Below are 72089 nucleotides of genomic sequence, written 5' to 3'. Positions count from 1 at the left end.
TATATATGTATACTACACCTTAAAAGTAGATGTGCCTCACCTAGTGTGGACAAGGTGTGTAGTACGTGTGTCACTATGTAAGTAAATACAATAGCGAAGCATCTAGTGCAAATAAATCAATAAAAACAACCACTTCAGTAGCGCACCACCACCAAAAAATGGGGAACTCCCCCACAGGGATTCCCAACTATCAATAAAGTGACATCCAGGAAAAAATATGTGACACAAATAATAAATGTCCAAATCAGAATAAGGAATTCCTCAATTATGAAGGTGAAGCTCTAAAATAGCAAAGTGTGCAAAACAGTAAATATGGTAAAGCAAAAAATGGTACAGAAGGTGATCAAAAAAAAAAAATATATATATATATATATATATATATATATATATATATATATATATATATAAATACAGCTCCAAAAATGGCATAATGTTCATAGCAGAAAAATATTCCTACAAAAATTGCACCCCAAAAAAATATCCAAAAGTATATATAAGTGTTCATAAACATCTAGGTGACTCTTGTGTTCCAAACAGCATCCAGTGACTTCTGTGATCCCCCTTAAGGGTCCCCACTCACCAGCTCTTGGTGCCCCTACAGGGGTAGAAAGCATGTAGCATAAAAGGTGGATGAGCTCCTATCCCAGATGGGACGTTCCCACCGATCCTGTATTCAGCACGACCGTGTCCAGGAGATGATTCACCGGATTTCTGTAGTCACATCCTCTTAAGAAAAAGAACGGAGCTCCCATAGTGCAGCAGATTAAAACTTTTATTTGCAATAATGATAAAAGCAATAATCTCCCACCAGGGGAGAGAAATGCTACAACTGTGGTCAAAATTAGCAACTAGCGTCCTGCCTATGATAACGTCGATGACAAAACGCGTAAGGCGGAGCTACACACTTACGTCACACCCAGCACACTGACAGGGAGCTTGGAGCACAGCTGAGGCGCATGCTGTGAGCCGTTCATTCCCTGGACATTGCTAATTGTGACCACAGTTGTAGCGTTTCTCTCCCCTGGTGGGAGATTATTGCTTTTATCATTTTTACAAATAAAAGTTTTAAACTGCTGCACTATGGGAGCCCCGTTCTTTTTCTTAAGAGGATGTGACTACTGAAAGCTGGTGAATCATCTCCTGGACACGATCGTGCTGAATACAGGATCGGTGGGAACGTCCCATCTGGGATAGGAGCTCATCCACCTTTTATGCTACACGCTTTCTACCCCTGTAGGGGCACCAGGAGCTATATATATATATATATATATATATATATATATATATTTTTTTTTTTTTTTTTTTTGATCACCTTCTGTACCATTTTTTGCTTTACCATATTTACTGTTTTGCACACTTTGCTATTTTAGAGCTTCACCTTCATAATTGAGGAATTCCTTATTCTGATTTGGACATTTATTATTTGTGTCACATATTTTTTCCTGGATGTCACTTTATTGATAGTTGGGAATCCCTGTGGGGGAGTTTCCCATTTTTTGGTGGTGGTGCACCACTGAAGTGTTTGTTTTGATTGATTTATTTGCACTAGATGCTTCGCTATTGTATTTACTTACATAGTGACACACGTACTACACACCTTGTCTACACTAGGTGAGGCACATCTACTTTTAAGGTGTAGTATACATATATATATGTCACTCTTTGCTGTGCTATTGTATATACACACTTATGCCCCGTACCCACGGTCGGACTTTGTTCGGACATTCCGACAACAAAATCCTAGGATTTTTTCCGACGGATGTTGGCTCAAGCTTGTCTTGCATACACACGGTCACACAAAGTTTTCGGAAAATCCGATCATTCTAAACGCGGTGAGGTAAAACACGTACAACGGGACTATAAACGGGGCAGTAGCCAATAGCTTTCATCTCTTTATTTATTCTGAGCATGCGTGGCACTTTGTCCGTCGGATTTGTGTACACACGATCGGAATTTCCGACAATGGATTTTGTTGTCGGAAAATTTTATATCCTGCTCTCAAACTTTGTGTGTCGGAAAATCCGATGGAAAATGTCCGATGGAGCCCACACATGGTCGGAATTTCCGACAACACGCTCCGATCGGACATTTTCCACCGGAAAATCCGACCGTGTGTACGCGGCATTAGTGACACAAGGCACAACACACATTTTATTTATTTTTATTTAAGTGGTTGGAGCACATCTACACCTGGGTGTAGCATACACATTCTTGTAGAGACTCTGTTTCCATCATTATAGGGAGCGCCACTCTCCCCTTACCTTTTAGTTTATTTGATCGCCTTGTAGCCATCGTCCAATATCTTGGTAAGCAGTGCTTGAGTTTCAGAGGAAGCAATGACACACTTTACAGTGCAAACAATGGTAATTATTTGCAACTTGTGGAAATGCTGGCCACATTTGATACAGTTATGCAGAACCACCTTCAAAAAATAACAAATTCGGAAATTCATTGTCTCTATCTGGGAAAGGCTATACACAGGGGCGGACTGACCATTCGGGCACTCGGACACTGCCCCAGGGCCCCATGCCACTAAGGGGCCCCATCAGGATTGCCAGCCTCAATAAAACCAGGGACTGTATGTAAAAATCTGTTTTTTTTTTAAATCCCAGGATTATAGCTGCCCTGCCTCTCCAGTACTTTTTTTAGTGTGTGTTTGTGTATTCTGTGTGTGTATACTGTGTGTGTATATTGTGTGTCTGTGTGTCTATACTGTATGTGTGTGTGTGTGTATACTGTGTGGCCCCATAATCTATTGCCTGGGGGCCCCATAATCTCCTATTACCTGGGGCCCCATAATCTCCTATTGCCCGGGGGCCCCATAATCTTCTCCTATTGTCCGGGGGCCCCATGAGTTGTCAGTCCGCCTCTGGCTATACAAAATGAATTAATTGGCCTTATTGCTAAAGAAATAAACAGACGGATTCTTCTACTATTAAAAAATGGCAAGTACTATTCCATCATTCTTGACTGCAACCCCGATGTTGCTCTTGTGGAACAGATGACCATCATTGTTAGGTTTGTGTCAATCATACAAGGGGACTCAATAACAGCAAGCCCTGAAGTGAAAATTGAAGAACGGTTTCTTGGATTCATCCCAGTTCATAGTTCAACTGGAGAACAGTTGACTGAATCAATTCTGGCAGAGCTTGAGAAACTGAACATACCATTAAGTGATATGAGAGGCCAAGCATATGACAATGGGCCCAACATGAAAGGGAAGCACTCTGGTGTTCAGATGAGAGACAAGGATTTGAATTCACGGGCATTCTATATTCCTTGCAGTGCTCATTCTTTAAACCTTGTTGTAAATGATGCTGCTATGTGTTGTAGGGAAGCCAGTTCATTTTTTGGTACTTTGCAGAAAATATATGTTTTTTTATCTGGCTCAACAAATCGGTGGGACATCTTAAAGAAGCACATCAGTAGGCTGACGGTGAAGCCACTATCAACTACAACATGGTCAAGCAGAATTGATGCCATTCGTCCTTTCAGATTTCAAATAGCTGAAATATATGACACACTGATGACAATTGAAGAAAATCCAGCATTTGCTATTCTTGCAAGAAGCGAGGCTGCTTCATTAGCAAAAGAGCTGAACAGCTTTACATTTTTGTGTTTGACAGTAATGTGGTTTAACATATTAAGTAGCATTAATAAAGTAACCAAACTTCTTCAAAGTCAAACAATTTACTTGCCATATGTTGTGGAGCTTTGGAATCCAGCAAAACCTATCTAACTTATCGGTCTGATAATGGATTTGAGGAGTTACTCACAGAAGCACAAACAATGGCACTGGAAATGGAAATTGAACCTGTGTTCCCTTCTACAGTGCAGAGAAAAAAGAAGAGACTTTTTTCCTACGAGGGACAAGATGATCCCATCCAAGATCCCCAAAAACAGTTTAAAGTTGAGTGTTTCTACACTATCTTGGATGTCATAATACAATCTTTTGAGGAGAAATTTGAACAGCTTAAAGGTCATAGCAACTATTTTCAGTTTTTGTATGACATCAGGAAACTTAAAGACATGAATAGGGAGCAACTCTTGAAGAACTGTATGAGTTACAAGAGGTGTTAACTGATGTAAAGACCAAGGATGAAGATATTGATGGAATGCAGCTGTGTGAAGAGCTAATTGTCTTGGCTCCTGTTGTATTAGCAAGCATGAAACCAATTGACATTCTGGGCTAAGCAGTCAAGAATGGTTTTGCTCCAAATGTAGCTATAGCACTTCGCATACTGTTGACACTCCCCATCACAGTGGCTTCAGGTGAAAGAAGCTTCTCAAAATTAAAAATCATTAAAAATTACCTGCGTTCTTCAATGTCACAAGAAAGGCTGTTGGGTCTTGCCACTCTGTCTGTTGAGAATGCCATTGCTCAAGAGATTGACTTTGAAATATTGTTGAAGGAGTTTGCTAATGCTAAAGCAAGAAAGGTCCATTTTTTGTAGACCCAATAGCCTTAGTTAAAAGATGCTTGAACAGCACAGAGTTCAAAGATTGGCACTTTCATTATTGATTGTTTTTAGATTTGCAATATTATACGTTCTTTTGCACTATAAATTAATTTATAATTTGCTCTTTTGTACTTTAGTTTATTTTTTTATTGTACCAAATTTATTGAGAGATGTTAGAGATATTATAATGTTATAATATCTCTTCTGTCTCAGGGACATTGTCATGTTATTTATCTATCTTATTTTTGTGAGTCTTGTTGCCAGTTGATACATGTGCAATGCTGTTATGTTATGTTTTGCAAATGAGAAAATGTTTACAAATAAAATCTACTATTTTATGGTTTATCGTTTCAAATTATTTGATCCAAAAGCTGGTTTGGGGACTAAACTGTAAAATTTCCACAATTAGCTGGTCTAGCAAAATAGTAGTGGTCATTAAAAAGGTGGGGTGTACATGGGCAGGGCAAAGGGGGTGGGGTCAGGGGTGGAGCCAAGGGGGGCGGCATAATGAGGTATTACCTAGGGTGTCAAAAATCCTTGCACCAGCCCTGGTCTCCACCTCCCTCTCCTACCACTATTAGTAAAAATTAAAAGGCTACAAATTGTCACTGGCAGCCCCTCTATTATATCTAGGCATAACAGACACGATAAGTGTTTTATTAACCACTTTCCGACCGCTGCACAACGATATACGTCAGCAGAATGGCACGACTGGGCATATGGACGTAGTGGTACGTTCCCTTTAAGATGCGGCATTGTGGGCACGCGCCGCAAGCTCCGTGAGTGTGACAGTGGGTCCCGCGGACTCGATGTCTGCCGAGAGTCCCGTGATCGTCTGATGTAAACAAGAATTTCCCCATTCTGCCTAGTGACAGGGCACTGATCACTGCTCCCTGTGATCGGGAGCAGTGATCAGTGTTGTGTCACAGGTAGCCCAGCCCCCACACAGTTAGAACACATCCCTAGGACACACTTAACCCCTTCAGAGCCCCCTACTGGTTAACCCCTTCACTGCCAGTGTCATTTACACAGTAATTAGTGCATTTTTATAGCACTGATCGCTGTATAAAAGAAAATGGTCCCAAAATGGCGTCAAAAGTGTCCGATCTGTCCGCCATAATGTCGCAGTCACGATAAAAATCGCTGATCGCCACCATTACTAGTAAAATAAAATTATTAATCAAAATGCCATAAAACTATCCCCTATTTTGTAGATGCTATAACTTTTGTGCAAACCAATGAATAAATGCTTATTGTATTTTTTTTACCAAAAATATGTAGAAGAATACGTATCGGCCTAAACTGAGGAAAACATTTTTTTTTTATATATTTTTTGGGGATAATTATTATAGCAAAAAAAAAAAACACCAAAAAAAAGCTCTATTTGTGGGGAAAAAAGGACGTCAATTTTGTTTGGGAGCCACGTTGCACAACCGCGCAATTGTCAGTTAAAGCGACGCAGTGCCGAATCTCAAAAAGTGCTGTGGTCTTTGGGCAGCCAAATGGTCCGGGGCTGAAGTGGTTAAAACAGAGCTTTATTTATAAGTGTTTTAATAAAACAAATACCTTTTTACAGCTATAATCAGGCCGGTCACGTGACTCCCAGCCAGGCCCTTCTCCGATCCAGGGCTACAGCGGAAGGGGCTGAGTGGCCACGTGACCTCCCCAGCTGACGTCAGAGGGAGATCTCGGCCCCTCCCTCTGTAGCCCTGGACCGGAGTAGGAGACCGGCTGGGAGTCACGTGTCCGGCCTGAATATAGCTGTAAAAAGGTATTTAGAAAGCATTGTTTTAAAAAAACACTTACCTTGTCTGTTATGCCTAGATATAATAGAGGGGCTAAAAGTAACAGAAAACTTGCTGCGCTAAGAAATATGCCTTTGTGTTTTTTACACATATATACACACGCTAGACAATGTCTGTGGAAAACCACATAAGAAATAATATAATTACACCACTAACTCAAATTAGTGTAACTCTGTGCTCAATTATAGTGCAGCATGTGAACTATTAATTAATTACAGTGCCTTGCAAAAGTATTCACCCCCCTTGGCATTTTTCGTGTTTTGTTGCCTCACAACCTGGAATTAAAATGGATTGTTTGAGGATTTGCATCATTTAATTTACAGAACATGCCCACAACTTTGAAGATGTTTTTTTGTTGTTGTTGTGAAGCAACCAACAAATAGGACAAAATAACAGAAAAAGTCAATGTGCATTACTAGTCACCCCCCTAAAGTCAATACTTTGTAGAGCCACTTTTTGCGGGTATCACAGCTCCAAGTCACTTTGGATAAGTCTCTATGAGCTTGCCACATCTTACCACTGGGATATTTGCCCATTCCTCCTTGCGAAACTGCTCCAGCTCCTTCAAGTTGGATGGTTTGCGCTTGTGAACAGCAATCTTTAAGTCTGACCACAGATTTTCTATTGGATTGAGGTCTGGGCTTTGACTAGGCCATTCCAACACATTTACATGTTTCCCCTTAAACCACTCATGTGTTGCTTTAGCAGTGTTGGGGGTCATTGTCCTGCTGGAAGGTAAACCTCCGTCCTAGCCCCAAATCACACACAGAGTGGTACAGGTTTTGCTCAAGAATATCCCTGTATTTAGCACCATCCATCATTCCCTCAACTCTGGCCAGTTTCCCAGTCCCGACTGCTGAAAAACCTCCCACAGCATCATGCTGACACCACCATGTTTCACTGTGGGGATGGTGTTACATAGTTACATAGTAGGTGAGGTTGAAAAAAGACACAAGTCCATCAAGTCCAACCTATGTGTGTGATTGTATGTCAGTATTACATTGTATATCCCTGTATGTTGCGGTCATTCAGGTGCTTATCTAATAGTTTCTTGAAGCTATCAATGCTCCCCGCTGAGACCACCGCCTGTGGAAGGGAATTCCACATCCTTGCCGCTCTTACAGTAAAGAACCCTCTATGTAGTTTAAGGTTAAACCTGTTTTCTTCTAATTTTAATGAGTGGTCGTGAGTCTTGTTAAACTCTCTTCTGCGAAAAAGTTTTATTTCTTTTGTAGGGTCACCAGTATGGTATTTGTATATTGAAATCATATCCCCTCTCAAGCGTCTCTTCTCCAGAGAGAATAAGTTCAGTGCTCGCAACCTTTCCTCATAACTAAGATCCTCTAGACCCTTTATTAGCTATGTTGCCCTTCTTTGTACTCGCTCCATTTCCAGTACATCCCTCCTGAGGACTGGTGCCCAGAACTGGACAGCATGCTCCAGGTGCGGCCGGACCAGAGTCTTGTAGAGTGGGAGAATTATCGTTTTATCTCTGGAGTTGATCCCCTTTTTAATGCATGCCAATATTCTGTTTGTTTTGTTAGGAGCAGCTTGGCCTATCATCTACTAGGACCCCCAGGTCCTTTTCATCCTAGATTCTCCCAGAGGTTCTTCCCCCAGTGTATAGATTGCATTCATATTTTTGCCACCCAAATGCATTATTTTACATTTTTCTACATTGAACCTCATTTGCCATGTAGTTGCCCACCCCATTAATTTGTTCAGATCTTTTTGCAAGGTTTCCACGTCCTGCGGAGAAGTTATTGCCCTGCTTAGCTTAGTTTTGTCTGCAAATACAGAGATTGAACTGTTTATCCCATCCTCCAGGTCGTTTATGAACAAATTAAATAGGATTGGTCAAAGCACAGAACCCTGGGGAACCGCACTACCCACCCCTGACCATTCTAAGTACTCCCCATTTATCACCACCCTCTGAACTCGCCCTTGTAGCCAGTTTTCAATCCATGTACTCACCCTATGGTCCACGCCAACGGACCTTATTTTGTACAGGAAACGTTTATGGGGAACTGTGTCAAATGGTTTTGCAAAATCCAGATACACCACGTCTACGGGCCTTTCTTTATCTAGATGGCAACTCACCTCCTCATAGAAGGTTAATAGATTGGTTTGGCAAGAACGATTCTTCATGAATCCATGCTGATTACAACTAATGATACCGTTCCTATTACTAAAATCTTGTATGTAGTCCCTTATCATCCCCTCCAAGAGTTTACATACTCTGCCCACTAGATGGTGTGATGGGATGGTCCTGCGCCTTTGCACTGCTGTTTCTGCGCCGTCACCCGGTGGATGGGCTCCTCCTGTGTAGCTTGGGTCGGCAGCGGTCTTTTCTGTCCCTGCCCTGGGCTCGCTGCGCGAGGGGGAGCGTATTCACGCTCTCACCGTCATCTCCTTTACGACGGGTTGATGCTCATCCGCCGGTGGCGCGTTGACGCATGACGCCATCACGCCACATGTGGGCGTGGCTGCGCCGCGCGTCCCTGCGCCTGAGGTACGCCTCCTGAGATACACGTCAGTGGGCCGTACGCGGTCTCTTGATCTGCACTCTATTGGCTAATGCTGGTGGACGTGGACTCCACCTCTCCTTTCTTTTACACACCTTCTTACTAGTCCTGTCTCAGCTGTGTTTACACACAGCTGTACTAATTAATTGATCCCCTCAGATTGGCCTACTTTCCTTATAAACAGGTGACATCCAGATGGTTCATGGTAATTCACTGACCATTTCCTGGTTGTCAGCATCAGATGTCTATCTTTCCACCCTAGGTAAGAACTATGCTCCCCATGGATCTTATATCTTTATGGCTATTTACCACACATGTTGTTCATGTGTTCCCTACTTGTTCTTCATTTTCTATTATACTATGCAAGGGAAGTTCTACACTTACTTAGTTCTAATACACTCCTTTGCCTTTTCCTTGTGCAATTTCTTCCCACAGTGGCGACATTGTTTGCTATAGGGAAGATTTGGCGTTCCTTGTGAAAGTGCTCTCTCAGCCTTGCATATTGACGCATGGACCCCTCCCGCCAGGTGTGGACCCTTGCAGCCAACATGTGATTTTCCTATCTAAAATAGGAAACTGTATTTTTATTTGTGACATGAGCTTGATTATGTAAGTATTATGTAAGTATTATAACAACGGCAATAAATAGACCACTCTCTGAGCTCTTTTGCCATGACATCGTTATTTACTTATTTATATATTTATGTTCTAGAGACAAGAAATATTTTCACCCATCTGTGTTAAAAAAATTCCCCTGAAGAAGGAATATACAAGTTTTGACTACGGTCTTCTCCGAAACATGTCGGGATATACACATTAGCCACCTACCCACCTGCCCATGTCTGGGCTAGTTCTTTGGGCTTGGATGGCACTGGGTGATATTATCCATATATGCTCTGTATGTCTTTAAGATATTGACCCTATTTTTTGTATATGCTGTCTTTGTTTTTGTCTTTTAGAATACTCTTCTCTATTTTTTTGTACACCAATAAAGCTGGCATATGTTTGCCTTTTACTCCTACTTACTGCTCTTACTTTGTTATTGCCTTTAAAATCCAAAGGGGCGTCCCCTATATGCACTTTGTTGCATATATAAAAAATAATTTTTCAAGTTGATACAAAAGGGTTTAAATGGCTATTAAAGGTAACCATCCTCACCTGTGATCTGTTTGCATGTAATTAGTGTGTGTGAATAAAAGGTCAATGAGTTTTTGGACTCCTGACAGAGTCTTGCATCTCTCATCCAGTGCTACACTGATGTTTCCTGTCGCATCATGGCAGCATACACTTTGGTTGTGACTCCGCCCCCACAACCTGATAGGACCACATAGCTATGAATTGAAGGCACCCGCCCCAGTATTCTCTTATTTTTCCTCACCTGTCAGGACTGCACGGATCTGCACCCCCTTACCGCTTCGCCCCAGCCAGGTTCTAGCCTCTCCTGGGTGGAAGTCCTTCCTATACAGCCTCTAAACGAGCTAAATGGAAGGAGCCCCACTCTGGTGATCTCAGGGGCATTTTCTTCTTCCTTACTGGCCATAATATAAGCCTTAAACAGGCTTAACTTTTGTCAGCAGCCCTAAATATAAGTCTTAAACAGGCTTAGCAGTGGAAAGGCCTTAAGAAATACCTTAAAAATATAAGTCTTAAACAGGCTTAGTTGTGTGCAGCGGTCTCCCCCCCCCTTTTTTCCTTCACCTTTCTCCGGTGGTTCTGGGCCCTGTTGTCCCTCTGCTAGCTTCCCTATGCATGCCAAGCGTCCTCGGCGCTTCCGCGCATGCGCAGTGCGCAGTGGCAGGGCATTCTATGCCTGTGCAAGTCTCCAAGATGGCGCCGAGTCTCGCGCGATGCTACTGCGCATGCGCGAGAGCTCGGTGGTCATGGCGGCAACTTAAAAAGCCCCAGTTTTCACTGCCTCTGCTGTATTTCTGCTAGAAATTGATTTTTGCTATTCAAAATCTTCCTACAGAGGTAAGTGGCTATCCTCTGTCTTACTCCTCTTCTACCCTGCTATTTCCTGCATGTCTCAATATTTATGTATCTACAGGCTTCACCACTCCTTCTCTATGTAGACCGCTGTCCCAGCAGATCACCGCCAGCCTAATAGGTAAGGGGGGGGGAGACATGGTAAGTAGTGAAGACTGAAAAAGAGAGCAGGATACTACTAACGCTGCCTATATTGGTCAGCCCTATCAGGTCCTCAAGAACATCTGGTTCAAGACACAGAGAGACCTCACACAGAAGAAGCCGCTCCGGACACAGACAGAGCCACTCAAACCGCAGGAGAAGTTGCTCGGGCCACAGGGGGAGTTGCAGAAGGAGCCAGTCCAGATCTTATTCAAGACACAGCCGCTCCCACCATAGAAGACCCCCTTCGTGCAGACCCCGGTCTCCAGCGCGCCACTCCCGTCCCTCCGGGAACGCCTTCCGTATATGCGGTGCGGTTGCCCTCCCAGATAAACTGGCCTGTCACAGGTGCCTCGAGGAGGCCACCAAAGAAAAGGTTCCGGATACCAGAGAATCCGCTGGAGTTTCAGCTACACAGGCCTTGACAGAGTTTTCAACCCACAGTGCCTCTTCTGCTCCTGCCAGTACATCAAGAGAGCAGGACTCCCCGTCTGATAACAAGGGATTGGAAGCATCGGCTGGCTTCGACTTCTCTCTAATAGAACCCTTTGTCAAGTCAGTCAAGGAGGCAATAAACTGGGAGGAACCCCAGGAGGTCCAACAGAAACAAAGGAAATATTTCCTGAATCTTAAGAAAGACCCAGAAACTTTCCCATTCATTGAAGAGCTGGACAAGCTAATCAAGGAAGAATGGCAAAGACCCGAGAAAAAATCCAGTCTAAATAATAGACATGCCAAGCTGTACCCGCTCAAGGAGCCTAAAGTAAGCCCCCTGGTTTCCCCTTCTGTGGTGGACGCATCCTTGATGCGCCTAGCCAGGCATGTTACGCTCCCTATAGAGGACGCGGTAACATTCAGGGACGTGCTCGATAGAAAGATCGACACAGACTTAAAAGGGCCTGCCTATCGGCAGGAGGCGCTTGCAGGCCTGCGGTAACGCTTGCAGCTGTGGGTAGAGCCAATTCCAGCTGGTCCGCAAACACCGAAAAACTTGTATCGGAGGGCGCAGACCAGGAGAAGATAATAAAAGCTCTGAAAGAACTAAGCCTTGCGGGGGACTTTGTGGCAGAAGCCTCTGTTGATACAATCAGGTCTGCGTCCAAGGCTCTGCTGGTCTCTGTAATGGCCAGAAGGGCACTATAGCTAAAGCCCTGGACGGCGGACCCCGCCTCCAAATCCAACTGGTGCCGCATTCCGTTTGATGGGGAGAACCTCTTCGGGGCGAAGTTGAACTCAGCCATCTCAAAGGTGACTGGCGGTAAGTCTGGACTTATTCCTTCGGATAGAAGCAACGGAGACCTCCTCCCTTTAAACGGAATCTTCCGGAGAGGTATAGAGACGCAAAAGCTTACAGGCCTAAGATGGAATACAGAAGGAGCTGGAATAATCCTCAGACGTCCTTCATGAAATTTCAAAAGACTCCCGCTTACAGTGACTAAAAATCCGTTTGAAGGTGCGTCCGTCCAGCCAGCAGTGATCCCCCAGATGAAGGCACGTATACCCTGTGCCGAAGATGCGTAGGGGAGGGGCAGGACGGAGCTTTCTACACACAGACAGGCAGAGGATTGTACACCGCACCGCACACCACAGGATTCATCTGTATTGCATACTTTGGATAGGATGGTGCACTGACGCACCCAAGCATTGTGAGTACCCTCCTGGAGGGATTGTTTTTATGGCTTTTCAAATAAATTCCTGGCGGTATTATGCTATGAGTCTCCTTTCTTTCATATAAGTCACCATTTGAGCATGGTACAGATCATCACCAGCAGACCCTGTATGAGCCCTGGAGTGGCTCTAATGCGTGTTTTGACACTGTTTAGCCACTGTGTCACACGCTCTAAGGTGAGCGCATTATCCATTGGGGGTCACTGGAGAGCACTGCAGCATGCCATAACGTGCACATCTCTTAAGAAGAGCATGAGGAATATTTAGCACTTTTTCATAAATACAAGCATGAGGAATGCCTGCTATTTGATTGGACACTATTGTGCACTTTGATTTATATACTCTTGTGAATGGTTTGGACTGAGATATATTCATTTGTATGAATTGGTTTCGGACACTTTATTTATCAAGTAGCACTTATATATTTTTGTTAATTATTTAAAGGATTTTTTTCTTTTCTCTCTTACATTTTTTTTTTTTTTTTGCATGTTGCAGGTTACCATTTATTCATATATTCAATTGTGGATTTTAGTCACTTTCTTCACAGGCGTTTGACACTGTTTGTAATTTTCAATATTGTATAGATTTATTATATTCTTTGTTCACGTATTTATAGCCTTTAGCGCATGCACATATATTTATTTTATTTTGGCATATACACGATATGGAACGTGGTTAGTGTGTGCAGCTGAATTAGGTTAATTGATTCACATTGGAGGCATTAACCCATTTGTGGCTCACAAGATTTTAGCACTATTTTTTCAGCAGTGGTGGGAGCCAGACTCTCAAGATTCAAGCTGATCCTTGGATCCTTGGACAGTGGCCAACGTCCGATTCGGACACAGATGGTCGTTCAAAAGTTGACTCCCAAGGGATCAGTTTTGCCTAACCCATCTTCCTTCATCTCAGGAAAAAAAGATGTCGCTAATCAATTATGTTCAGGACCTTCTCCGAAAGTGGGCCATAGTGGAAGTTCCGCCAGCACAGAGGGGCAAGGGGTTTTATTCCCCGCTATTCCTGGTCAAGAAAAAATCATGGGATCTGCGCCCGGTTCTAGATCTAAAGAATCTCAACTGATCCATCCATGGAGTTATTCAAAATGGAAAGCCTGCAGTCAATCCTCCAGGCCATAAATCTGGGAGACTGGATGCTTTCCATAGACCTCTAGGACGCCTACCTGCATATCCCGATTCATACTGCTTTCCAAAGATTCCTGCGATTCTCAGTAAATCACGGCCACTTCCAATTTCAGAGTCTCCCGTTCAGGATCTCGACTGCCCCCAGAATGTTTACGAAGGTCTTATTGCCAGTGATAGCCTCCTTGAGAGAAAGAGGTCTAAGGGTCCACCACTACCTGGACGACATCTTCCTTCTCTCAAACAGCCAGGAGTCCCTCGTACAACACCGGGAAATCCTAGTTTCCACGCTAAAGAGCTTGGGATGGCTGATAAATTGGAGAAGAGCAACATCCAGCCCACCCAAAGGATGGTCTTTCTAGGGGCCAAACTGGATACCCGAGCAAATAGAGTAGAACTGCCACTAGAGAAGACATCTCTATTGATCCAGAGAGTGAAAAAGTCAATCTCGGCATAATCCTTACCAGCCAGAGCATGCCTCAGTCTTCTAGGCTCTCTGTCAGTGACCATCCCAATGGTCCAGTGGGCGCAATGAAATTCGAGACCCATTCAATCCTCCTTCCTGCGCCAGTGGGACGGTTTGTCCATGTCCCAACCGATTTATATCTCGGAGGAGGCCAGACTATCACTACAGTGGTGGACACGGCCTTGCAACCTCAGGATATGCAAACAAATAGTCACCCCCCCATCAGGAAGTAGTGACTTCAGATGCCAGCCTGGAAGGTTGGAGGGTGCATTATAAACATTAAGCGGCTCAAGGCTGCTGGCCTTTCAGGACCCAGGACTCTGTCTCAAACGTGCTGGAAATGAAGGCAGCCTTTCAGGCCCTCTTGGCCTTCAGCCCTCATTTGAGGGGGAAACAAGTTCTCCTAAAAATGGACAAGAGTAGCAGTAGCCTACATCAACAGGCAGGGGGGCACCAGGAGCATCTCTATGATGCAGGAGGTCCGCCCGGAGATGCAACCTCCTGGATCTTAGGAGGGTGGCTTACATTCCAGGAGTTCAGAATCTCCTAGCCGATTCACTCAGCAGAACCATTATTTCCAACAACGAGTGGTCTCTGCGTCCCCAAGCGTTCACCCTCCTATCTCAGACCTGGGGTCCTCCAGACATAGACCTTGCAGCGACACCAGCAAACACAAAGTGCCGGAGATTTTTGTCCAGGATTCCCTTTCCTTCAGCGGAGGGGACGGATTGTCTCCAACACCCCTGGAATTTTCGCCTCGGCTACATCTTTCCACCGACTCCCCTCATAGCGATGTTGAGGCTCAAACATTCTGCAGCACTGGTGGTGGCTGTGATTCCCTTTTGGCCGAGGAGGCCTTGGTTCACTACCCTCCTACAGTTGAACACGACAGACCCTCTCCCGGTATCGGCAGACTTACTGTCTCAGGACTAGCTGCTTCACCTGAACCATCTAACGGCCTGGAGGCTGAGAGGACCTAGACCAAGGCTGCTCTCAGAAAGTAGTGGATACTTTACTCCAGGCTAGAAAGTCTACCACTAACAACACCTACAGGAGGATCTGCGAAAAGTTTGTTGCCTTCACACATGAGCAAGTTTGGGACTCTTTTTCTCCATCAGTGTCACAAGTTCTGGAGTTCCTCCAATCAGGCCTAGAGAAAGGTCTTGGATCCAGCACCCTAAAGGTGCAAGTATCAGCCATTTCCACCTTGACAGGAGTCAAGTGGGCTCACAATCCCCTTGTTATACAATTTCAAAAGGCCTGCCTAAAACTAAGGCCCCCCAGGAAGCCTTCATTCCCGTCTGGGACCTCTCAATTGTCTTGGAAGCCTTATCCAAAGAACCTTTCTTCCCACTCGAAAGCACCTCCCTCTGGGACCTGACGCTAAAATTCTCCTTCTTAATTGCTATAAAATCAGCAAAGAGAGTCTCAGAGATGCAAACCCTGCTAGCCAAAGAGCCATATCTGATCATCTACCTGGACAGGCTAGTCTTGAAACCTTCGGATTGTTTTATCCCGAAAGTTTCCACTTCCTTCCACTTTAATCAGGAGATCGATCTTCCGGCCCTTGTCACGGATCTGTGCTAGTTGCAGAAGACCCCCTGCCAGCATCCTATCCAGCCCAGTGGGCCTTGGAGGGGCGAGCAGGTGCAGCAAACCTGAGTAGAAATGCTCTGCCTGAGATTTCACCCCTGCAGAGGGGTCTGCAATCATCCTTCCAAGCTGCAATGGTGCACTGTCATTTCCCCCATGCCGCTGATCAAGGGACTTGCTGCAGTTTATCAAGGGGTACAGAGGTATGGGTGCATCGGTGGCTTACCCCCTGACTGCTGGACAGGTAGGTATCCCTCTGCTGTAATTTTTGTCCACGCCTACTACCTGCCCGATTGCCGTTATTTTCGCTACGATCGGCGTGCTCCACACACCGCAGAACAGGCCTCCCCTCGTGGAGGCTCTGCAGGGTGTACCAAGATGGCGCCGGCGCTATTTCCGGTTCTGGGGCAGCGGCCATTTTCTCGGAGCCCGCTGGGGACAAAGTCCCGAAACTTGATGAAGCTAACGGAGGCAATCCTGTTATGGGCAGAATCAAACATAAAGTCAATATTGGTTTTTCATCTGAAAGGAACAGACAATAAGCTGGCAGACTTCCTGAGCCGGAAAACCATAAAGCAAACAGAGTGGTCACTGAACCAAATAATCTTTGCACAAATCACTCAAAAGTGGGGGGTACCCGAGATAGATCTTTTCGCCTCCAAAGCGAATACAAAATCACCAACATTCTTCTCTCTGGACCCCACAGATGGCAACAGCGGAGTAGATGCCTTCAACCAAAGGTGGGGATGGCAACTGTGTTATGCATTCTCTCCAACTGCCATAATACCAAGGGTAATTCAAAAAATAAAAGCAGAGAAAGCAACGGTGATACTAATAACACCGCACTGGCCCCAAAGGGCATGGTTCAGCCACTTGAAAAACCTCAGCATCCAACCTCAGCTGACACTGACGGACCGGACAGATCTCCTATCACAGGGCCCAGTCAACCACCCGAACCACAGAATCCTGAAGCTTTCGGCTTGGTTTCTGAAAGGGTAAGACTTCAGAACAAAGGACTGTCAAACAAGGTGATCAATACCATCCTAAACAGCAGGAACCCTGTGACTAAGGCAATCTATGAGAAAGTGAGGAAAAAGTTTGTCTCTTGGAACAGAAACAAACCGATTTCCAACAGAGGAATAATCCCAACAATCCTGGATTTCCTACAAGATGGAGCAGACAAAAATATCTCCCTAGGCGTGCTAAAGGTACAAGTTGCAGCACTCTTCTCGTTCATGGACAACAGACTAGCAGAGGACCCGCTAATAAAGCGATTCCTAATGTCGCTTAAAAAGAGCTAGATCAGTCAAAATAAATAGAACTCCAACTTGGGACATGGCCACAGTGCTTAGAGGATTTCTTTCCCCTCCATTTGAACCAATGGAAGATAGCTCAGACAAAAACCTCACTCTAAAGACTGCACTTCTTGTGGCCCTAGTATCAGCCAGAAGAGTGAGTGAAATCCAAGCTCTGTCTATAATGGAACCATACTGCCTAATACATTTAGACAAAATAATTCTCTCTCCAGACCCGGCCTTTCTACCCAAGGTCTCCTCAACGTTCTATAGAACCCAAAATATCATCATACCTTCGCTTCCAAAATTTATGGCTAACAAAAAAAGAGACACTTACAACAAACTCGATGTAAGAAACACACTCATAACATACTTCGAAAGAACGAAGGATTGGCGAAGAACAACCTCACTTTTTGTCCTTTATGCAAGAGTCAACAAAGGGAAACAGGCTTTCAATAATACCAACAGCAGATGGATAAGAATGGCCATACAGATGACATATGGGGCACAAAACCTCGCTCCGCCAAGCGGCATCAGAGCACACACAACCAGAGCCTGGGCGACCTCGTCGCAGAGAAAGCTGGGGCTACTCCGGAGCAGATCTGCAGGGCAGCAACATGGTCGAGCTTCAGTACCTTCGCAAAGCACTACCGTATAGACCAGCTGTCTGACCAAAACCAGGCATTTGGTCGCAAGGTGCTCCAGTCTCTATTCCCACCCTAGTAAGTATTGCTTGATACATCCTCTCGGATGCTGCCCTGGAAGATGATTCGAGAAAATAGAGTTAGGTACCTGGTAACTCTTTTTCTAAGAAGTCTTCCAGGGCAGCACTAGTTCCCACCCTTGAAACGACAAATACCAGGTACAACGGGGGAGCTTTTAAACTAACTGAGATTTCCTTCGGCGCTTTAATACAACAGAGGCACGCAAGTAAGACTGTGAAATTTATAATGGTGGATTAATGTGTTTCCTGTTTCAGGGAGGAGGAGCCTATCTCTCGGATGCTGCCCTGGAAGACATCTTAGAAAAAGAGTTACCAGGTACCTAACTCTATTTTCTCCCACTGACACCAATGATAGGGCACTTTTCCTCCTACTAAAAATAATGATGGGGTACCATTACCCCCACTGACACCAATGATATGGACTATTCCTCCCACTAACACCAATAATTAGACATTTTTCCTCACACATGGGGACTATTCCTTTCAGTAACATCAACAAGGAGGCAATATTTTTATCTCCCTTCAACTTCCAGGGCATTTATTTTACTCTTAGTGACCACTGATTTTGAGACTTTTTAACTTCAATTGACCACCAGCACTGGGGAATATATATATATATATATATATATATATATATATATATATATATATATATTTTTTTTTTTTACTTCTGCTGATGAATTCTTCCAGCCACTGACCCATAAGATTGAAGAATACAGAACATAGAAGGGTTATAGAGGAAAACGAAAATGCTGTTTTTATTTGTGTAGATTATGTGATATTAGTAAAAAGCAAAGCAACTTCCATGATAAATCCCCCACCCCCCCACCCGGCCTTATTGTCCCAGAGACTGTCAGACCATATGAAATATGGGAAAACTTAGACCACATACAGTACAAGCTTATTGTGGCATATAGGCAATTTATAACCAAGTAGTAAAGCAAGGAGCTACTTCGGGAAATTAATCTTCTAGCATCTTCCTACTTTCTCAAAATGAATGGGCTTATAGCTCTTGCAGGTTAAACATATGGAACTGTTCTTTTCCAGTTGAGCATAATGACAATGTTTATCTCTTTTTGTGCATGTGATGAGGCTGAATGGACCGGTACCAGTGACATTCATCGTAGCTTTGATACTGCTGCAGATCTCCTTGATTTTTTCGGTCTTTGAAAAGATGAAGGTATTACGTTGCTTGCAGGCTCCATTTTTAATATATATTGGATTAGACATGGCCCTATTGCAGCTGAAGCCAGTGCGATTACCAATATGCTTCTCCTTAAACTGCTGCCAGGTCTGACCTCTGTCTGAATGGGGGAGGCTGAGAAAAATTACACATACCAGCAGAAATGTTGTTGCTGAAGACATCTTGTCAAAGGTAGGCTGCAAAAACATATGTAAAATAAATTGACATCTAATTATGGAAAACATTGTTTCCCCTTTTAATATGGTGCTGTCATTATAACACAGCTCTTTAAGGGTGCAGTAACATAAATCTTTATTATGTCACATGTTAATGTGCATTTCAATAAGTCAGCCCATTAGGCTGGGTTCACACTGCAGCACACTCCTTCTCACAGCAGGAGTTTGGTGCGTCCCCATTCACTGTTTCAGGTCCAATTACAGCCCGAGTTTTTGGCTGAATTCTGAGCTGAAACGGACCAAAAGACGCACAAGACTCCTGTGCAATTCGCACCAGAGCCACAGCGGAGATGTGTGAATCGGCTCCATAGAAAGCCAGTCACAATCTCCTGTTATGTGAATTGGATGCGGAGAAAGCCACATCCAATTCGCAACAGTGTGAACCCAGCCTTACTTTCAGTGGCTAACCATCCACAACATGAACATCAGACATGAATAATTATCTGTACTGCAGTTTGCCACAACACATTGCGGAGCATTATTGTGTGCTACAGTGTGCTATAGCACACAGCATTAAGTGACATTGAAAATGAATGGCACTGCAACACACTAATGCATGTATAGTGCATTGTGGTAAAGTGTGCATTACCACAGTACATAGTTGTTAATGGGTCCTAAAGCAAACTGCATTGCCCATTTAGGGCAGAAATAAGCCTCATACACACCAACTTTATGGCCATAATTGTCTGATGGACGTGTTGTGTCGGATAATCCAACTGTGTATATGCTCCATCAGACAATTGTTGGCTGAATTAACGACAACAAAAGTTGGCTGTTCATGTTCACCAATTGTTGGGCAATAAATCTGTTACATCGGTTTATCCGATCGTGTGTACACAATTACGTCCAACTAAAGTCCGAAGTACAAGCACGCATGCTCCAAACCAATGCTAAACATCAGACAACAATAGTAGAAGTTGCCCAAAGGGTGGCGGTAAAGAGCTAAAAAACCACGTGGTTTGGGGAATGTTGGCTGTAACGGAAAACGGACAAAAATCCACTGAAAAGTTGGATGGAAGTCCAATCGTGTGTATGAGGCTTTACAGGTTTGCTTTAAACCCCCATCCTCAGCTGCATATACGTACCTCTTCCTGCTGGGAGTTGAAAGAAATACTTGATACATCCTGGTATGGAAGATCATGTGACTTACTGGTAGGCCATGCATTTTGCTAAGCCTTCATTTTCATAGTCTTAAAGTGGTTGTAAACCCTTACAATCCACTTGTTACTACAGGTAAGCCTATAATATTTATTTTATTTATTTCAGGCACTTGTATAGCACCATCAATTTACGCAACATTTTACATATACATTGTACATTCACATCAGTCCCTGCCCTCAAGGAGCTTACAACCTAAAGTCCCTAACTCACATTCATACATATACTAGGGCCAATTTAGACAGGATCCGGTTAACCTACCAGCATGTCTTTAGAGTGTGGGAGGAAACCGGAGTACCCGGAGGAAACCCACGCAGGCACAGAGAGAACATGCAAACTCCAGTCAGATGATGTCTTGGTTGGGATTTGAACCAGCAACCCTTGTTGCTGCTAGGAGAAAGTGCTAACACCACTGTGCTGCCAATAATAAGGCTTACCTGTAGCTACCGTGGATATCTCCTAAACTTACACAGTTTAGGAGATATCCCCTGCATCAGCATCTGCCGACGTCATTGGCACACGCGCACTGAAGCAACAACTTGTTCATGTCATTACCGGCAGCTTCTGAACGCATGCACGTCATCGTGGCTCCGGCAAATCACAGCCCCGGAAATAACTCTGGGAACGATGTCGCCGGTCAGAGCAGCGTATGGGAACCTCTGCAGGGGCTTTGATCTAAGGTGAGTATTTCATAATGAGCCAGTATGCTATGCATACTAGCACATTATGCCTTTGTCTTGAAGGGTTTTTTTTTTTTTGTGTGCGTTTACAACCACTTTAAGACTGGTACACATGGACCAAATATCGGACGGTAGTGGCCGGTTTAATAGAAACCGTCTGACATTCGGCCCAAATATATATCAGCCTGTCTGACAGAAGCTGACTGAAGGGCCAGTTTCTGTCGAATAGGCATGCTGGAAAACCAGCATCCGATCAGCGCTGGCAACCAATGGCTGCCAGGGCTGACCGTTCTGTTCTGGAAGGGGCAGTCCCTCTGTCAGAACGCAATAGCTCAGTGGGGAGATCGCTGTACTAACATTGTATAGTTAGTACAGTGAGCTCCTCCCAAGCTCCACTGTTTTTTTCATTCAGGCCACTGGGTTGAACGAAAAAATAAATAAATGATAGTATAAGAAAATAAATACTTCAGTACTACTAAAGTGATTAAAAGTGAAATATATATAGTTTTTTTAGGGTAAGTGGGAAGGGGTTGCTGCTCAACACCAACTGATTACTATAGGAATAAACAAAATTACAATACAAAGGGAAGCACTACCTCATCAAACAATAACCAACATACAAAGTGACTAAATAATTAACAGTGATAACACTGACCCCTAGTGGAGTCTGCAATAAGTGCTAAAGCAGTCCAATATTAATAAAAAATGTCCATGGAGCTAGGTGTTGCAAAAAATCATAACATTCAGTCCATAAATAATGTGCATATTCTGTACAGTCGTGCAACCCTTATGCCTCGTATACACGATCAGATAATCGTACAACTTATCGTTTGCATTTTGTTACATAATACTAATATCGAATACAACAGTGCAGAATGTGCTCTACGAAATGTACGATTTTTGTCGTACGATACTGGAAAACCTTCCTGTTTGCATAGCTACATATCGGAAATGATGTCAAATACGTGTGGCCGCTGTGTCTTCCACGCCTTTTGGCTATTTCCGTTCGTATTGTTCTCCCATCTCCTTCCGAGCAAAGTTTTCGTGTTTGTCCCTTCGGATTTTGTTGGACCGACTGTCGTGATCGTCTGCCGAAAGCTGTGTTCTAACGATCATACTGTCGTGCGATCAATCCAAAAGCGATTTTTATCATCTGATTATCTGATCGTGTGTACAAGGCATTAGAGTGTCTAATCGTGGATAGACACTAATAGTGAACTTGTATAAACACTGAATGTAGGGCGGAGCTTGTGACATCATTGCGCATTACCAGGAAGTACACCAGTATCCAAGAGGGAAGCAGGGCCGAGGACTTGCTGACGTTCCTGTGATCCCAGGGCCTTTATCCCTTATGTGGTAAACCTATCACCTGCATTTACCAGGGCTAGTGCATTGTTACATGTGAGTGAAACACTTTTATCGCTAATAAACTGTGGTTTTATCAGTCATGTCAGTTTTCTTTATACCCATATGTCACCGATGCCTATGAGGGATTACGCTTAAGACAATTTGAGTCTTTCCATTGGGGCTCAAAGACCACTGGATTTATACCCCTAAGGGGAAGGTACAACTAGGTCCATTGGGGACCATTCTGGGAGGTGAGCGCACAGTTTGACTGGTGGAGGGCACATTCGATGTTTATACAAGTTCACTATCAGTGTCTATCCACGATTGGACACCCTAAGGATTGCATGATTGTACAGAATATGCACATTATTTATGGACTGAATGTTATGATTTTTTTTGGGGGGGAGGGGGGTTGCTTTAGAGCTTATTGCAGACTCCACTAGGGGTCACTGTTATCACTGTTAATTATTTGGTCTCTTTGTATGTGGGTTGTTTGATGAGGTAGTGCTTCCCTTTGTATTGTAATAGTGTGCACTAGGCTTTACATCCACTTACTTGTTTGTAGCTTTGTAGAATGTCTAAATATAAATGATCAGTCCAATAGACTCCAGAGCTGAACCCACTGCTCTCAGTAATCAGCACTTACAGTGCCTTGACAAAGTATTCATACCCCTTGAAATTTTCCACATTTTGTCATGTTGCAACCAAAAACATAAATGTATTATATTGTGATTTTATGTGATAGACTAACACAAAGTGGCACATAATTGTGAAGAGGAAGGAAAATTATAAATGGTTTTCAAGATATTTTTACAAATAAATATGTGAAAAGTGTGGCCTGCATTTGTATTCAGAGCCCCCTTTATTCTGATACCCCTTAGACCCCTTTCACACTGGGGTGGTTTTCAGGTGTTTTTGTGCTAGAAATAGCCTCTGCTAAGTGCCTGAAAACCGCCTCCCATTCATTCTATTGTGACTTTTCACACTCGGGCAGTGAGCTTACAGGACGTTATCAAAAGTCCTGCAAGCAGCAACTGTATTCAGCGCTCCCAAAATGCCCTACCCATTGGAATCAATATGCAGTGCTTTCAAAGAGCCTGGAAAGCACTTTCAAACAGGAGTTTTTAACTTTTTAAATCGCCCTGCTAGCGGCCGAACTGCGCAGCTAAAACAGCACTAAAGCACCGCTAAAACGAGTGATGCTTTAGCGCTAATGGCGAGCGCTCTCAGTGTGAAAGGGGTCTAACTAAAATCTAGTGGAATGAATTGCTTTCAGAAGTCACCTAAATAGTAAATTGAGTTCACCTGTGTGTAATTTCATCTCAGTATAATTACAGTTGTTCTGTGAAGCCCTCAGAGGTTTGTTAGAGAACCTTAGTCAGCAAACAGCATCATAAAGGCCAAGGAACACACCAGACAGGTCAGGAATAAATTTCTGGAGAAGTTTCAAGCAGGGTTAGGTTATAAAAAAAATCCCAAGCTTTGAACATCTCACAGAGCGCTGTTTAATCCATCTTCTGAAAATGGAAAGAGTATAGCACAACTGTAAACCTACCAAGACATGGCCGTCCACCTCAACTGACAGGCAGGGCAAGGAGAGCATTAATCAGAGAAGCAGCCAAAGGGCCCATGGTAACTCTGGAGGAACTGCAGTGATCCACAGCTCAGGTGGGAGAATCTGTCGACAGGACAACTATTAGTCGTGCACTGCACAAATCTGGCCTTTATGTTAGAGTGGCAAGAAGAAAGCCATTGTTGAAAGCCATAAGAAGTCCTGTTTGCAGTTTGCGAGAAGCCATGTGGAGGACACAGCAAATGTGGAAGAAGGTGCTCTGGTCAGGTGAGACCAAAATTGAAAGTTTTGGCCTAAAAGCAAAATGCTATGCTTGGCAGAAAACTAACACTGCACATCAACCTAAACACACCATCTCCACCGTGAAACATGGTGGTGGCAGGATCATGTTGTGGGGATGCTTTTCTTCAGTAGGGACAGGGAAGCTGGTCAGAGTTGTTGGGAAGATGAATAGAGCCAAATACAGGGCAATCTTAGAAGAAAACCTGTTATACCGTGTACACATGAGCGGAATGTCCGACAGAAAAAGTCAGACGGGAGCTTTTCATCATATATTCCGATCGTGTGTATGTCCCATTAGACCTTTAATGTCGAAAATTCTGACGGACAGAGAAAGAGAACATGTTCTAAATTTTTCCGACGGAACCAATTCCTATCAGGAAAACCGCTTATGCTGTTCCGACATACCAAAAACGACGCATGCTCTGAAGCAAGTACGAGACTGAAGCTATTGGCTACTGGTTATTGAACTTCCGTTTTCTAGTCCCATCGTACGTGTTGTACGTCACCGCGTTCTGGACAGTCGGTATTTGGTGTGACCACGTGTATACAAGACAGCTTGAGCGGAATTCCGTCGGAACTTCGTCGGAAAAACCTTCAGAGTTTATTCCGATGGGAAAACCGGTCACGTGTACAGGGCATTAGAGTCTGCAAAAGACTTGAGACTGGGGTGGAGGTTTACCTTCCAGCAGGACAACGACCCTTAACATACAGCCAGAGCTACAATGGAATGGTTTAGATTCCGGATGAGCTGAAAACCCCCCAGTTTGGGTCGCGGCAGAACATGCGAACTGCCAAAAAGTTTGTGCGAACACTGTTAAAGTCTATAAGACCCAAACGTGAAAAATCAAAAGTGCTAATTTTAAAGGCTAATATGCAAGTTATTGTCATAAAAAGTGTTTGGGGACCCGGGTCCTGCCCCAGGGGACATGTATCAATACAAAAAAAACAGCAGTTTTTTCTGGAGCAGTGATTTTAATAATGCTTAAAGTGAAACAATAAAAGTGAAATATTACTTTAAATATCTTGCCTGGGGGATGTCTATAGTATGCCTGTAAAGTGGGACATTTTTCCTGTGTTTAGAACAGTCCCTGCAGCAAAATGACATTTCTAAAGGAATAAAAGTCATTTAAAACTGTTTGCGGCAGATAAGGAAACAATATCTCTACTATATAACTACTTGGGAGGTCTCGACCTCGCAGAAAAATCCGCAGCCATGCCCGGCTGGGAGGCGGAGACCGGACAGGTGACCTCACCAGAGGAATGGGGCATCAGGATCACAAATATGCCTAAATGCACTAGATCTGTGGCGGTTAAGGAAACAGTGGTGAAACGCCATACCAGATGGTACTACACTCCTTCCAAACTCCATAGATTTTTCCCAACCGTGTCTGAAAACTGCTTTAGAGGGTGCCCTGATAAGGGGACTCATTTACATATATTCTGGAGCTGTAAGGAACTTTCTAATATCTGGCAGAAGGTATCCTCCAAAGTGACTGAGATCACTGGGGTATCAACTACGTTGACGTGCCAAATGGGCCTGCTCTTTGCTGATATTCCGGGTTCTTCTCCCCCGGAACAAAAGCTGGCTCATTCGCTATGCTCAGCAGTCCACTGGACTATCGCTCTATTTTGGCGTGCCCCTGGGATACCGTGTGAGCAGGTTCTCAGACGTATGGCAGCCATACAACTGATGGAAAAAGTATATCACACCATTATGAACACGATGCCAGCTTATGATTGTAAATGGAAGTCGTGGTCCCCGTAGCTCCCCCGGTTTCATTGGTATGGTGACAAGTACGCTTTAAATTATGAATATATGGCTAGATAAGGCTTAGCTTTCAGATGAATTTACCGTAACCAGATTGTTGTTGTTCCTTTTATTTTATTTGAGTTTGACTTATGGTCTTTTACAATGTTTAGTCCAAAGTTTTCAGCAGTGAAGTTAGTCTGAGATTAAGAAGATCGCTATCAGGCTTTACGCAGAATGAGGTTCTTTCCACCAAGAGGTCTTCTTTAATGTTCCAACATAGTTGTCTGATCTAACAAAAAGGAAACTTGATAGTTTTTCTTTTCTTTATTTTATTATTTTCTTTTTCTTTTAAGTGTGTATCTCATAGGAATATATGCTTAACTTCTTTTAACTGTATTCGCACCCTAGGCCCTCCCAGCATACTATGTTTTTATTATTGTAACTATTGCTAATTGTAACTGCTATGTCTTTTGTTTTTCCAATAAAATCGTTTGTATTAAAAAAAAAAACTGCTTGAGGCTGTAATGTAATGTCGGGTCCCGGCAATATAGATGAAAATCATTGAGAAAAATGACATGGCCCCCCCCCCAGCCCATTACCAGGCCCTTTGGGTCTGGTATGGATATTAAGGGGAACCCAGCACCCAAATAAAAAAAAAAGGAGTCCCCCCTAGGCCCTAAATACTCTGAACAGCAGTATACAGGTGGTCCCCGGGTTACAAACAAGATAGGGACTGTATGTTTGTTCTTAAGTTGAATCTGTTTGTAATTTGGAACAGGTACATTTTTTAAGTGTAGCTCCAGCCAAAAAAATCTATTTTTAAGCTTTTTGGAAAACACAGGGAAGGGTTATCACCCCTGTAACATTTGTTTTGCTGTCTGTGCCCCTATTCAGAAGATTTCACCTCACTTTCTGTCCCAATGACAATTGGATTTAGAAAATTTTGGGTTATTAGGGAAACAAGGATTGGTGATAAAGCATCAGTGGAGACACCCTTTTCCCATATTAACTCTTACAGGAGAGAGTTTCCCTTCCTAGGGGTGGATTTCCTCTCACTTCCTGTTGTCTCCCTCCGTTTGTAAGTAGGAGTCATTTGTAAGTCGGATGTTTGAAAATAGCAGGCCGCCTGTATATACTATACGGCCTGCCCTATACACTCTGCGGAAAATTGGTGGTGTTGGTGGTACCAGAACACTGTAAGCCCTCACAGTTACTCTTGGTGGGCGCTGGAACGGGCCCTGCTGTGAAATATTATATCAAGTATCGTAATTACATGCCCCTGTTAAACAGGGGCAGAAAAATTGGGCCTTAGGCAGCGGTGGTGGTGCCACAACACTGCAAACCCTCACAGATACTCTTGTTGAGCACAGGAACGAGCCCTGCTGTGAAATATTTGATCAAAAATTGTAATTACATGCCCCTGTTAAACAGGGGCAGAAAAATTGGGCCTTAGGCAGTGGTGGTGGTGCCCTGCACCAAAAATATTCTTAGAAGCTATCATCATGAAGATTGAGGAGGAATAGGATAATCACTCAGCTTAATAGAATAGTCACTCAGCATAGGCAGTCTTCAAGGGATCCCACATCCATAGAAAAATCAATCGGTTACATCAGCATCAGGTGCTTGGTAGCTGGTGATTATTTTTATGAATATGAGCCGATCAACAGAGTCTGTGGACAGGCGCACTCTGTGATCGGTTACAAAGCCTCCAGCAGCATTGAATGTGCGTTCAGACAGAACGCTGGATGCAGGACAGGCCAGTAGCTCAATTGCATATTGAGCAAGCTCTGGCCAGTGGTCCATCCTCAAGACCCAGTAACCCAGTGGATGTTCTGTTGGAAAGGTCTCCAAGTCTGATCTTGCCCCTAGATATTCCTGCACCATGTAATTCAGACGTTGGCGATGGTTGCTGGAACTGAAGAGACCTTGGTGCTGAGGACTGAAGAATTGTCTGAAGACATCGGTCAGCTGGCCACTTTCTCCACCGCTCTTTCTGTGACTGACCGAAGCCTCAGCAACATGTTGTCCAGCACCAGGAGATTGTAACCTCCCAGGCTTGGAAACGCATTGCACAAACCTTTCTGCAAGGCCTCCCGAAGATGTTTCATCCTCTGCTCCCTCTGCGAAGGCTGGATAAGTTCTGCAACCTTACCCTTGTAACGTGGATCAAGAAAGGTTGCCAGCCAGTAATGATCCCTCTCCTTGATACCACAAATCCTAGGGTCCTTTTGCAGACTTTGTAGGATCAGGGAGGGCATGGAGCGTAAGTTTGCAGAGGCATTCGATCCTGAGTCTTCTGGGTCACTAAGGATCACATGATCCGCAACCACCTCCTCCCAGCCACGTACAACTCCATGGGTTTCTTCGGACTGAAAACAATTCCTTGAAAACTGCTGCTGATGCTGAGTGTTATCCTCCACCTCCATGCTGACACAACCCTTCTTCCTGTGTGATCAGCGGGCCCGCAGGAATACTATCTGGATAAAGGGGGCCTTGAGAGGTAAGGAAGTCCTCCTTTTCCTCCCGCTGTTTTGCCTCAAGTGCCTTGTCCATTATTCCACGAAGCGTGTGCTCCAACAGGAAGACAAGAGGGACAGTATCACTGATGCATGCACTGTCACTGCTCACCATCCTCGTGGCCTCCTCAAATGGTGACAGTTCAGTGCATGCATCCTTGATCAGTAGCCACTGGCGTGGTGAAAAAAAGCCAAGCTCCCCTGACCCTGTCCTGGTGCCATACTCACACAGGTACTCATTGATGGCCCTCTGCTGCATGTGCAGCCGCTGCAGCTTTGCCAAGGTTTAGTTCCACCTGGTGGGCATGTCACAAATGAGGCAGTTCTTTGGCAGGTTGCATTCCCTTTGAAGGTCAGCCAGCCAAGCACTGGTATTATATGACTAGCGGAAATGACCACAGACTTTCCTGGCCTGCCTCAGGAGATCCTGTAAGCCCGGGTACCTGCTCAAGAACCGCTGCACCACCAAATTCAGGACGTGAGCCAAACAGGGAACATGGGTCAAGTGTCCCTGTTGGAGGGCGAAGAGGAGGTTGGTGCCATTGTCGCATACAACCATTCCTGGCTGAAGGTGGCATGGCGTCAACCACCTCTGAGCCTACCCCTGCAGAGCTGACAGAATCTCTGCCCCAGTGTGGCTCCTGTCCCCTAAGCAGACCAACTCAAGCACCGCATGGCATCTTTTTGCCTGAGTGCTTGCGTAGCCCTTTGAATGCCAACGGAGCACCACTGGTTCAGAGGACAAATCTGCAGAGGAAGAGGCCATAGAGGAAGAAGAAGAGGAGGGGGTGGAGGAGAGAGCTGTGGCAGAATCACAACTAGCATTTTGGAGGCATGGTGGTGGAACAAGCTCCAACAATACTGAACCCTGTTCTGCATCCTTTCCAGCTGCCAGCAGAGTTACCCAGTGTGCTGTGAAAGAAAGGTAACATCCCTGTCCATGCCTGCTGGACCATGAGTCAGCGGTAATATGCACCTTAATGCTGACCACCCTGTCCAACGAGGCCAAGACATTGCCTTCCACATGCTGGTAGAGAGCCGGAATGGCCTTCCGTGAAAAGAAATGACGTTTGGTAACCTGCCACTGAGGTACCGCACATTCCACAAATTCTCGAAAGGGGGCAGAGTGTCATGAAAAGGTTTACCCATTGGTGGCGCTATCGGTCTCTTGGATCGCAGTACCAGTGTCCACCAGCAGGTGTTTTCCAACACCTAGGACCTGTAATAAGAGGACTCACCTGCTGGTGGCACTGTTGCATCCTTGGGCCGTAGTACCAGTGTCCACCAGTGTGGAGCAGACAGCACCCTCTGCACTCAGGTGTAACATGAGGTCAATTGCTGCAGGCTTATAAATACCCGGCAAGCCCTCACATGCTTGCCTTGGTATCTTTCTTCCTTGCGCCCTGACCTGTAACCTGTATCTCCCTCCTGTGTTCCTATTCTCTTGTAGCCATATCCCATCCATTATCTCCCTCTCCTACCCTGCCCTTGTTCAGTTGCTGATCCCCTGTGTATGACCCTGGCCTGGCTAACGTGTTTGATTTCAGTACTTTCCTTTGGCTGTATATATTATCTGTTGTTTGTGGGTTTCTGTTGGTTGGTTGAGCACTATTTGTATTTGGGGTGTTTGTTTATTTATATCACTTATCTTAAATAAACATTCTTATTCACTTTACATGCGTTTTGGTTTCCTCTTTGCAGTCCACACAATCTGGTCACACCTGTTCATGACAGTATACCAAGGCCATCTCTGACCAGAAGTGGCTGCACAGGGGAACCATCTCGGTTCTGTTTCACATTGCTGGGATGAATTCAGATATAATTGTTTATTATGCTCTGCTGGCAACAGAGAGTTCTGAATATCATTGAAAGGGTGGTCCAGTGATCAGCTGCTGGAGATTATCCGTTTAGCTCACTCTGTGGTCGATCAGGGCAGTATACTGTTTGAGGGTGTTCAGCCTTTCATTGGAATGTGTACAGAGCTGGCTCTGCCTTGTATCCCAAAGGGCCATGATGACTTTTCTCCCCCCTTCAGCATTAACCAGTTTGCGTCCTTAGTATGGCTGTTGGAGGATGACTCTGCATCCTTTTTGGAGCATTATTCGGTTTATCCCAAACAGTTGTTGAAAGATTGTATAGATGAAGTGCAGTCCCTGGTCAGACAGAGGGTATGTGAGCCCACTTTTGTGCTACCTGTACTTCAAGCATGGTCAGACCTGTTATCCCCAGCCTTTGTCAGCTCTCCACAACCCAGACCTGCTACTAAACACCTGCCTGCTCAGATGTACTTTCTCCCATCACCCCTGGCAACCTCAGCTACAGTCCAATATACCCTGCTCCCCACTAGGGATGAGCTTCGTGTTCGAGTCGAACCCATGTTCGACTCGAACATCGGCTGTTCGATCGTTCGCCGAATTGCGAACGTTATGGGCCGTTCACGCTAAATTCGTGTGGCGCGTCACGGCCCATAATTCACTGCGGCATCGCAGTGCATTGCTGGCTGATGATTGGCCAAGCATGCACTATGACCCGCATGCTTGGCCAATCACAGCGCCATCAGTAGAGAGAGCTGTAATTGGCCAAAGCCAGGGTGGCTTTTGCCAATTATGGCTCAGGGGATTTAGTACACACCCCACACTATATAAGACCGCCTGCACGGCGGCCCTGTGTAGTGTGTGTTCCGGTGTGCTGAGAGATAGAGAGAGAGAGAGACAGTGTCATTTGATTTGAGTTAGATAGATTAGGCAGAACAGTCAGTCAGTTAGCTGCACTTACAGTGTATTGTGTATATATATGCATCCCAGGTGTTGCATATATATATATACACTGTATTCAGTTTAGCTAGATCCGTTCCTGTTATCTTCTATCTAGACTATTTACATTTAATGCAGTGCGTCCTGCTCACAGTGTTCAGCTAGATCCGTTCCTGTTATCTTCTAGACTATTTACATTTAGTGCAGTGCGTCCTGCTCACAGTGTTCAGCTAGATCCGTTCCTGTTATCTTCTAGACTATTTACATTTAGTGCAGTGCGTCCTGCTCACAGTGTTCAGCTAGATCCGTTCCTGTTAAATTCCTACTGACAGGCAGGCTTGTCTGGTTACAGTATATAAAGCTACCTGAAGAAAATTACAGGTGTTCTATTTGATCCTATTAGTACCACGGTCAGGCAGCTAGACTATTTACATTTAGTACAGTGCGTCCTGCTCACAGTGTTCAGCTAGATCCGTTCCTGTTATCTTCCTACTGACAGGCAGGCTTGTCTGGTTACAGTATATAAAGCTACCTGAAGAAAATTACAGGTGTTCTATTTGATCCTATTAGTACCACGGTCAGGCAGCTAGACTATTTACATTTAGTACAGTGCGTCCTGCTCACAGTGTACAGCTAGATCCGTTCCTGTTATCTTCCTACTGACAGGCAGGCTTGTCTGGTTACAGTATATAAAGCTACCTGAAGAAAATTACAGGTGTTCTATTTGATCCTATTAGTACCACGGTCAGGCAGCTAGACTATTTACATTTAGTACAGTGCGTCCTGCTCACAGTGTTCAGCTAGATCCGTTCCTGTTATCTTCCTACTGACAGGCAGGCTTGTCTGGTTACAGTATATAAAGCTACCTGAAGAAAATTACAGGTGTTCTATTTGATCCTATTAGTACCACGGTCAGGCAGCTAGACTATTTACATTTAGTACAGTGCGTCCTGCTCACAGTGTTCAGCTAGATCCGTTCCTGTTATCTTCCTACTGACAGGCAGGCTTGTCTGGTTACAGTATATAAAGCTACCTGAAGAAAATTACAGGTGTTCTATTTGATCCTATTAGTACCACGGTCAGGCAGCTAGACTATTTACATTTAGTACAGTGCGTCCTGCTCACAGTGTTCAGCTAGATCCGTTCCTGTTATCTTCCTACTGACAGGCAGGCTTGTCTGGTTACAGTATATAAAGCTACTTGAAGAAAATTACAGGTGTTCTATCCCAGCTTAGTGCAGCTACAGGCCATTAGTATGTCTGGAAGGCCAAGAAGGAGAGGCAGACAGTCACAAGCCAATAAGAGAGGGCAAGCAGGCTCTGTGTCTAGTGCTGGTCGTGGAGACGGTGCATCCTCATCAGCACGTGGCCATGGGACACGCTTGGCCTTTTTTTCGGCAGCTGGCCGTGTTGAGCCGCAACATGCGGAAGACTTGGTCGAGTGGATGACCAAGCCGTCCTCATCCTCCTCATCCTCTCTCACCCATGCCCAGGGTGCTTTGTCTGGCAAAGCAGCGGCCTCTTCCCTCAGCTCAATGTCATCAGTGACTCCTTCCCTAGCTCCACCATGTCCTCATGAGGATTCCCTCGAACTGTTTGACCACAGTGTTGGGTACATGCTCCAGGAGGATGCCCAGCGTTTGGAAGGCTCTGATGACGATACTGAGCTCGATGAAGGCAGTAACATGAGCACGAACAGAGGGGGTGCCCAAGAAGGACAGCAATCTGGCAGTCATGCTCCCCCTGCTGCAGCATACTGCCAGGTTTGCTCCAGTGATGAGGAGGGAGGGGATGATGAGGTCACTGACTCAACGTGGGTGCCTGATAGGAGAGAGGAGGAGGAGGAGGAGGCGGCGGCACATCACCAACGAGGCAGGATGCCCTCCAGGGGCCAGCCTAAGGGCAGCACATTGACTGCATCACACCCCAAAGCTCCACATGTGCAGGGCGCTGCAGTCTCTGCGCGTTATTCAAAAAGTTCTTTGGTGTGGGCCTTTTTTGAGACGAGTGCATCAGATCGCACCGCTGCTATTTGCAACATATGTCTCAAGCGTATCTCGCGTGGCCAAAACATCTCCCGCTTGGGTACCACATGCTTGACCAGACATATGTTGACCTGCCATGCAGTTCGTTGGCAAGCGTATCTAAAAGACCCACACCAAAGAACAAAGAGGATCTCTCCTTGCTCCTCATCAGCTGAGATTTCCAACCCCACTAGACCTTCAGTCCTCTCTGAGACCTGCAGTGAGAGGAATGAAGGTGTAGAATTAGGTGTGTCACAGCCAAGTACTTGTGGGCAATCTGCTTTTGGTACACCGACGTCAGATTGTACCAGGCAAATTTCCCTGCCCCAGCTGCTGCACCGCCGAAAGAAGTTTGCTCCCAGCCATCCACATGCCCAGCGGTTGAATGCTAGCTTGGCAAAATTGCTAGCACTTCAACTGCTGCCTTTTCAGTTGGTAGACTCTGCCCCCTTCCGTGAGTTTGTGGAATGTGCGGTTCCTCAGTGGCAGGTACCCAAACGCCACTTTTTCTCACGGAAGGCGATTCCGGCTCTCTACCGGCATGTGGAAGGCAATGTCCATGCCTCGCTGGACAGGGCGGTCAGCGGTAAGGTGCATATTACCGCTGACTCATGGTCCAGCAGGCATGGACAGGGACGTTACCTAAGTTTCACGGCGCATTGGGTGACTCTGCTGGCAGCTGGGAAGGATGCAGGACAAGGTTCAGTAGTGTTGGAGGTTGTTCCGCCACCACGCCTCCAAAATGCTGATTGTGACACACCTCTCTCCTCCACCCCCTCCTCTTCTTCTTCCTCCATGGCCTCTTCCTCGGAACCAGCGGTGCTCCGTAGGCGTTCAAGGGGCTTCGCAAGTACGCAGGCCAAAAGATGCCATGCGGTGCTTGAGCTGGTGTGCTTGGGGGACAGGAGCCACACTGGGGCAGAGGTTTTGTCAGCTCTGCAGGGGCAGGTTCAGAGGTGGTTGACGCCACGCCAACTTAAGGCAGGAATGGTGGTTTGCGACAATGGCACCAACCTCCTCTCTGCCCTCCGACAGGGACAAATGACCCATGTGCCCTGTTTGGCTCACGTCCTTAACTTGGTGGTGCAGCGGTTCTTGGGCAGGTACCCGGGCTTACAGGATGTCCTGAGGCAGGCCAGGAAAGTCTGTGTGCATTTCCGCCGGTCATATAATGCCAGTGCTCGGCTGACGGACCTCCAAAAGGAGTTTAACCTGCCCAAGAACCGCCTAATCTGTGACATGCCCACCAGGTGGAACTCAACGTTGGCCATGCTGCAGCGGCTGCACACGCAGCAGAGGGCCATCAATGAGTACCTGTGCGACTATGGCACCAGGACAGGGTCAGGGGAGCTTGTTTTTTTTTCCCCACGCCAGTGGGCCATGATCAGGGATGCATGCACTGTCCTGTCACCATTCGAGGAGGCCACGAGGATGGTGAGCAGTGACAGTGCATGCATCAGTGACACCGTCCCCCTTGTCCACCTGTTGGAGCACACGCTGCGTGGAATAATGGACAGGGCACTTGAGGCAGAACAGAGGCAGGAAGAGGAGGACTTCCTTAGCTCTCAAGGCCCCCTTTATCCAGACAGTGTTCCTGCGTGCCCGCCGATCACACAGGAAGAGGACGAGGAGGAAGAGGAGGAGGAGGAAGATTGTGTCAGTATGGAGGTGGAGCCTGGCACTCAGCATCAGCAGCAGTCTTTAAGGGATCAGTCCCAAGAAACACATGGACTTGTACGTGGCTGGGAGGAGGTGGCTGCGGACCATGTCGTTCTTAGTGACCCAGAGGACTCCGGACCGAATGCCTCAGCAAACCTACGCTGCATGGCCTCCCTGATCCTGCAAAGCCTGCGTAAGGATCCTCGTATTCGTGGTATCAAGGAGAAGGACCAATACTGGCTGGCAACCCTCCTTGATCCACGTTACAAGGGTAAGGTTGCGGACCTTATCTTGCCATCGCAGAGGGAGCAGAGGATGAAACATCTTCGGGAGGCCTTGCAGAAAGGTCTGTGCAACGCGTTCCCAGAGACTGGGAGGTTACAAACTCCTGTTTCTGGACAACGTGTTGCTGAGGCTTCGGTCAGTCAAAGAAGGAGCGGTGGAGAAGGTGGCCGTCTGACCGATGCGTTCAGACAATTTTTTGGTCCGCAGCCCCAAGGTATGATCGGTTCCAGCAACCATCGCCAGCGTCTGTTTTACATGGTGCAGGAATACCTAGGGGCAAGATCAGACTTGGACACCTTTCCCACCGAAAATCCTCTGGGTTACTGGGTCTTGAGGATGGATCACTGGCCAGAGCTTGCACAGTATGCAATTGAGCTACTGGCCTGTCCTGCATCCAGCGTTCTTTCGGAACGCACATTCAGTGCTGCTGGAGGCGTGGTAACCGATCACAGGGTGCGTCTGTCCACCGACTCGGTCGATCGGCTGACCTTCATAAAAATGAATGAGTCTTGGATCACCACCAGCTACCAAGCACCTGATGCTGATGTAACCGAATAATTTTTTTTGAAATCTCAGATCCCTTCAAAGACTGCCTATGCTGATGCTGAGTGACTATCCCTGAGTAATTATCCTCTTCCTCCTCAATCATCACGCTGATAGCTTGTAAGAACATTTTTGGTTCTGGGCGCCACCACCAGTGCCTAAGGCACAATTTTTCAGCCCCTGTTTAACAGGGGCGTGTAATTACAATTTTTGATGTAATACTTTGCAGCAGGGCTCGTTCCTGCATTCCAACTAGAGTGTCTGTGAGGGGTTGCAGTGTTGTGGCACCAGCACCAGTGCCTAAGGCCCAATTTTTCTGCCCCTGTCTAACAGGGGCGTGTAATTACAATTTTTGATGCAATACTTTGCAGCAGGGCTCGTTCCTGCGTTCCAACTAGAGTGTCTGTGAGGGGTTGCAGTGTTGTGGCACCAGCACCAGTGCCTAAGGCCCAATTTTTCTGCCCCTGTCTAACAGGGGCGTGTAATTACAATTTTTGATGCAATACTTTGCAGCAGGGCTCGTTCCTGCGTTCCAACTAGAGTGTCTGTGAGGGGTTGCAGTGTTGTGGCACCAGCACCAGTGCCTAAGGCCCAATTTTTCTGCCCCTGTCTAACAGGGGCGTGTAATTACAATTTTTGAAGCAATACTTTGCAGCAGGGCTCGTTCCTGCGTTCCAACTAGAGTGTCTGTGAGGGGTTGCAGTGTTGTGGCACCAGCACCAGTGCCTAAGGCCTAATTTTTCAGCTCCTGTTCAACAGGGGCATGTAATTACAATTCTTGATCTAATATTTCACAGCAGGGCCCTGTGAGGGCTTACAGTGTTGTGGCCACAGCAACACCTAAGGCCCAAATTTCTGCTGAGTATATAGGGCAGGACCCTACTTTCAAACATCTAACTTACAAACGACTCCTACTTGCAAACGGAAGGAGACAACAGGAAGTGAGATGAAATCTACCCCTAGGAAGGGAAATTCTTTCCTGTAAGAGTTAATATGGGAAAACAATTTCTCCTTTCCACTGATGCTTTCCAATCCTTGTTCCACAAAAAAACCCAAATTTTCAAAAAACATTTTTCATTGGGACAAAAAAGTGAGGTGAAATCTTCTGAAGAGGAGGAAAGACAGCAAAACAAATGTCACAGGGGTGATAACCCTTCCCTATGTTTTCCAAAAAGCTTAGAAAAGATTTTTTGGCTGGAGCTAAACACGTTAAAAATGTTCAAAATTACAAACAGATTCTACTTAACAACAAACCTACAGTCCCTGTCTTGTTTGCACCGCCTGTATACTGCTGTTCAGAGTATATAGGGCCTGGTGGCCCCACACCTTTCCTTATTTTAATTTGGGTGCGGGGTTCCCCTTAATATCCATACAAGACCCAAAGGGCCTGGTAATGGACTGGGGGGTACCCATGCCGTTTGTCTCACTGATTTTCATCCATATTGCCATGACCCGACATGACATTAAACCCGCAAGCAGTTTTAAATGAGATTTTTTCCTTTAAAAATGACATTTGGTGCAGGGACTGTTCTAAACATGGGAAACACGCGTCACTTTACAGGCATACTATAGACACCCCCCAGGTACGATATTTAAAGGAATATTTCACTTTTTTTTTTTTACTTTAAGCATCATTAAAATCACTGCTCCCGAAAAAACGGCCGTTTTTAAAAGTTTTTTTTGCATTGATACATGTCCCCTGGGGTAGGACCCGGGTCCCCAAACCCTTTTTAGGACAATACCATGCAAATTAGCCTTTAAAATGAGCACTTTTGATTTCGAACGTTCGAGTCCCATAGACGTCAATGGGGTTCTAACGTTCGTGCGAACTTTCGGTCCGTTCGCGGGTTCTGGTGCGAACCGAACCGGGGGGTGTTCGGCTCATCCCTACTCCCCACCAAGTATCAATACCCTGTTTCTACTTCCTGCACCTTTCCTGCCTTTAACCCACCTGCCTCTTCTCTAATACCTGCAACTTCCTCACAAGAACTTCCTATGGCCGCTGTTCCCCCTTCCTTGCCATATCCCAGCCCTTCGTTTCAGTATGCCTCACCTTCTGTCTACAGTTCTACAGCCACCTACAGATCTCCAGCAGTTAAGCCAAAAAAGAAATGGAAGTTCTTCCCCACTCACACGATCCTGCCAGTAACCCAACTTGCTTCCACACCAACCAACCTGTTCCAGCCTGCGTTTATGCCAGTTGAACTTGATGACCCACCTAAACCTGCCAGCCCAGTGCCTGCTATCCAGCCTGATGTGCCTGCCTTCCAGCCTGAGGCACCTACCTTCCAGTCTGATGTGCCCACTTTCCAATCTGATGTCTTGACGCCTGCCTTCCAGCCCAAAGTCTCGGTGCCTGCCTTCCAGCCTGATGTGCCTACATTCCAGTCAGATGTGTCTACTTTCCAGTCTGATGTCTTGTTGCCTGCCTTCCAGCCCAAAGTCTCAGTGCCTGCCTTCCAGCCTGATGTGCCTGCCTTTCAGCCTGATGTGTCCACTTTCCAGTCTGACGTGCCTGCTTTCCAGTCTGCGGTGCCCGCTTTCCAGTCTGATGTCTGGATGCCTGCCGTCCAGCCCAAAGTCTTGGTGCCTGCCTTTCAGCCTGATGTGCCTGCCTTCCAGCCTGATGTGCCTGCCTTCCAGCCTGATGTGCCTACCTTCCAGTCAGATGTGTCCGCTTTCCAGTCTGATGTCTTGATGCCTGCCTTCCAGCCCAAAATCTCAGTGCCTGCCTTCCAGCCTGATGTGCCTACATTCCAGTCAGATGTGTCTACTTTCCAGTCTGATGTCTTGTTGCCTGCCTTCCAGCCCAAAGTCTCAGTGCCTGCCTTCCAGCCTGATGTGCCTGCCTTTCAGCCTGATGTGTCCACTTTCCAGTCTGACGTGCCTGCTTTCCAGTCTGCGGTGCCCGCTTTCCAGTCTGATGTCTGGATGCCTGCCGTCCAGCCCAAAGTCTTGGTGCCTGCCTTTCAGCCTGATGTGCCTGCCTTCCAGCCTGATGTGCCTGCCTTCCAGCCTGATGTGCCTACCTTCCAGTCAGATGTGTCCGCTTTCCAGTCTGATGTCCTGATGCCTGTCCTCCAACCCAAAGTCTCGGTGCCTGATGTCTCGATGCTTGCCTTCCAGCCTGATGTCTCGATGCCTGCCTTCCAGCCCGAAGTCTTGGTGCCCGCTTTCCAGTCTGATGTGCCCGCTTTCCAGTCTGATGTGCCCGCTTTCCAGTCTGATGTGCCCACCTTCCAGCCTGATGTCTCGGTGCTTGCCTTCCAGCCTGATGTCTCGGTGCCTGCCTTCCAGCTTGATGTCTCCACTTCCCCATCTGATGTGCCCGCTTCTCAGTCTGATGTCTTGGTACCTGCCTTCCAGCCTGACATCTCGTTGCCTGCTTTCCAGCCTGATGTCTCGATGCCTGCCTTCCAGCCCGAAGTCTTGGTGCCCGCTTTCCAGTCTGATGTGCCCACCTTCCAGCCTGATGTCTCGGTGCTTGCCTTCCACCCTGATGTCTCGGTGCCTGCCTTCCAGCTTGATGTCTCCACTTCCCCGTCTGATGTGCTCGCTTCTCAGTCTGATGTCTTGGTACCTGCCTTCCAGCCTGATGTCTCGTTGCCTGCTTTCCAGCTGGATGCCTTGTTATTGGTGTCTCAGCCTGGAGTTTCGGTGCCCGTGTGTCAGCCTGGAGTTTCGGTGCCCGTGTGTCAGCCTGGAGTTTCGGTGCCCGTGTGTCAGCCTGAAGTTTCAGTGCCTGTTACCCAGTCCGCTGAGCCGGTGCCCATTACCCAGTCCGCTGAGCCGGTGCCCGTTAACCAGTCCGCTAAGCCGGTGCCCGTTACCCAGTCTGTTAAACCGGTGCCCTTTACTCAGTCTACTATGTCGGAGTCCGTCACTTGGCCTATTAAGCCACTACCCGTTATTCGGCTTGCCGGACCAGTGCCCGGTGTCCAGCTCGCTGGGCCTTGGCCCGTTACCAAGCCCACTGGGCTGGGGCCCGTTACCCAGCCTGCTGAGCCGGTGCCTGTGATCCAGCCTGCCCTTACGGTGCTCCCTGTTCGGCCTAATGTTCCAGAGCCTGCGGCCCAGCTCGACGACCCGGAGCTGACTGACTGTTTATATATATATATATATTAACCAGTTCCCTACCGCCGTATTGTAAAATGACGGCGACAGGAATCGTTCCTCCCTCCAGATGGGCGTCATATAACATCCTCGGCTTCGCGGCATTGTGGAGAGCGCGCGCTCGCTGCATCACTGGGAACATGAGGCGCATGCCCGGCGCCCGCAATATATATATACGAGACTGACTGTATATCTGTATTAAATACACGGCAGCTAACTGAATAACCTGCCTGCCTGCTCAATCTAAATCACACTCTCTCTCCGGAAACGCCAACAATACACTACACAGGGCCGACGTGCAGGCAGACTTATATAGTGTGGGGTGTGGACTTAGTCCCCTTGAGCCATAATTATAGCTCTCTTTGCTGAGGGCGCTGGGATTGGCCAAAGCATGCAGATCATGGGGCATGCTTTGGCCAATCATCATACAGCAATGCACTGCAATCTCGCAGTGCATTATGGGGCGTTAAGTGGCGTTTAAATTTGCCACGAACACCCAATAATGTTCGTTTTTCGATTAACAGGCGAACACCCGATATTCGAGTCTAACTCATGCTCGACCTGAACATAAAGCTCATCCCCAGTTTGGATCAAAGCATATTCATATGTTACAATGACCCAGTCAAAGTCAAGACCTGTGGCAAGACTTCAACATTGCTGTTCACAGACGCTCTCCATCCAATCTGACTAGGGTTGAGCCGAACACCCCCCCGGTCGGTTCACATTCAGAACACGCGAACAGGCAAAAACTTTGTTCCGTTGGCACCGTTAAAGTCTATAGGACACGAACATGAAAAATCAAAAGTGCTAATTTTAAAGGCTTATATGCATGGTATTGTCATAAAAAGTGTTTGAGGACCTGGGTCCTGCCCTAGGGGACATTTATCAATGCAAAAAAAGTTTTAAAAACTGCCTTTTTTTCGGGAGCAGTGATTTTAATAATGCTTAAACAAACAATAAAAGTGTAATATTCCCAGGTCCCAAAACACTTTTTATGACAATAACTTGCATATAAGCCTTTAAAATGAGCACTTTTGATTTCTCCCATAAACTTTTAACGGGTGTTCTGCGGCTTTCGAATTTGCCGGTCTATCACACAAAATCCCAATAAAATACATTTACGTTTTTATTTGTAACATGACAAAATGTGGAAAATTTCAAGGGGTATGAATACTTTTCCAAGGCACTCTATTAACAGACTTTGTCTGACATGCTTTCTCACTTCCCCTACAACACTAGTCTTGGTGAGGATAATTGTGCTGAGGGATGTGGTTGTTACTCATTTATGCCCGAATAGAGCACTGCCACATGAGGGCATGAAGAGAAAAAGGTGCTTGGAAGTATATCTAAAGCAAAAACATTTTTTTTTTATTATTAATAATAGGGTATGAGTAGAATTAAGAATAGTTAAACCACTGTGAGATATTTTTTTTACCTTTTCTGTGCTATTAGGGAGATTTTTCTTCACTTCCTGTCTTGTAGGCACAAGTGGGAAAAGTAAGTCTGGCTACCAGGGGTTCTAACCCATTAAATACACTTTTAAGCATACGTCATAAAATGCATTACTAGCAAAAAAAATAAGAAAAAGAGAGGTAAGATGTCAATTAAGCTTTAAGCTTTTTTTTTTTTTCTATTTTCTGTATTGGATAGGTTAAAGTGATTGTAAAGTCTTTTTTTTTGTTAAAAATAACAAACATGTTATGCTTACTTGCTTTGTGCAGTGGATTTGCACAGAGCAACCCCGATCCTCCTCTTCTCGGGCAGAGCAGCTTGCAATGGGGGCACCCGAGCCGAATCACAGCTATCTGTGTCCATTCAGACATGGAGCTGCGGCCCGCCCCCTTTCTCTCCTCATTGGCTGACTGACTTTATTCGACAGCAGAGGGAGCCAATGGCACCGAGCTGCTGTCTCAACCATTGAGAAGGGAAGTCCCAGGCAACCGAGACAATCCTTAAATGCATTTAAATAAAAAAAACCTTCTACCTTTACAATCACTTTAAATGCCATTGGTAGATCTTTCCCCATGCTATTAAATAAATACAATTAAAGAGTTTTGGCTACATAATGCTTTAAATTGGTTCTATACTCAAAACTGTTTTTTACCTTAGTGCATTATGTGCATTAAGTCAAACAACTCCCCTCTACCTAATCTATTCTACCATCGCTAACACTTATCTGACTGAGTCACTGATCCAGTGCTGTCCCAGCTGCAGCACTGCTGCTCTTGCTTCCTAGTCTCACAGGAGACAATGAGAGCTGCGGGAGCCATAGGCACCTGCTGCTTCCAGTCATACTCTTAGGAGGAGGGGATTGGGGCGTGGCTTACTGGCGTTGTGTTTGTCTATGGATGCACACAGCCTGGATATGGAGCAAGCCCACACGGTTGCCTCTTTGGTATCTGGCTTGCTGAGCAGGCACCCGCAGGTAGGACGAGTGGACAGCGCCAGCAGGGGAATGAAAAAGAGGAAGTGAGGGATCGCTTTATGCAATATTGTTTCACAGTTAAAGTATAACTAAATAAAATATTTAAAAAAATATATAAAAATATTAACCTTAAACACTTGACCACTGGGCACTTAAACCCCCTTTATAACCAGACCAATTTTCAGCTTTCGGTGCTCTCACACTTTGAATGACAATTACTCAGCCATGCAACCTGTACCTGTGAAATTTTTGTCCTTTTTTTCACACAAATAGTGCTTTCTTTTGGTGGTATTTAATCACCGCTGGGTTCTTTATTTTTTGCGCTATAAAAGGAAAAAAAAACGAAAATTCTGTAAAAAATGAATTTTTCTTCGTTTCTGTTATAAAATTATGCAAATTAGTAATCTTTTCTTCATATATTTTGGCCAAAATTTATACCACTACATATCTTTGGTAAAAATAACCCAAATCGGTGTATATTATTTGGTCTTTGTGAAAGTTATAGAGTCCACAAGCTATGGTGCCAATCTCTGAAAATTGATCACACCTGAATTACTGATGGCCTATCTCATTTCTTGAGACCCTAACATGCCAGAAAAGTACAAATACCCCCCAAATTACCCCTTTTTGGAAAGAAGACATTCCAAGGTATTTAGAAAGATGCATGATGAGTTTTTTCAAGTTGTCATTTTTTCCCACAATTCTTTGCAAAATCAAGATTTTTTTTTCTTTTTTTTTTTCACAAAATTGTCATATTAGCAGGTTATTTCTCACACACAGCATATGCATACCACAAATTACACCCCAAAACACATTCTGCTATTACTCCCGAGTACGGCAATACCACATGTGTGAGATTTTTACACAGCGTGGCCACATGCAGAGGACCAACATGCAGGGGAGCACCTCCAGGCATTCTGGAGCACCCAGGCCAATTCTGACATTTCTCTCCTACATGTAAAAATCATAATTTATTTGCTAGAAAATGACATAGAACCCCAAAACATTATATATATTTTTTTAGCAAAGACCCTAGAGAATACAATGGCGGTCGTTGCAACTTTTTATCTCGCACGGTATTTGCGCAGCAATTTTTCGAACGCTTTTTTTTGAAAAAAAAAAACAGTTTTGTGCTTAAAAAAAAACAAAATAGTAAAGTTAGCCCAATATTTAAATCCCCATAGAAGACGCTTTAAAATTTTTTACTGGTTACATGTTGTGAGTTACAGAGGAGGTCTAGGGCCAAAATTATTGCTCTCGCTCTACCGATCGCAGCGATACCTCACATGTGTGGTTTGAACACCATTTTCATATGTGGGCGCAACTTACGTATGCGTTCGCTTCTGCATGCGAGGACACGGGGAAATTTTTTTTTTTTTTTTTTTTATTGTTCATTTTACTTTATTTATTTTAGTTTGAGGCTTTTTCCAAAAAATACATTTTTTGATAACTTTTATTTCTATTACAAGGAATGTAAACATCCCCTGTAATAGGAATATGGTATGACAGGTCCTCTTTACAGTGAGATATGGGTTCAATAAGACCCCACATCTCACCTCTAGGCTGGGAAACCTGAAATAAAAAAAATAAAAAAATGACCCTGGCTTCGATCTTAGCAGTGAGTCGGTAGAAGCACCTGAGGGCGGTGAGAGGGGGGGACGTCCCCTCTCGCCTCCCGTAAGAACGATCAAGCAGTGGAACAGCCGCTATGGTCATTCTTATGGTGTAGGGAATCGCCGTCTGAAAAAGCTGATATCTGAATGATGCCTGTAGCTGCATCCATCATTCAGATATCCCCACACAAAGTCAAGGACATCGTATGACGGCCGGCAGGCAGGAAGTGGTTAAAACACATTTTTTTAACACAAAATTGTCCATTTATACAATATTTCTAACACATGGCATGTACATACCAAAAATGACACCCCAAAATAGATTCTCCTACTCCCCCTCCTGAGTACGGCAATACCAAATGTGTGAGACTTCCACAGCCTGGCCACATACAGAGGCCGAGTACAGCCGAGTATGGCTGAGCATGGCTGGGTATGGATGAGTATGGCAGAGTATGGCTGGGTATCACCGAGTATTGCAGAGTATGGCGGGGTATTGCAGAGTATTGCAGGGTATTTCAGAGTATTGCGGGGTATTGCAGAGTATTGCGGGGTATTGCGGGGCATTGCAGAGTATTGCGGGGCATTGCAGAGTATTGCAGGGCATTGCAGAGTATTGCGGGTCATTGTAGAGTATTGCGGGGTATTGCAGAGTATTGCACAGGGTATTGCAGAGTATTGCGGGGCATTGCAGAGTATTGCGGGGTATTGCGGGGCATTGCAGTGTATTGCGGGGCATTGCAGAGTATTGCACAGGGTATTGCAGAGTATTGCACAGGGTATTGCATAGTATTGTGGGGTATTGCAGAGTATTGCGGGGCATTGCAGAGTATTGCAGAGTATTGCGGGGCATTGCAGAGTATTGCACAGGGTATTGCAGAATATTGCGGGGCATTGCAGAGTATTGCGGGGCATTGCAGAGTATTGCAGGGCATTGCAGAGTATTGCACAGGGTATTGCAGAGTATTGTGGGGTATTGCGGGGCATTGCAGAGTATTGCGGGGCATTGCAGAGTATTGCAGACTATTGCGGAGCATTGCAGAGTATTGCGGGTCATTGTAGAGTATTGCGGGGTATTGCAGAGTATTACACAGGGTATTGCAGAGTATTGCGGGGCATTGCAGAGTATTGCGGGCCATTGCAGAGTATTGCGGGGCATTGCAGAGTATTGCGGGGCATTGCAGAGTATTGTGGGGCATTGCAGAGTATTGCGGGGCATTGCAGAGTATTGCAGAGTATTGCGGGGCATTGCAGAGTATTGCAGAGTATTGCGGGGCATTGCAGAGTATTGCACAGGGTATTGCAGAGTATTGCACAGGGTATTGCATAGTATTGTGGGGTATTGCAGAGTATTGCGGGGCATTGCAGAGTATTGCAGAGTATTGCGGGGCATTGCAGAGTATTGCACAGGGTATTGCAGAGTATTGTGGGGTATTGCAGAATATTGCGGAGTATTGCAGGGCATTGCAGAGTATTGCACAGGGTATTGCAGAGTATTGCACAGGGTATTGCAGAGTATTGTGGGGTATTGCAGACTATTGCACAGGGTATTGCAGAGTATTGTGGGGTATTGCACAGGGTATTGCGGGGTATTGCAGAGTATTGCACAGGGAATTGCAGAGTATTGCCCAGGAAATTGCAGAGCATGGGGGGGATGGCTGAGCATGGAGGGATGGATGGATGGATGTGACTGTACATGTCACTGAGCTGCACTGTGGGCACTACACATCCAGCCCACAGCGCGGCTCCCATCCGATCTCTCCCTCTCTGTACTGATCGGTACAGAGAGGGGAGGGAGGAACCGACGTCATGACATGACGCCGGTTTGTTTACATGTGATCCCTCCGTCATTTGACAGAGCGATTACATGGTAAACGGCCGCGATCAGCCGGCGGTCACGGATGTTCCCGTGTGCACGCCCAGGGGGGCGCGCGGGAACAGTTTTTTGGAATCACGTCATATGACGTGATCCCAGAGTTATCCAACCGCCCTGCAGTGGTCATTTGTCTATGGGGCGGTTGGCAAGTGGTTAAAGTGGATGTAAACCCAATTCATGAAGTTTGAGCTGGACACATATATCTGCAGTATTTTGTTATCTCTCTTCAAAGAGCTAAGTCCCCTAGCTCTCTCCTGAACAGTTCCTCTGTTATCAGCCTGATAACTCCTGACAAATTATCTGACACATCAGATAAAAGCAGCCTGAAATTTCTGTCAGGGGAGGTTGCTAAAATAGATTAGCAGGGAGCTGGACCTGTTACAAAACACCTCTGAGAGTCTCTGCCTATGTGGAGAGGGGGTGTGTGCCTTTCCCCCTATCAGCAATTTTTGCTATCTTGGCTCTATTCCCAGACATCACACTGTGTTAAACAGGAAGAAAAAATTTCTTAACACGATCTGAACTTTCTGAACTAAACAGTATATAAACGTGAACATAGCAGATATCGATGTAAAACTTATGTAGGGAGATTTTTTCATCTCAGTGTATCATCTGAGGCTGTTCACTTCACTGGGTGTATGGAGGGTTTACATCCACCTTAACAATCACTTTAATTAATTTTCTAAATGTGCTTATGAGTTAAAACCATACCTCCCAACTTTTTGAGATGGGAATGAGGGACACCTATCGGCAAAAGTATGCAGGCATAGGACACTCCCCTTGCTACACCCTCTTAAAGGAGAATTGTACAAAAAAAACAAGATTGGTTAAACCCACAAGTGCTTTTTTTCCCACTACTATTACTTTATATTGGCTCTTAGAATTTACAAATGCAGCAATTTAGAAATCAGATGAAAGGTTTAGCACTAGAAAACACTTTTTGATAGATAAAAAGTGCATTTTATATACATCTATATAGATCAGACCAAAATGAGGGACAAATGAGGAGGAATGAGGGACAGGGGGACATTGCTCCAAATCAGGGACAGTCCCTCCAAATCAGGGACAGTTGGGAGCTATGGTTAAAACCTTGTTTCTTTTTGTAGTTTTTAATTACACACACACACACAGAAACATGGGCTACCATATCATTACAGGCTCTGCTTAGTTGTCCTGCATAGTGTTTGCACTTCATTGCACCTCTCTATGGAATATGTTTAACTGCCTAAAAACAACAGACTCTCTGCGAAGCTCCCTATGTTTATTTCCTACAGAAAACCTATAATGATATATGGTCAATGTTATTGTTTTTGGGTTTGCAAGTTGTAAATTGACCTTTTATATGCAAAAAAAATCATTATTTTACAAGTACACATTCAAAAAAGGGGGCATCCATTTTATTTGGATGGCAGAGTATAGTGTGCTTTCTAAAAAGAAGGCCCAGCAGTGCTTGATAACATTTTGACTATCTTCCCTTCTAACTGAAAACTTATAGGAGCTATATAAGATAGAATCAGGGGCATGAGTGTTTCCCCTCTGTGTTTTGAAGAGGGCTTAACAGACTTATAGGAGGGCGGTGTATGTGCAGCCACTGCTACACCTGCTAAGTGATAAAATTACTCTGGTGGGTTACAGCATGAGTAGAGAAGGGGCGATCTCCAGAACACACATTCACTTCCTGGTTAGCTGCCAGAATTAAACACAGAGATCACATGATCCAGTGCTAGAGGTACCAGTGCTAGAGGTACCTTGCTCATGACTGATTTGTTCTTTGCACAGGGTTCCCAGCAGCCATTTCGGGGAAACCTGTGTCTGACTGGACACAGAGCACTGCTGAAATTTGGCAGTCATCGACCCAGAGAGGCTATATATAGTCCATATCGGGTCATTTTAGTGTGCCTTCAGTGTATGGAGTGTATAGATAGGGAAAGATATTCGCTGGACAGGGAAAGGTAGGCTTAGCCTAGGGTCATGTTGCAGAGGAGGAGAGATAGATTGAGGAGCATTCTGCATCCCCCTGGAGCCTACTGCATTCGGTAAGGACCTTTGTTACTCAGCCTACTATCTGGTTTGGTGCATTCTGCACATCAATCTGCCAGTACAGCACCCCTTTGGGTAGGCCATATTCAGCATATTCAAGGGTACCTGTTTAACTACTTGCCCTCCAGAAGGTTTACTCCCCTTCATGACCAGGCCATTTTTTTTACGGCACTGTGTTATTTTACCTGACACTTGCGCAGTCATGCGACTCTGTACCCAAAAAAGTATGTATTTTTTTCCCCACAAATAAAGCTTTCTTTTGGTGGTATTTAATCACCTCTGCTGTTTGTATTTTTTTGCGCTATAAACAAAAAAAGACGGACAATTTTGAAAAAAATAAATCTTTTCTCTGCCGTGTTTCTTATTTCAGTCACCGCTATCCTCCTCCTTCATCCCCTCCTCAAGCTTCCCGGACAATTTAAAGGCCAACCATTTTTCCCAAAACCCTCTGTATCTTTCAGCCTGTCCCTCCTCTCTGCTGCTCAGATATTCCATCTTACAAATGTAGTCTACACTTTCCAGCCACTCTTTTATACTTGTTTTTTCTTTATGTAGCCATTTTTTTGGCATTAGTCCCTTTGCAGCGTTCAGTAGGGGTGAAATTAATGTTTTCTTATTTTTATTTTTTTTTTGGGTCGTTTGTACCATGGAACAGACAGATCCAAGGGTTATTTAATATTCTCTTTCCCGTTATCTCTTCTATGTATTCTAGAATTTCCTGCCAATATTCTTTTATTTTTGGGCAGTCCCATCAGATATGCATCATTGTGCCGATTTGTTTGCACTCCTGCCAACATTGTGGGGATTTATGGATCTTCTCTGGTGTCAGGTACCATCGTGCCAAACACTTATAATTCACTTCAATAGTATTTATATCAGTTGCAAAATTATGTACTGCTCCAATCATTTGTTTCCTCCAGTTTTATACCCATTTCTTGTTCCCATTTTTCTATGCAGTGGCCCTCATCCCTCTAGCTCTGTTAGGATATCATATATTTGGGATATCCCATGTTTTAACAGTGTTTTTATATTGCAAAGTTTTTCTAATGGATTTAACTCCTTACTGTCCCTGGTTGGATGGGGTATTGTACTCACTAATGCCGTGTACACACGAGCAGACTTTCGACACACTGAACTCCGAAGGACTTTTTGACGGACTTTCGACAGAGTTCCGACGCAACGGACTTGCCTACACACGATCACTCCAAAGTCCGACTGATTTGAACGTGATGACGTACGACTAGAATAAGGAAGTTCATAGCCAGTAGCCAATAGCTGCCCTTGCGTCCCTTTTTGTCTGTCGGACTAGCATACAGACGAACGGATTTTTCAACCGGACTCGAGTCCGTCGAAAAGATTTGAAACATGTTTTATTTCTAAAGTCCGTCTGATTTTTCGACAGCAAAGGTCCGATGAAGCCCACATACGATCAAATTGTCCGGCGGATTCGTTCCGGCGGACCTTTGCTGTCAAAAAGTCCGCTTGTGTGTACACAACATTAGTGTTTTAGCTGTAGATATTCCCACTCACTGATCTTCTGCCACCCATTTACACTTTTTAGTTCCTGTCTTGTCCTTATCCTGCCCTGGGCAATGACATCTTTTAATTGTGCTTTTCCCATTTGACTTCCTAAAAGTGTCCCTTTTCCAGGGATAATAAAATTTGTGCCAGTAAGTAGCATTAAGGGTGAATTATATTTCCAATTTCCCTGACGATGTATTGTGTCCCATATTTTAAAAACATTCTTGGTTAGATCATGTGTATCTGTGCCCAGTGTTCTAAATTCCCGTGGTATCCAAATATTTTTTTGTAATAGTGTTGTGCTTAAAGAATCTTCCATCTTCACCCACCTCTTTTTACTGGTACATTTGCCCATTCCACCAACTGTGCTATTATAACCGCTTTATAGTATCTTTTTACATCTGGTGCTGCTAAACCCCCATATTTTTTTTTCCTACTGTGAGAAGTGCAAAATTTACTCTAGATTTTTTGTTTTGCCATATTAATTTTAACATCATTGTTTTTATTACTCTAAAAAAAACTTTGTGGAATTAGTATCGGCAACATTTGGAACTTGTATATTATTTTTGGTAGGATCACCATTTTTAACATATTTATCCTACCTATCCAGGACAGGGGTTTTATTTGAATATTCTTGATCTCTGTTTTAATTTCATTAAGTAATGGGATGTAGTTCTCCTGATATAACTTCTCTAGGGTAGGTGTCAATTTAATTCCTAGGTATGTTAATTCTTTTCTTGCCCACGTAAATGGGAATACCCTTTGTAGTGCTTGTTCTTCTTTTTTATCTATCCCTATGTTTAATATTTCTGTTTTTATTGGATTTATTTTGAAATTCATGAGTTCCCCATATTTTTTTAATTCTCTCATTACGTTGGGCAATGTCAGTCTTGGTTTGATTATATATAATAAGATGTCATCTGCGTATGCTGCCACCTTATGTTCTATTTCACCCACTCTCGCCCCTCCTACATCCACACTATTCTGTAACATCGCCAGTAGTGGTACATATAGGAGTGGCGAGAGCGGACATCCCTGTCTTGTTCCATTGAACATTTCAAAAGGCAGCAACGTACTTTCATTCACCTTTACCATAGCCATGGGGTGGTTATATAGATTTTTACTCCAACGCATAAATCTTGAACCAATACCCAGGTATTGAAGTGTATCCATCATGAATCTCCAGTCTACCCTGTCAAAAGTTTTTTCTGCATCAATCGACAGGAGTAGCGTTGGGGGCCCCCATCCTTTCCTTTTCGCAATGATAACATTGTTCTTATACTACTGTCTCTGGCTTCTCTATGAATCCTGTTAGATCTACATTTATCAATTCTGGCATCGATTTTTTAGTCTCAGAATTTTTGCATATAGCTTTATATCTGCATTTAGCAGAGCTATGGGCCTATAGTTGGAGCAGATTGTTCTATCCTTTCCCTCCTTCGGTATTATTGTAATGTGAGCCAGGAGGGATTCCCTTCTTATTTCTTAATTTTCCTCTATTATGTTCAGGTAGTCACAGATTTTTGGCACTAATTGTTATTTAAATTTTTTATAGTCTTTGAGCGTAAATCCATTTAGGCCTGGACTTTTCCAAGATGGTATTTCCTTTAGAGCTTTTCCGATTTCCTCCTGTGTGATTGGTTCATCTAGGGCCTGTGAATTTTCTACTATAATATTTGGCAGATTGGCCTCTGCCAAATATTCCTGTATTTTTACTTTTCTAATTTCTTCCTCCTTTCGTGTCTCTTTATTTCTAACAGCGTATAATGCACTGTAATATGTTTGAAAAACCTTTGCTATTTCTGTTGTTTTATGCATCATCTCACCTTTCTCATTTTTTATCTTTTCTATGTAATTTCAAGTTTTTTTTTTCCTGAGATTTTTGCAAGATATTTCCCCAGCTTATTTCCCCATTTGTACCTTTCCTTTGCTACATTATTAAATATGTTTCTTGTTTCCCGTTCCATTAAGTCCTTTAATTGGTCTCTTTTTATGATTAATGCCCTATGAGTTTTAATGTCTAATTGTATTTTATGCCTTTGTTCTAAGTCATATAATTCTTTTATTAAGTTTTTCATATTATTTGCTCATATTATTTGCTCTGCGCAAGGTTATAGCATCTACAAACTATGGGGTATTTTTATTTTGTTGTATTTTTGTTTACTAGTAATGGCGGTAATCAATGGCCTGTAGCGGGACTGCTATATTGCGGCAGACAGTCGGGACACTAACTGACTAACTTTTTGGGGACCAGTGCTAAAAATATGCCCTGGCACCGTACTAATGACACTGGCTGGGAAGGGGTTAACATCAGGGACCATCAAAGGGTCAACTGTGTGCCTAGCCAGTAATGATCGAAAACTCTAGGAAGCTGTCACTGCACATCACCAATCATAGGCAGTGAGGCATTTCCCCACCCGCAGCTGCACATACGCACGCTGCCCCATGATTGGTGGTGTGCAGTGCCGGCTTCCTGGGGGGTGCTATCCGAACACTGTCAAGCCGCTCATTACTAACCAGTATTTTCTCCTTGTGTGGGAGGTGCTTTTACTAGGGCAAGGGCCTTTGCAGGAAGAGAGGATAAATGTCTTCTCTGCTGACAGAATGGCAATCTGCCTTGTTTTCATAGGCAGACTACCCCTCTGGCTCTCTGGCTAATGATCGGTGGGTGCTGACGGACATCAAGTTTGCGGTACCCGCAGATCAGCTCCAGCTGTGTCTAATCACAGCCAGAGTGGGTTGCTGGCAGTGCGAATGCGTGCCCGAGACCCGGAAGTGTCGGATCACGTACTACTGCTGCAGTATCTGTGCGGGAGGCGGTCGTAAAGTGGTTAAAGAAGCAATCCTGGAATACCCTGCCATATGTAAGCCTTGTTTTGTAACAGATTTGTATATGTGCCTTACTATCCATAGTTCAACTTTGGGAAAGCAAACATATTGTTTTAACTAGTCTATTACATAAACAAGAAAATGTAAAGAAGACATTGTCCCACTTGTTCCCTTCACCTTTACCAAAAACTACTTATGCAGGTAAGAGGCGTCTGTAGGCAAAGAACAAACTGCAGCTCTGACTAAAGTTGAATAATGCCCTTGCTATAGGTGTAGACCATTTATGTACCTCCTGAAGCTAGGACGTTGCTAAGTGAGGCCTAGTCGTTATTACTCACCCCCACCATTACAGGATTGAGCTCTCAGACACTGAGCTCCGAGCTACTGTGTCAGAGGAGAGAAAGAGAATGCGGGGGGGGTTGAATCAGAGAAAAAGCTCACTGTGATGGTCACACTTACTTAATATTTATTTGATTTCAGAATTCTACTGGTGTATGGCCAGCTGAGGTATTTACCTTTCTGGTTCAGCAATTGAACTCTTTGTCACCTCCCCTCCTTCAGCCTCCACTGTCCCATAAACAGGGAGCTGACTTAGCAAGCAGTAGAGCTAAACCAGGTATCACAATGACTAACCTTAACTACAAATCCTATAACAGAGAAAATAGTAAAAATGTATTATGCTGGAATTCCACTTCAAAGTATAGGACTACTTACCTCTATTGTAATGTTCTGTATCCCGTAAAGCAGTGAAAGATATGCAGTGGAGTTCTGTATCAGAATACAAGAATATCAAAATGATTAGCAGACTGGAGTAGCACTATTGCCTATTAGTGCTCAAAAGCCTGGATCTCTCCACTGTCTACAGCCCTCATACCAGTGATGTAGATAGATATATTGAGCTGTCTTTACGTTTACTTTTATTAACACTAGATTTAAAAAAGAAAAAACTAAAAAGGAAACTACGCCTTCAAAGCATTTGTGGTCACCTGGTTATCTACTGTGACTAGCACCTTGTGGTCAACATTTTTACTTTGATATTTTCATTGATTCGATACTCTAGGTGTCTAAGGTTTATATCTTTTACATCTACTTAAAAAAACAAATTTCCAATGCTAAAAAACACCACTTTATTGTGAAGCACCCTTACGTCTGGGAATCTTATAACCAACTAAAGTAACCAATATGGATGGTGCAAGCTGTTTGTGCCCCATCTGTATTAGCCACTAGGGATGAGCCAAACACTCCCCGGTTCGATTTGCACCCAGAACACGCGAACAGACCGAAAGTTCGCGCAAACTTTTGAACACCGTTAAAGTCTATGGGACTCAAACGTGAGAAATCAAAAGTGTGAATTTTAAAGGCTAATATGCAAGTTGTTGTCCTAAAAAGGATTTGGGGACCCGGGTCCTGCAAAAAAAAGTTTTAAAAATGGCCGTTTTTTCAAGAGCAGTGATTTTAATGATGCTTAAAGTGAAAAAATAAAAGTGAAATATTCCTTTAAATATCGTACCTGGGGGGTGTCTATAGTATGCCTCTAAAGTGGTGCGTGTTTCCCGTGTTTAGAACAGTCCCTGCATAAAATGACATTTCTAAAGGAAGAAAAGTCATTTAAAACTTTGTGGCTGTAATGTAATGTCGGGTCCCGGCAATATGGATGAAAATTATTGAGAAAAACGGCATGGGTAACCCCCCAGCCCATTACCAGGCCCTTTGGGTCTTGTATGGATATTAAGGGGAATCCCGCACCCAAATTAAAAAAAGTGGAGCATATATAGGGCGTGGAGCCCCCAGGCCCTATATATGCTGAACACCAGTATATAGGCGGTCCCAAGAAAGACAGGGACTGTAGGTTTGTTCTTAAATTGAATCTGTTTGTAATTTGGAACAGGTACATTTTGTAAGTGTAGCCAAAAAATCTATTTTTAAGCTTTTTGGAAAACATGGGGAATGGTTATCACCCCTGTAACATTTGTTTTGCTGTCTGTGCCCCTATTCAGAAGATTTCACCTCACTTTCTGTCACAATGACAATTGGATTTTGAAAATTTGGGTTTTTTAGGGAAACAAAGATAAGTGATAAAGAATCAGTGGAGGAGACACCTTTTTCCCATATTAACTCTTACAGGAGAGAGGGGGTAGATTACAGGAGTACCTAAGGGTAGATTTCCTCTCACTCCTTGTTGTCTCCCTCCGTTTGTAAGTCGGATGTTTGAAAGTAGGGGCCTGCTCTATATAATCTGCAGAAATTTGGGCCTTGGGTGTTGGTGGTACCAGAAAACTGTAAGCCCTCACAGTTACTCTTGGTGGGCGCAGGAACGGGCCCTGCTGTGAAATATTAGATCAAAAATTGTAATTACACGCCCCTGTTGAACAGGGCAGAAAAATTGGGCCTTAGGCACTGGTGGTGCTGCCACAACACTGCAACCCCTCACAGATACTCTAGTTGAGTGCAGGAACAAGCCCTGCTGCAAAATATTACAGCAAAAATTGTAATTACACGCCCCTGTTGAACAGGGGCAGAAAAATTGGGCTTTAGGCACTAGTGCTGCTGCCAAAACACTGCAACCCCTCACAGATACTCTACTTTAGTGCAGGAACAAGCCCTGCTGCAAAATATTACAGCAAAAATTGTAATTACACGCCCCTGTTGAACAGGGGCAGAAAAATTGGGCCTTAGGCACTGGTGGTGGTGCCACAACACTGCAACCCCTCACAGATACTCTAGTTGAACGCAGGAACAAGCCCTGCTGCAAAATATTACAGCAAAAATTGTAATTACACGCCCCTGTTGAACAGGGGCAGAAAAATTGGGCCTTAGCAACTGGTGGTGGTGCCCAGAACCAAAAATGTTCTTACAAGCTATCAACATGAACATTGAGGAGGAATAGGATAGTCACTCAGCATAACAGGATAGTCACTCAGCATCAGCACAGGCAGTCTTCAAGGAATCTCACATTCATGAAAAAATTAGATGGTTACATCAGCATCAAGTGCTTGGTAGCTGGTGATCCAAGACTAATTAATTTTTATGAAGGTGAGCTGATCAACCGAGTCGGTGGACAGGCACACTCTGTGATCGGTTACAAAGCCTCCAGCAGCACTGAATGTGCGTTCCAAAAGAACGCTGGATGCAGGACAGGCCAGTAGCTCAATTGCATACTGTGCAAGCTCTGGCCAGTGATCCATCCTCAAGACCCAGTAACCCAGAGGATTTTCGGTTGGAAAATTCTCCAAGTCTGATTTTGCCCCTAGGTATTCCTGCACCATGTAAATCAGACACTGGCGATGGTTGCTGGAACTGATCAGACCTTAGGGCTGCGGACTAAAAAATTGTCTGAACACATCTGTCAGACGGCCACCTTCTCCACCGCTCTTTCTGTTCATGACCGAAGCCTCAGCAACACGTTGTCCAGGACCTGGAATTTGTAACCAGGCTCTGGAAACGCGTTGCACAAACCTTTCTGCAAGGCCTCCCGAAGATGTTTCATCCTCTGCTCCCTCTGTGACGGCTGGATAAGTTCCGCAACCTTACCCTTGTAACGTGGATCAAGGAGGGTTGCCAGCCAGTTCTGATCCCTCTCCTTGATACCACGAATCCGAGGGTCCTTTCACAGGCTTTGCAGGATCAGGGAGGCCTTGCAGCATAGGTTTGCTGAGGCATTTGGTCCGGAGTCCTCTGGGTCACTAAGGATGACTTGATCTGCAGCCACCTCCTCCCGGCCACGTACAAGTCCATGGGTTTCTGGGGACTGTAAACGATCCCTTGAAGACTGCTGCTGATGCTGAGTGCTAAGCTCCACCTCCATGCTGACACAATCCTCCTGCTCTTCCTGTGTGACCGGCGGTCCATGGGTTTCTGGGGACTGTAAACGATCCCTGCTGATGCTGAGTGCTAGGCTCCACCTTTATGCTGACACAATCCTCCTCCTCCTCTTCCTGTGTGATCGGCGGGCCCGCAGGACACTGTCTGGATAAAGGGGGCCTTGAGAGGTAAGGAAGTCCTCCTTTTCCTCCTTCTGTTCTGCCTCAAGTGCCCTGTCCATTATTCCATGCAGCGTGTGCTCCAACAGGTAGACAAGAGGGAAAGTATCACTGATGCATGCACTGTCACTGCTTACCATCCTCGTGGTCTCCTTAAATGGTAACAGGACAGTGCATGCATCCTTGATCATGAGCCACTGGCGTGGCGAAAAAAAGCCAAGCTCCCCTGACCCTGTCCTGGTGCCATAGTTGCACAGGTATTCATTGATGGTCCACTGCTGCATGTGCAGCCACTGCAGCATGGCCAACGTTGAGTTCCATCTGGTGGGAATGTCACAGATTAGGTGGTTCTTGGGCAGGTTATATTCCTTTTGGAGGTCAGCCAGCCAAGCACTGGCATTATATGACCGGCGGAAATGCATACAGACTTTCCTGGTCTGCCTCAAGAGATCCTGTAAGCCCGGGTACCTGCACAAGAACCATTGCACCACCAAATTAAGGACATGAGCCAAACAGGGAACATGGGTGAAGTGTCCCTGTCAGAGGGCGGAGAGGAAGTTGGTGCCATTGTCGCAAACCACCATTCCTGCCTGAAGCTGGCATGGCGTCAACCACCTCTGAGCCTGCTCCTTCAGAGCTGACAGAATCTCTGCCCCAGTGTGGCTCCTGTCCCCTAAGCACACCAGCTCAAGCACCGCATGGCATCTTTTTGCCTGAGTGCTTGCGTGGCCCCTTGAACGCTTACAGAGCACCTCTGGTTCTGAGGACAAATCTATAGAGGAAGAGGCCATGGAGGAAGAAGAAGAGGAGGGGGTGGAGGAGAGAGGTATGTCAGAATCACCACTAGTAGCATTTTGGTGGCATGGTGGTGAAACAAGCTCCAACAATACTGCACCCTGTCCTACGTCCTTCCCAGTTGCCAGCAGGGTCACCCAGTGCACCATGAAAGATAGGTAAACTTCCTGTCCATGCCTGCTGGACCATGATTCAGTGATAATATGCACCTTACCACTCACCGCCCTGTCCAGCGAGGCCAAAACATTGCCTTCCACATGTTGGTAGAGAGCCAGAATTGCCTTCCGTGAAAAAAAGTGGCATTTGGGAACCTGCCACTGAGGTACTGCACATTACACAAATTCACGAAAGGAGGCAGAGTCTACCGGCTGAAAAGGCAGCAGTTGGAGTGCTAGCAATTTAGCCAAGCTAGCATTCAGCCGCTGGGCATGTGGATGGCTGGGACCGAATTTCTTTCGCCGGTTTAGCAACTGGGGTAGGGAAATTTGCCTGCTACAATCGGACGTTGGTGTAGCGATAGCAGATTGCCCGCAAGTACTTGGCACACCTAATTCTACATCTTCATTCCTCTCAGTGTAGGTTTCTGAGAGAACTGAAGGTATAGTGGGGTTGGAGATCCCATCTGATGAGGAGCAAGGAGAGGTCCGCCTTGTTCTTTGGTGTGGGTCTTTTAAGTACGCTTGCCAATGGACTGCATGGGAGTTCGACATATGTCTGGTCAAGCATGTGGTGCTCAAGCGGCTGCTGTTTTGGCCACGCTTGATACGCTTCAGACATATGTTGAAACAGCAATGCTGCGATCTGCTGCACACGTCTCAAAAAAAGCCCACACCAAAGAACTTTTGGAAAAACGTGCAGACTAAAAAATTGTCTGAACGCATCTGTCAGACGGCCACCTTCTCCACCGCTTCTTCTGTGACTGACCGAAGCCTAGGCAACATGTTGTCCAGGACCAGGAATTTCTAACCTCCCAGGCTCTGGAAACGCGTTGCACAAACCTTTCTGAAAGGCCTCCCGAAGATGTTTCATCCTCTGCTCCCTCTGCGATGGCTGGATAAGTTCCGAAACCTTACCCTTGTAACGTGGATCAAGGAGGGTTGCCAGCCAGTTCTGATCCCCCTCCTTGATACCACGAATCCGAGGGTCCTTTTGCAGGCTTTGCAGGATCAGGGAGGCCTTGCAGCGTAGGTTTGCTGAGGCATTCGGTCCGGAGTCCTCTGGGTCACTAAGAATGACCTGATCCGCAGCCACCTCCTCCCAGCCACGTACAAGTCCATGGGTTTCTGGGGACTGTAAAGGATCCCTTGAAGACTGCTGCTGATGCTGAGTGCTAAGCTCCACCTCCATGCTGACACAATCCTCCTCCTCTTCCTGTGTGATCGGCGGGCCCGCAGGAACACTGTCTGGATAAAGGGGGCCTTGAGAGCTAAGGAAGTCCTCCTCTTCCTGCCTCTGTTCTGCCTCAAGTGCCCTGTCCATTATTCCACACAGCGTGTGCTCCAACAGGTAGACAAGAGGGACAGTATCACTGATGCATGCACTGTCACTGCTCACCATCCTCATGGTCTCCTCAAATGGTGACAGGACAGTGCATGCATCCTTGATCATGAGCCACTGGTGTGGCGAAAAAAAGCCAAGCTCCCCTGGCCCTGTCTTGGTGCCATCATCACACAGGTATTCATTGATGGCCCTCTGCTGCATGTGCAGCCACTGCAGCATGGCCAACGTTGAGTTCCATCTGGTGGCATGTCACAGATTAGGCAGTTCTTGGGCAGGTTGTACTCCTTTTGGAGGTCAGCCAGCCGAGCACTTTCCTGGCCTGCCTCAGGAGATCCTGTAAGCCCGGGTACCTGCACAAGAACCGCTGCACCACTAAATTAAGGACGTGAGCCAAACAGGGAACATGGGTGAAGTGTCCCTGTCGGAGGGCGGAGAGGAGGTTGGTGCCATTGTCGCAAACCACCATTACAGCCTGAAGCTGGCGTGGCGTCAACCACCTCTGAGCCTGCTCCTTCAGAGCTGAAAAATATCTGCCCCAGTGTGGCTCCTGTCCCCTAAGCACATCAGCTCAAGCACCGCATGGCATCTTTTTGCCTGAGTGCTTGCGTAGCCCCTTGAACGCCTACGGAGCACCGCTGGTTTCTGAGGACAAATCTATAGTGGAAGAGGCCATGGAGGAAGAAGAAGAGGAGGGGGTGGAGGAGAGAGGTGTGTCAGAATTACCGCTAGTAGAATTTTGGAGGCGTGGTGGTGGAACAAGCTCCAACAATACTGAACCCTGTCATGCAACCTTCCCAGTTGCCAGCAGGGTCACCAAGTGCACCGTGAAAGATAGGAAACGTCCCTCTCCATGCCTGCTGGACCAAGAGTCAGCAGTAATATGCACCTTACCGCTGACCACCCTGTCCAGCGAGGCCAAGGCATTGCCTTCCACATGCTGGTAGAGAGCCAGAATTGCTTTCCGTGAAAAAAGTGGCATTTGGGAACCTCCCACTGAGGTACTGCACATTCCACAAATTCACAAAAGGAGGCAGAGTCTACCAGCTGAAAAGGCAGCAGTTGGAGTGTTAGCAATTTAGCCAAGCTAGCATTCAGCCGCTGGGCATGTGGATGGCTGAGACCAAATTTATTTTGCCGGTTTAGCAACTGGGGTAGGGATATTTGTCTGCTACAATCAGACATTGGTGTAGCGATAGCAGATTGCCCGCAAGTACTTGGCACACCTAATTCTACATCTTCATTCCTCTCAGTGTAGGTTTCTGAGAGAACTGAAGGTATAGTGGGGTTGGAGATCTCAGCTGATGAGGAGCAAGGAGAGGTCTGCCTTGTTCTTTGGTGTGGGTCTTTTAAGTACGCTTGCCAACGGACTGCATGGGTGTTCGACATATGTCTGGTCAAGCAGGTGGTGCCCAAGTGGCTGCTGTTTTGGCCACGCTTGATACGCTTCAGACATATGTTGCAAATAGCAATGGTGCGATCTGCTGCACTCATCTCAAAAAAGGCCCACACCAAAAACTTTTGGAAAAATGCGTGGATTTAACCGCCGCCCTGCACATGCGGAGCTCTGCGGTGTGATGCAGTCTGTTGGCTGCCCTTAAGCTGGCCCCTGGAGGGCATCCTGTCTTGTTGGAGATGTGCCTTCCTCCTTTCTCCTATCAGGCACCCATGTAGAGTCAGTGACCTCATCATCCCCCCCTCCTTGTCACTGGAGCAAACCTGGCAGTATGCTGCAGCTGGGGGAACATGACTGCCAGTTTGTTGTCCTTCTTGGGCACCCCCTCTCTCTGGGCTCACGTTATTGCCTTCCTCAATCTGGGTACCATCATCGGAGCCTTCAAAACGCTGTGCATCCTTCTGCAGCATGTACCTAAAACTGTGGTCGAACACTTCGGGGGACTCCTCAGGGCATGATGGTGGGGCTAGGGAAGGAGTGACTGATGACATTGAGCCGATGGAAGAGGCCGCTTTGGCTGCTGCATTGGAAGCCAAATACAAATTGAGCCTGGGTGACAGAGGATGAGGAGGATGAGGACAGCTTGGTTATCCACTCTACCAACTCTACTGCATGTTGTGGCTCAACAAGGCCAAATGCCGAAAAAAAGGACAAGCGTGCCCCACGGCCACATGCTGAGGATGCACCGTGTCCACGACCAGCAAGGTTGGCTGTAGACACAGAGCCTGCTTGCCCTCTTTTAGTGGCCTGTGAGCATCTGCCTCTCATTGTTGGCCTTCCAGATATACTGTATTTGATGTATTTGTAATGTATTTGAATAGGTACACCAGGAATGGCCTGCAGTGAGATGTAGCTGCACAAAGCTAGGATGTATTTATATATTGAATATACTGCAGCTAACTGAATGAACTGCCTGCCTGTAGTATATTAGGAAGAGAACAACAGGAATGGTCTGCAGCAAGATCTAGCTGCACAGGATACAGTACTGAATATATTGCAGCTAACTGAATGAACTGCCTGCCTGTAGTATATTAGGAAGAGAACAGGAACACTCTGCAGTGAGATCTAGCCGCACAGGATACAGTACTGAATATACTGCAGCTAACTGAATGAACTGCCTGCTTGTAATATATTAGGAAGAGAACAACAGGAACGGTCTGCAGCGAGATCTAGCTGCACAGGATACTGTACTGAATATACTACAGCTAACTGAATGAACTGCTCGCCTGTAGTATATTAGGAACAGAACAACAGGAATGGTCTGCAGTGAGATCTAGCTGCACAGGATACAGTACTGAATATACTGCAGCTAACTGAATGAACTGCCTGCCTGTATTATATTAGGAAGAGAACAACAGGAACGGTCTGCAGCAAGATCTAGCTGCACAGGATACAGTACTGAATATACTGCAGCTAACTGAATGAACTGCCTGCCTGTAGTATATTCGGAAGAGAACAACAAGAACGGTCTGCAGCAAGATCTAACTGCACAGTATACAGTACTGAATGTACTGCAGCTACCTGAATGAACTGCCTGCCTGTAGTATATTAGGAAGAGAACAACAGGAACTGTCTGCAGCGAGATCTAGCTGCACTGGATACAGTACTGAATATACTGCAGCTAACTGAATGAACTGCCTGCCTGTAGTATATTAGGTAGAGAACAACAGGAACGGTCTGCGGCGAGATATAGCTGCACAGGATACAGTACTGAATATAGTGCAGCTAACTGAATGAACTGCTTGCCTGTAGTATATTAGGAACAGAACAACAGGAACGGTCTGTAGTGAGATCTAGCTGCACAGGATACAGTACTGAATATACGGCAGCTAACTGAATGAACTGCCTGCCTGTAGTATATTTGGAAAAGAACAACAGGAACGGTCTGCAGCAAGATATAGCTGCACAGGATACAGTACTGAATTTACTGCAGCTAACTGAATGAACTGCTTGCCTGTAGTATATTAGGAACAGAACAACAGGAATGGTCTGTAGTGAGATCTAGCTGCACAGAATACAGTACTGAATATACTGCAGCTAACTGAATGAACTGCTAGCCTGTAGTATATTAGGAACAGAACAACAGGAACGGTTTGCAGTGAGATCCAGATGCACAGGATACAGTACTGAATATACTGCAGCTAACTGAATGAACTGCTTGCCTGTAGTATATTAGGAACAGAACAACAGGAACGGTCTACAGCGAGATCTAGCTGCACAATGTTCAAATTGTATGGTGACACCCTGATGCTTTTCTGAAAGTGGCAAGAGTCCTTCATCTTCAATTATTCTTCAGCTAGCCCTTTGATTTGAACTGCAGTTATTTGTAATCCACATGTGAAAACATAAAGAAACAAACTGTAGAAATGATAAGTGTACTGAGAACTATTCCTTTGGTGAACAGACAACACTCCTGTAACTCTTCCTTGTGGACTGTAATGCTAATGCAGTACCACCTCTACAGCATGGGTTGTAATAAACCTCAGAGTTCCGTTGTGTACGGCCTATGAATAAGCAGAACCACCTCTGTGGAACTACAAGTCTCACCAGCAAACAGTGTGTTCTATTGGTCTGGGCAAGTTCCCGCTCACCACAACAAGCCTAGGCACTGTAGGATTCCTTCTGAACTCCTTTCTTGAGATCTCCGTCTGATCAAAAGCCTGGTGCCGTCACACTACACCGCTCCTTCGGATGGCTGATGACTGGAATGCAGGTGGCTGCAAATGCTCTGAAGCGCAGACCCATCCTCCTGCTCAATCAGCATGGCCGTTCACAAGGATCCCTCTGGGAAGGGCGATCCGCTCTCCACTGTAGGCCGCAGGTGCTCCCAGCCCTGGGCACACACACACAGTGTTTGAATGACTCTATTTATCATCAACAGTAGACAGAAATGAAGGCGTACTTCCCGGAGGCTGTCCTTGTTCTCCCTGATGCTGATGCTGCTGTCCAGTTTTTTCAAACTCTTATTTGAGGTGATTGTATGATTGTAGTGAACTTGCAACAGAAACAATTGAGTACTGTGCGTGATACTTTTTTTATTTGCACTAACATACAATTTTTCAGGACAAGCTTTCTGGGTATGTCCCCTTCTTCAAGGTCCAAGCAGTTTTCAAACTCTTATTAATGTAGTTGTAAACCTTTAGAATTAAAAATTTAAAAAACATATAATAATATAAAGTATGCTTAGCTCAATCAATAGCACCTAGTGTGGATCCTGGCCGCTCTTCTTCCTCTGCAATCTGCGTCTGTCTCTTTTGGCAGTTTTTGATGTCACCAGGCAATGCATGGTGATGCCTCTCATCTCCAGCACACAGGAGGCGATTGACAGTCTCATGGGGATGACAATGTGCCTGTTTCCCAATAAGGCTGTGTAGAGGACTGTGTGTCCATTCCCTCCATTACACTCTGCACTGTGCTGTGCAGTGTGTGATGTCAGACAACGCCTGCCTCCTAGGAGCTGAGAAAAACCTTCTGTGCTGTGTACTTAGAGGTTCTGGAGGAGAAAAGGTTGCAGCCAAAGAGGTACACAAGGGGGGATTTGCTTGGTTATTCTTTATCACTTGAGGCTAGTCATTTCACTGGGTTTGTGTAAAGGTTTATTACATCATTTAAAATTAAGACCACAGATGATACAGAAGTGTGACATTTGCCAGCAGCAGGACACTGTTACTGATGGAGAATTGGCAAAGGGATACATTTTTGAATCCGTAAATCTGACATTTACCAAACATTCACTGCAGGTAAATCTCCCAGGTGTATGTACTTTAAATGACAGTGGTTAATTTACCTCAGTAAATGTTTGGTGAAAGTCACATCCACTGACCAGGTGTTTTACAAGAATTAAAGTGGAAGTATAGGCTAAATATAAGTCTTGTTTAAAATGTTGCCACCCCCTCTTCCTACCTATGCTGCATACCGTTTATAAAAGAGAATAATTCTATTAAATATTAAGCCGGTCGGATGTGCTAAACCCCTCCAGAAATGTATACACTTTATAATGTTGGGGCCTAACATAAAGATAGCTCTTGCCTGTAAACAATCAACAGTATCCTTTGCAGCAGCAAAACAAAAAATATCATGGATAATGACCCAGGAGAAGACAGCCAATCTTATCCTGGACACCTCCGAAAAATTGAATGCTGTGTGGAAGAAATATTTAAAGCTGCCCCTGTGATTTACAGCAATAACCTTTGCTCTGTGACACTCTATGGTGCTTTTCCTTCCCTTTCCTTCCTTTCCTCCTCTTGGCCTTTCTTCTTCTTTGTATACGCTCTCATTTTTATATGTGCCATTTGTTTCGGTCCGAATGTATTTTCAGACAAATTTTTGGTTATTCAGAGATTCAGATGTATCCAAATTTCTGAATGAAATAGTTGAAATTCGTTTTGTTTATTAGTTTTCTAACGAATACCAAATTTTCAGAATGATTTGAATTTGGATCGGTTGAAAAATGATCGACCGATTTAAATTCTGTGTGAAGAATAGCTGGTTGTCAAGAAGCAGGCTGGCATGCTGGCCACCGTGTCCTTAACAACCAATGACTCATCATCTATTAGTGGGCTTCCCTGCTGAGAGCTGAAATGTAAAACAAAAGAATGCCAGAAATAGAAAAGTCAGAGATAAAAACAGCCTGGTGTCCTCCCCAATCCATACTTTTGGGTCTGGTATGGATCCTATGGGGAACCCCATGCCAAAATAAAATAAAAATGACTTGGGGTCCCTTCCAAAATCCATACCAGAACCTTATCTGAGCATGCCACCTGGCAGGTCGGGAAAAGGGGGGATGAGTGAGTGCCCCTCTCCTGAACCATACCAGGCCACATGTCCACAACATGGGTGTGGGTGCTTTGGGGCTGGGCATTCTTTTGTTTACATTTCAGCTCTCAGTGGGATAGCCGACTGACAGCTGATGAATCATGGTTGTTAAGGCTTTCTGGCCCGCTCCTTAACAACCAGCTATTCTTCACACAGAGATTGTATAAGTCGATAATTTTTCGAATCGTTCCAAAAATATGAAATTCGTTAGAAAATTTATAAACTGAATTAAACAAAAGAAAACTAAACTAAATGAATCCTGAAACAAATCTATGAAATTAAATTAGTAACATAACGAATCTATCCGAAGCGAAAAACAAATGTTTCTGTTCTGCACATATCTATTGTCGTCTGTTCTTTCCAATAGTACTTTCAGTTCAGTGTTTCCACGTTTTCCACAGAAATCTTCATCTCATCACCTGTACATCCTCCAAAAAGTAGAAAAGTCATATAGCGCAGAAATTATAAAATTACCATAAAAAGCTACTATATTGTGCTCACGTGTGTGTGTGACAATCATAGTTACATAGTTACATAGTAGGTGAGGTTGAAAAAAGACACAAGTCCATCAAGTCCAACCTATGTGTGTGATTATGTGTCAGTATTGCATTGTATATCCCTGTATGTTGTGGTCATTCAGGTGCTTATCTAATAGTTTCTTGAAGCTATCAATGCTCCCCGCTGAGACCACCGCCTGTGGAAGGGACAATCACCAATGATACGTGACTTCTCACTTTATTTACCATACAACTGCTCACATAGGTACAGAGATGCAGATTTTCAATACTCAAGATGGTAGAATGGGCTAGCAACTTTTTGTGGAAACACTGAAGTGAACGTACTACGTACTATTGGAAGGAACATAGGACATAGAGACGGGGGGTGTTGCAAAGCTTTATTCGACCCATTTTGATTCATGTGGATCAGAAAATCTGGTGAAGTGAGTGACATGTAGGGCTGTTGGGGGGGGGGGGGGTAGGCTGTGAGTGCTTGTCACATCCTCCATGTTTCCCTCCTAGTTGGGCTACAAGCAAGGGTCACATAAGAAGCCTACCCCCACATGGGTTCTTCTGGGCTACGCTAGACATTCGAATAAGGTCACTGCCTTACACATGGGGTATCTTTACTTGCACAAACAACGAAACTTCAATAAACTCTCTTGATGTATTATAAACCACTACAGTCTGCCCTCTCCACCTGTCCAGCGTATTTCCGCTCCCTCACTACCAGTAACGGTATGGAGCACCGCTGTGCACCTAGCACTGACTCTATGCGTGCCCTTCACCTAACTCCGTACCTGTGTACAGGTTGGGGACCTCTGCAGTGCTGATCTCCTAAAGAGGCGGAGTTTAATTACATCATCACGACAGGAAATCAAGGAATCTGATATTACAAGACAATTCACTTCAGGCAAATCTTCCAGGTTTATGTATTTTTAATGACAGATTGATTCCTCTGCAGTGCCTGTTTAGTAAAGGCACATCCGCTGCTTTATAAATATGCCCCAGAGGTTACAAATGGGGGTTTTACTACATGAAGAATACAGTAGTGTAAAAATGGGTGGCAGGCCATTTTAATCAGGGATAATAGGCCTAACTGGTGTACGCCTAATTTTCATTTTTACCTTAGGGAAAAGGAGGTGCAGTGAATATAGAAAATATTATGAAGTGATTTTGGTGTACACTGATTTTTCTCTCAGTTTTGTGTTTTTTCTTTTCTCTTTTAACCACTTCAGCCCCGGAGGATTTGGCTGCCAAATGACAGGGACACTTTTTGCGATTTGGCACAGCATTGCTTTAACTGACAATTGCGCGGTCGTGCGATGTGGCTCCCAAACAAAATTGATGTCCTTTTTTCCCCACAAATAGAGCTTTCTTTTGGTGGTATTTGATCACACCTGTGGTTTTTATTTTTTGCGCTATAAACAAAAATAATGCGGCAATTTTGAAAAAAAAACAATATTTTTTTCTTTTTGCTATAATAAATATCCTCAAAAAATATATAAAACTATTTTTTTGCTAATTTTAGGCTGATACTTATTCTTCTACATATTTTTGGTTAAAAAAAATCACAATAAGCGTTTATTGATTGGTTTGCGCAAAAGTTATAGCGTCTTCAAAATAGGGGATAGTTTGGCATTTTTATTAATAATTTTTTTTTATTTACTAGTAATGGTGGCAATCAGCGATTATCGTGACTGCGACATTATGGCGGACACATTGGACACTTTTGACGTGATTTTGGGACCATTGTCATTTACACAGCGATCAGTGCTATAAAAATGCACTGACTACTGTGTAAATGACACTGGCAGAGAAGGGGTTAACCACTAGGAGGCTAGGAAGGGGTTAAGTGTGTCCTAGGGAGTGATTCTAACTGTGTGGGGGCTGGGCTTACTGTGACAATACACTGATCGCTGCTCCCAATGAAAGGGAGCAGACGATCAGTGTCCTGTCACTAGGCAGAACAGAGAGATGCCTTGTTTACACAGGCATCCCCCTATTCTGCAGCTCCATGATGTCCGCCGGTGTCCCGTGATCGTGTCGAGTCTGCGGGTCCTGCGGGCATGGTCACGGAGCTCGCGGCAGGGGCTAACGTGCGGCGCCCTGCGCGCGCCCATGTGGCGGCAAATTTAAAGGAATGTACATGTACGCCCATTTGCCTGCCCATGCCATTCTGCCGATGTAAAAGTTTGTGCGGCGGTTGGCAAGTGGTTAAAAGATTCAGCAGCATGCTGCAAACAAATGGAACAGTTTATCAACAAAACCGTTGCTGTGCTATGAGTAAAGGGCCCCGGGATCAGTGGGAAGAGTTCTGGGTCTAAAGGGAAGGCCCCCGGCCAGGGGTCGGGGGGGCCCTTCATGGTTTCTTGCACTAGGGCCCTGAATGTTCTAGTTACACCCCTGCATTGTCCATTTCACCAAACTTTACTGTAAAGAAGAAACACTTCAGAATACAACACTTTTGAGAGTGTTTATTTCTTGGTCTCAAGCTGCATTTTGTGGTTTGCTCCGCCTGTCCCATGTCATTATTGTGTCCTATAGTAATGTAGGCATTGGGAGGGGGGCTGGAGCCCCGAGTGGGTCCCCAAAAAGCCCCGGGTCTCGGACATGCACAATTCTGTTATTAGCCCCAAGCCTGAGCGCGGCTGCCAAGCGGGGACCGATCTGACCCTGAGCGCTGCCGAGTGACATAGCAGGTCCCGCCTTCTGTAGCGCCTATGATGGATGTCCCACTGGTCCAATGCCGGGGCCGTGGGACGTGTGGCATCCATCATGGGTGCTGCAGACTCCAGAAGGCGGAAATTACAATGCGGACGCCACACCATGTCACTTTGAGAAGATCCCACTCGGCACTCTGGTGGACGGCTCTCCTCTCCTGTCCTGTGTCCTGTCATGGCTCTAACTATGACTGCCTGGAGTGCCTGCTGTCTACTCTACTGTGATAGGCACGCCGCACACTACGGGTGAGCTGCAGGAGGAGGTCACATCACCTGAAGTCTGGTTAGGTAGGTCAGTGTGGGTCAGGTAGGTCAGTGTGTGTCAGGTAGGTCAGTGCGCGTCTAGTAGGTAACACCCCCCGCAGTGCCAGACTCAGACTTCGGGCTGAAGCCCCCGGTCTTTTTGCCACCTAGCAATGCCCCTGAATGTAGGAGTTGGCAGGAGGAGCCACAGAGTGCAGCGAGGAACCAGGAATCAAACAGTCCCAGAAGTGTCAAATTCTAAATAGTCTCTAGCAGAGATTTCTCGTTGCTACAGTGGTGCTTGGTGGAGTGGGCAACAGGCGATTTGAGTATTTACTATCTTCTTTTTATAATCTCTTAATTTTTGCATATTATATGTTATAATCCACAAAGAGCTTTTAACATATTCTTCATATCTTCTCTTACAACTTGTCACATCCCCATATTTCCAAATGATAACAACTTTATTCATGTTCATTTCATAATCAATGCAGCTCAGTCTTATCTACTCAATAAGCACATATACCGTATTTATCGGCGTATAACACGCGCCGGCGTATAACACGCACCCCAAGTTTAGGAGGGAATTTTAAGGAAAAAAACTTTTAGGAGGGAAGTTTAAGGAAAAAAAACTTACATTAAAATGCCCATCAATGCAGCCTTATCGTGTCCATCTGAAGCCTTTTCAGTGTCAGTGCAGCCTTGCCCCAGTGTCCATTGCAGCCTTGTCAGTGCAGCTTTGCCCCAGTGTCCATTGCAGTCTTGTCAGTGCAGCTTTGTCAGTGCAGCCTTGCCCCAGTGCAGCTTTGTCAGTGCAGGTTTGCCCCAGTGCAACCTTGTCAGTGCAGCTTTGTGCACTCGCCGCCGACATACACAGCCATGTGTAGATTCAAATATGGCGCTGAGACTGCAGGGATTCGTTGGAGCCGAGATACACATACCCGAGTGTTCTTGGCTTTTTTTGGCGCCGCTCACAGTCATGCCCAGTCCCGCCCTATGATGGACATAACACAGGTCCAATGGCGGGACTGGGAGTGACTGTGAGCGGCGCCGAAAAAAGCCGAGAACACTCGGGTATGTGTATCTCAGCTCCGACGAATCCCTGCAGTCACGGCTGTGTATGTCGGCGGCGATCGCGGCAATTGTCGCGATCGCTCCGATCGCACAAAATCGGCGGGGATTAAAGGGAAAAAAGTGTGTGTTATATGCCGATAAATACGATAATTTCCTTTTCTCTTTTCCTAACCCTAACCCCTACCCCCACCCTCTAAAGCCCCAACAAACAGAAAAAAAAAAAAAAGGAGGGGGTACCCCCTCCCCTTTCCATTTGATCGCACATGACCTACCTCTCATTATCTCCAGAGACGAGTAAGAGTAAATGGGAGTAGGCAAGGGAATATTTACAAACCTCAGGAATGCCAAAGTTGACAGAGGAGACAGCACGAGAGCTAGACGTACCAATTAGAAATATTAGATGGTGCTGCGCTAATCCTAGACACCCTTATTAGAAGACTTAGGGTGATAGTGAATAATTAAAAGGTGGTGTAAACATCAGGGAAGTGTTGGCATCAATCATAGAAAATCGCTCTCATAAATAAACATTAGCAGTGCTAAAAACAAATAGATGTGAAAAATAAAATCACTAAAAATTCACTCATCATAAATAGTGCCATTAAATAAATCATCAGTCCATAACTGTAATCATGTGCAAAAATCAATGGTGTCAGCAATCATCACATCGTAACAAGGAATCTGTGTGACTCAAATTGAGTAGCAAGCAAAATAGCACATAAAGTGACAAGGTGCAAGGTGAAGAAAATGAAAAATTAATAAATGTAAGCCAGTGCAATGTTCAGGGATTGTCCGGAACTATGGCAAGCGATATTAATAAATAATGTGACTTGGATAGTTTGGCATGCACCAGATGTGACAGTAAAAAAAAAAAAAAAAAAAAAAGTCCTTTTTAAATAATAGTGATAGCGTCCTAACATGCAACAGTCGCTCCGTGGTGCTTGACGTAAATCACATGGTGCTCAGCTTCGTGTAAACACACTCATGTAACAGATGGCCCCTTACCTTAGGCAATAGGGCAAGCGCATATAACCAGGGGTCTTTACAAGGGTCCTCCTTGAAGCAATGGAGCAAGCACATATGGCCAAGAATCTTTTAAGGGGGGTCCTCCTAGGATGCAGAGACCTATCCTCGCGGTCCTAGGAACAGGTTTGTCTTGCTCCAATATACATTGCTCCAAAAGGTCAATGAACATCTGCGGAAATGCAGAAAATTCCACTAATAATCCTTGTCGGTTTTTTAAGCTTAGAAAATCCTCTTCCGAAAATACCCGCCGAGGACAACACACCTGTCTCCTAGGACTAGCATACCTAGGAGAGGAGAAACGTACCAGTGTCAGGCTGACTGTTGAAACACATTTGTTAACAAACCCTGTACATAAGAAGGATTTAATCGTTCGCCTGTCAGATGATACTGATCCATTTTTTCTGTACAGTCTTACGTTAGGAGAAGAGGATTTTCTAAGCTTAAAAAACCAACAAGGATTATTAGTGGAATTTTCTGCATTTCCGCAGAGGTTCATTGACCTTTTGGAGCAATGTATATTGGAGCAAGACAAACCTGTTCCTAGGACCGCGAGGATAGGTCTCTGCATCCTAGGAGGACCCCCCTTAAAAGATTCTTGGCCATATGTGCTTGCTCCATTGCTTCAAGGAGGACCCTTGTAAAGACCCCTGGTTATATGCGCTTGCCCTATTGCCTTAAGGTAAGGGGCCATCTGTTACATGAGTGTGTTTACACGAAGCTGAGCACCATGTGATTTACGTCAAGCACCACGGAGCGACTGTTGCATGTTAGGACGCTATCACTATTATTTAAAAAGGACTTTTTTTTTTTTTTTTACTGTCACATCTGGTGCATGCCAAACTATCCAAGTCACATTATTTATTAATATCGCTTGCCATAGTTCCGGACAATCCCTGAACATTGCACTGGCTTACATTTATTAATTTTTCATTTTCTTCACCTTGCACCTTGTCACTTTATGTGCTATTTTGCTTGCTACTCAATTTGAGTCACACAGATTCCTTGTTACGATGTGATGATTGCTGACACCATTGATTTTTGCACATGATTACAGTTATGGACCGATGATTTATTTAATGGCACTATTTATGATGAGTGAATTTTTAGTGATTTTATTTTTCACATCTATTTGTTTTTAGCACTGCTAATGTTTATTTATGAGTGCGATTTTCTATGATTGATGCCAACACTTCCCTGATGTTTACACCACCTTTTAATTATTCACTATCACCCTAAGTCTTCTAATAAGGGTGTCTAGGATTAGCGCAGCACCATCTAATATTTCTATGTCCCTTTAAGGTTCGGTTTGCACCTGTATTCGGTGCATGCAGCTTGTCCTTAGGATTGTTATCAGAACATATACCTGTTAGCGCGGGAATAATTCCTTTATTTTAGACGTACCAATTACAGTAGAAGAATTTAAGAGAGCATTAAACCTTTTAAAATTAAGGAAAGCTCCGGGCCCATATGGGTACACCCTGGCATACTACAGATTTTTTGTGGAGAAATTGGCTCCGAGATTCATAGCTGCCTTTAACTCACTGCGCGAGGGACAGAAGATACCTACTGAGACATTGTTGGCACATATAGCAGTAATCCTGAAGGAGGGTAAGGACCCATCTCAGTGTTCCAGCTACCGGCCAATAGCTTTGTTAAATGCGGATCTAAAAATTTTCTCAAAGATCCTAGCGACCAGACTTGATGAACACATCCCCTCACTGATACACCCAGACCAAGTGGGGTTTACTGCTGGGAGGGAGGGGAGGGAAAATACGCAGAGAGTAA

At 45.1% G+C, this 72089-nt stretch overlaps 1 long non-coding RNA gene across 1 annotated transcript; it reads right to left on the bottom strand.

The window, feature by feature from the left end:
• Window positions 1-18891: 18891 nt before the first annotated feature.
• Window positions 18892-53114, bottom strand: LOC141107205 (uncharacterized). The gene is made up of 3 exons (XR_012235812.1): window positions 52916-53114; window positions 42564-42648; window positions 18892-19179 (listed from the first exon to the last, which is right to left on the bottom strand). It is a non-coding gene; the product is annotated as an uncharacterized lncRNA (long non-coding RNA).
• Window positions 53115-72089: the final 18975 nt, after the last annotated feature.

The sequence above is a fragment of the Aquarana catesbeiana genome, linkage group LG09, assembly GCF_042186555.1.
Source record: "Aquarana catesbeiana isolate 2022-GZ linkage group LG09, ASM4218655v1, whole genome shotgun sequence".
Classification (NCBI taxonomy): Eukaryota; Metazoa; Chordata; class Amphibia; order Anura; family Ranidae; genus Aquarana; species Aquarana catesbeiana.
This window is presented reverse-complemented; position numbering and strand designations above follow the sequence as displayed.